We start from the raw sequence: 65258 nt of genomic DNA on the forward strand, positions 1-65258 counted from the left end.
AAAACACGCAAAACTAAAATCTATTTCCCAAGCATAAAATATCTCTCATGGAAAGGTCACAAACATAAATGAAAATGTTTTCAAGTGTTTTTATAGACTAGGTAATTACAAACTTTAGGCCCCTCCCAAGGGTCAATACCCTGTTTTGATTTTAATCGTTTAATTGTATTTGGAGTAACTGAAATGACTTTGAAATGATTTCGTGTTCCAAGCATAGGACATCCAAAAGTCAAGTAATATTACTGATAAAAAGAGAACATTGGATCATCAGGAGTGTCAAGAACAATCCGAATAAAAACATGGACATTTTAATAAAATACCTACCATCAGATTCGTAAAATAACTGGTCCAAAAATTCTGACACCCGCATTTCTTGCATCTCCAGCTGTTGGATGTGTGCTGGTTTAGCTCTTTGTAGGTGCAGGTTGTTTTATTCGCTATTTCGTGTTTGAAATATTCTGTTTCTTTTAACTGAATAATGGTTTCCGTTACTAATTCATCAAAAGAAGAATATACTTATTTCTATGTGCCATGGCAATCTCCATGGAGTTCCACTTCTACGCATATCGGCCTATCATTTTACTACGAAGTAGAGTGGGCGTTCATTGAATATCGAGAACACCAAAATAAATATTTAAACCTCAAACAAATAAATACGACAAACAAAAATATTTACATTCTTCTACTTGTTTAATTACTAAGATTATTCCTTAAACAGGTAATTGCCAGAAAAGGACAATAATCATAGCTAGCATTGAAGAAACATTTCAATGTTAATAAAACCAACAAACTTTTAAAATATTGTATTACACGAAATGAAAACCTGTTATCAAACAAGGACATTTAGATCCACTTGGAATAGATATGAGAATGAATTCTACACAGTAAGGAACCCTACACGATTGTTTAGTTTGAAGAGTACATAAAGTGTAAATGATGACATATACACAAAAATAGTTGCATGAAGTACAATAATTGGACAACAGGGACAAACCGAACAAATCAAGAAACATTTTGGGGCACCGCCCTGGAATGATTGGTTGTTTCAATACATGCCTTGATGTTCTACCTAGCTAGTACTCGTCACACAGGTTCCACCACTTCCTGTCACTGTACATGGTTTCACGACTCTAGGTGAAATATTTTCAAAGTATATAAAATATTAACCTTAAAGTACTTGTTTATTTTTTCAATGAGTCAAGGACCATAACTCTTGCCTAGCTGAGTGAAAACCCAAAGAGAACATAAGGTGCACAACTTAATATGTAATAACAATTTTCTAAATTAAATATTAATGACTCTAGGTCAAGACAATTTTGAGATCAGGGCACACACGTTTGTTCCATTAATGGACATTATCGACTAAGTCAAGAGTTATAACTCTGGTCTTGCAGAGTGAAATCGAAACAAAATTTTCACATGCTGAAAAATATTCCTACGTGGTTTCAAACAAAAACCCAGGTACAGTACTTAAAAGGTTGAATATTATTCCTATTATGTTCCATGACCCTATTTAACCTAGGTCAAATACGTTTTGAGATACAAGTGACACAAACTTTTACGACCTTTATATTCATACTTTTGACCAAGTCAAAGGCCATAACTCTGATCTGGCTGTGTGAGATCCTAATTAAAACACCAGGTGCAAAACTGCACATGCTGAATAATAATCCTGTGAGGTTTGATGGCTGGGTCAAATACTTTTTGAGAAATTGAGATAATGCACGACACAAATTCAGACGTACGGACAAAAAATAAATTGTTTGGACACAACAATTTGTTTCAAATATTGCCTATTTCGTTGATTTGTAGTGGTATTTTTCCACGAAATAACTTTTGAGTATTACAATCCATACTTGTTATAAACCTTTCTCATATTGTTCTAGAATTGTGACAATTCGCGTAATATATTCCTTCATTCATATAATGTTATATCACCTCATTGCAGACCAACAAACTTTTAAGACATTTACTAAAACTTTGTATTTCACTCTATCATTTATGTACTGTTTGATTAAACCTAGTCCTAGACATTTGTCGTACTATTTAACCAGCCCAGCGTCCTTTGCCATACCGTAGAAAGCAGATTTCTTGTTTTGAAGAAGAAGTTTTGGACTGTCAAATTCTTTCACTTCTCCGTGTTCTAATACTAGTATCCTGAAGAAAAAATAACACTCGTCAAATACATGTAAATAAATCAAAACAGAAAATATGAATTCACGATACATTGTAGATATACATATGCTTCTTTTGATTATTCTGAGTCTATACTATCTGTTTATTTCATGTCTTCTGATAACTGAGAAATTGGATGCAATGACGTGTTGTTTTTTTGCTGGATGTGGAAGGTAAACGTGGATTTTCAACAATTTTTTAGTTATGTACCGGCGAAAATTCTATTTTAATTATCAAGGAAATATCAAAACCTATCATCTAACAAATTATACTTAGATAATAAACTCTATCAAATTACTGCACACATCTAAATATTCTGAATGATAGACATTAATTTTCGCAGTTGTAGAAGTATGATTGCATCTATTGCGTTACAAATTTCTAACACTAAAAATTGTAATAGTTTTGAAGAACACGTTCACGGATCACCTGTAAGACCTACGTCTGTCTTAAGTACACGTCAATTTTTCCTTGTAGCGGGTGATTCATTTAACGGACACTTTTTAACAGACGCTCATTATCGTATTTAGACAAGAACTTTTAAAAGGCTAACACCCTATATGTATCTTAGTCTCATGTGTACATAAACCATGGATTAACTAAGGTTATATTCAATACCTGTCATAATCAATAATAGTATTCAATCTATGAGCAATGGTTAGCACAGTGCACTCCTGAAATTCCTTCCTGATAGTATTCTGTATTAATTCATCCGTCTTCATGTCTACTGCAGCTGTGGCCTCATCTAGTACTAGTACATTACTCTTTCTAAGCAAGCTTCGAGCCAAACATATAAGCTGTCGCTGTCCAACACTGCAAATCAAAAACTTCAAGGTTTAAGCAGAACCTCTTATTTCTTTGTATTACTGTGTCACATCGACACAGTTATAGGTCATATGGCAACTTCAAACGTATTGACTGTGGGGACGGACCCAAGATAACCCTACGGACACTACTGTAGTCAAAGGCGTGCATTTGGACAGAACAAACGACCTTTCGTAAGCTATCTGGACTGTTTCTTCAAAAGTAGGAATTCTACAATTCAACCATAGTGGTAGGGTGCAGACTTTTGAAGCCTGCGACCTCAACAACTTAGATCCTGAGGCCACATCCAGTGAAACCTGACCAGAAATAAAACATCATTGTACATGATACTCTACCCCGCCACATGACACTTAAAAACTGCTGTTGTGACAGCTAATAAAATCTAAGAAAGGTCCTTTGGAAGCACAGAATGAAACCAAGAAAAATAATAGCAGACTCGGTTAGATTGAGACTGTTCATGAGGGGTAATGAAATGTGCAACACCTCTAACGCCCCCTAGCACCGGCATAAGCGGAACTTTATTGCACATCTATGATCTCAAAGGACCAAAAATATAACAAATCATACAGTGGTTTACATTTGTTTCGTTTATTTAAGAATTAAAAATTACTATACACAGTTATGTTCCACATATGCATCTGAGCGTACACGTGTAGTTCAAAATAACGATTGCCATACATTTTCATATCAGCCAATCAGAATATTTGTTGTCGTCTAAACCGGAAACTTTCTTGGGACTTTGTGCAAGACAAATCCATAATACTGACGATAATTAAAAAACTCAGACTTTCTCTGCGATCAAAAACATTGAGAAAAAGTGACTGGTCCCCGACTGAAGATAAATTATCATTTCCTTCCTCAATATACACACTATTAATTTGTCGGACAGCGCGCTTTACGTGAGAATAGCGCGGCAGAAACAGGCTATTATTTTTCAAGTTCATGACCATGTCTATCATACAATACTTAGGGGTAGGGTATTATGTACAATGGCATTTTACTTCTGGTCTAGTGCCAGCGACCACACCTTCTATTAATATTGCCCTAACACGTAACGAATAAATACATGCAAGCAATAGCCTTATTATCAGTTTTAAAAGTCCCTCTTTGGAATGTATGAAACAGTCTTATAATCTAAATTAATTATAAAAGATTCTTTTGAAACATACAATGCAAGAAATAATAAAAGCATGTTCTGTGTTAGTGTTTTTATGAGACGTATTGTAATGAGCCGTGCCATGAGAAAACCAACATAGTGGCTTTGCGACCAGCATGGATCCAGACCAGTCTGCGCATTCGCGCAGTCTTGTCAGGATCCATGCTGTTCGCTTTCAAAGCCTATTGCAATTAGAGATACTGTTAGTGAACAGCATGGATCCTGACCAGACTGCGCGGATGCGCAGGCTGGTCTGGATCCATGCTGGTCACAAAGTCACTATGTTGGTTTTCTCGTGGCACGGCTCAAATTATTATAGAATATCAGATTTGAACATGCAACGCGTTTTCAGTGGAAATATTGTGCATATTTCTCGATGCAATACTCATGCGAGGTAATGAAATGTACAACACACTTTAAGACCCCTGGCACAGGTATGACACAGCAACATTGAATGGACTTCACGGCCAAAATGCCAAAAAAAAACGACAAGAAATGGTAACAGTACTAAGTCAATGTAGTGACACAATTTTACGTCCGCAACTCGGCAATTAAGGACTGTTCTTGGTAAAAAAAAGAAGACCGTTAGAAGTTTAGAATGCAGCCAAGAAAAATAGTAGCTTACAGATTGATTCTGTACATGATATTTAATTACAAAAAGCAAACCCCTCTCACGACCATTACAACCGTCTAAAAGCAATTGTCTTCCTTCGTAAATATCTTTAAAGAATACAGGTAAATATTGAAGGTTGATTCAAAGTGCATACAAATAAAGAAACATCTCAATCGCTTTCATCCCTCCATATGCAAGATGTGAATAATGACTAAATCATACAAGGAAGGACCTATCGTACTCATTTTCTTTTCATGTAAAACATTAATGAGTTAGAACTTGCCTCAAGTTTTGTCCACCTTCTCCGCAATCATAACTCAGCTTTCCTGGAAGCGTATCTATGAAAGACTTCAGATGCGCATGTTCAAGGGCTGTAAATATTGCTTCATCCGTAAATGCCTTTAAGGGATCCAGGTTGGTCCGTAACGTTCCCGAGAACAGAACTGGTTCCTTGAGAATGACATTTCAATCAATCTTTATGATATTTGAAGACAGCAAAATGTAATATACACTATTTTAAAGTATAAGGGTATAAGGACTGTTGCGTGTTGATTCAATATATGACAAAGTGTAATCGAAGAGCTCCGTTAAGCATTTAAGAACCCCATCCAAGACAAAAGTAGTAAAATTTTAATGTTCCTTGATATCAGTGAACAAATTGTTTTAATGACCAAACTTTAATATCTGTATGTTCCTCCCCCTTCAACATCAGTATTTATATGATGTATATTTCTGTATATTTTCAAATAACAACATTAATCTGCGATTTTTTTTTCATATTTTTTTTATTTTTGAACCAAGCATTTGTAGATTAATATTCTTAGAAATATCAGTACTTATTCATTATTACTCAAACTGAAGTCTATACCTGTGGTAAGATTGTAAGGTTTGATCTTAGATCAAACAGTCCAAGCCGGCTGATATCATGTTTATCTATGTTTATGCTTCCTGCAGCAGGTTCTATTAGCCGAAATAGTCCTAACGTCAATGAGCTTTTGCCCGCACCAGTGCGCCCAACTATTCCTACCTGGAAAAAAGGAAAAAAACGTAGCATATGCTAGAGAGTCAGTTTTCCCAACTATTTTCTGTCTGAAGCAAAAACAGAGGCACAGCCTACAGAGCCAGTGCACCAAGCTATTCCCCCTTGAAAAAAGACAACGCAGTTGTGCCAGTGTACCCAACCAGTCATACCTGAAGAAAAGAAAAGAGAACCATCGCGTCTCTGACTCCATATCTGAAAAAGGGACATAGCATAGGCAAGAGAGTCTGTTCTCCATACTATTCCTACTTGAAAAAAAAGACAGCATAGGCTAGATGATCAGTGCAACCAGGTAGTCATAACTGGAGAAAATACAGACTATAGGTTAGAGAAACATTGCATCCAACTATTTAAAATATCTGAAAACGAATACTACGACTTGGAAAAGTGTGTGCAAACTTCATATTGATTTCTGTTACTATTAAGAAATAATTCATTGAAAAAATAGTAAGTGTAGAAGTTATCGTTATTTAATGAAAATCACTGATTCAAAAAGCCTTAAAAACATCTTAGCACGTTTTTACTTTAAATGTGACAATAGGATACAAATTCCTACACCTCTTGATGTAAAGTCAGAAAACACGGATGTCCTATGAATAATTGCACTATGACAAAAGAGCTCCCATCGCACTGGGTTAGATGTAGAATTCTTTCATGCGGTAAAGTCATCCACCTGGCTGGTTTTACCAAAGTGCACAACTCGTGTCTCAAAGTTACGCCCTAAGAGGCACCTTGGGTCTTTCTCTACCATCCAAAGCTGGAATGTCGCCATGCAATCAAAACTGTATCAGTGTAACTTAAATCCTAGCAACTATAAACAGACAAAAAAGTGTGACAATAATAGGACATTTAGGTTCGATATATAATGTTCCTGCATGGGCCAGGTCGTCTTGTCATGGTTACAAGTTGTTCTAGGTTGTTTGTAAATTCTTCAATGAACTGCAAAGTTCTGGACCGGCCAAACTGATCGTCAAAGACAAAGCTGATCTTGTATTTCAAATTATTGACGTGGGAGGAGCAAACATACTCGCTCTTGAAAATTATATCAGATACTGCAATAGTATGCATATCTACCTTTTCACCCGGTTTCACATTGACGTTGATATTTTTCAAGACTAGATCCAGTCCTTCTCTGTATCGCACTGAGTAGTTACTGATTTCAACGTTCCCGCTTTCTGGCCACGATTTCTGTGGGACAACAGATGTATGTAGAGGTGCCTAAAACAAGGTAAAAGAAAGAGTTAAAGTTCCATAAGGCTTTTAATCTTATGTTCAGATAAATGAAGCAGTCATTCAAATAAATAATATGCATAATTACATGGTTAGAAAATCACTACTTTTGATATTACACATGCATCAACACCGTTAGACCAACGAAGGTATGTAATATTGAGAATGGATTCAATACTTTTTTCAACAACGTTAATCAATATTAAATAAAATCTGTGAAAAGATCCTTCAAAAGCATAGAACGCAACCAGGACCCAGTTGTTCGAAACTTTAGCAGGCTGGGCCCTGTTGTTCGAAACTTTAGCGGGCTGTTAAACTAACCGCAAGTTAAATTTTGATTCAAAGTACTAGTCTTCGTGGGAAATTCTAGTACGATGTTTTCATTTTACTGTAAATACGTTTGAGTGTTCATAATCTTTAACTCATACATTTGTTTTACTAATGTTTCTAAAATATTGAAGTATATCTTTGAAAGTTAATTGACCGTTTGCTTAATCACTTGTTACAGTTTCGAACAACAGTGTCCAGGCAAACATAATGAACAATTGTCATTTTCATGCGAAAACAATTACAACAATTAGGATTTAACATGAAACAGAAGTGCTTTATGCCCGCAATAGACACGTTACAAGTAAATTCATTATGTGTCTTTAATTTTATATATGTAACGGCTGCTAACAACGCCTAGCAATACATACAACATTCACAGAGGATATATTGATGACTCATCATTCAACATATCAATAACAGTAACCATGGGGTAAACACCGCCGCTGCTGCTGATGATGATGGTGATAATAATGTTGATGATGATTATGTGATATTACTGATATTACATTTCGTCATGAATATGGTGATTGTATAATTTATTGTCATAAAAAGATTTTACTATGGGTGAAGTAATAATAGTGTATAACAATTTAAACATTCAATGGGGGATTACAAATATTATCAATTATGACCGACTATGTATAAAATAGGTGTAAATATATTTTTTACCTCTTGCTTTGTTGAAGAGTATTCTCCAATGCGTTCAATACATACTACATCCCTCTCCATTTCCCCGGACATGCGCACAAACCATTCTAAATTTCCGTTCAGCTGGAAAATAGTAGGAAACAAGTCAAACAAATAGGCTTATATTCCGAGTACGCGTATATTTACACATAGATAAACATTTTCTAAGATTGTCTAATACATTTAAAGTCTCTCGAAAATCTACACTTTGAACTTATTAATAGTTAGGTAACTTTTGGTCCGCGTCCTAGGAACGTTGCTTCCAATGTTCTTTTAGACCCTTGTCCTTAATTCAGTTTAATACCTGAAGAACGAATGTGATGACCATACCAACGACAGCACCATCAAGCCTCTCCCGCTCCATGATTACAAAATACGTTGTAGCAGCAAAACATAGCACGTTCAAGACACATAGGCGTAGATCTATCCACCTTGTAAATGAATCAATCCATAACATAGATATTAAAAGTTTAAACAAGCGGGTCATTCTGACCCTATATCGCTCACCTGTTAAACTTGTCCTTGAAATCATCAAGATAAACATTCTGACCAAGTTTCATGAAGATAGGGTCATAAATGTGATATCTACAGTGTACAAGCTTTTCCTTTGATTTGAGAAGGTGACCTAGTTTTTACCCAACATGACCTAGTTTCGAACTTGGCCTAGGAATCATTAAAATAAACATTCTGACCAAGTTTTATGAAGATAAGGTCATAAATGTGGTCCAAAGAGTGTTAACAAGCTTCTCCTCTGATTTGACCATGTGACCTAGTTTTTGACCGTATATGACCGGGTTTTGGACTTGGCATAGAAATCATCAAAGATAAACATTCTGACCAAGTTTCATAAGATATGGTCCTAAATGTGGCCTCTGGGTGTGAACAAGCTTTTCCCTTTATTTGACTTGGTGACCTAGTTTTTGACCCCGCATTACCCAGTTTCAAACTTGGATAAGAAATCATCAAGATAAATATTCTGTGCAAGTTTATATTAAATCAAAGCATAAATGAAGGGGCCAAAATGGAAAATTTTGCCCCTTTTAGGGGCAGTAACTCAAGAACCAATGAAGAAATCTAGTCGGTTTTCGAAAGGAACCGAGATCTTATTGTGATTTAAGTTGTGTGAAAATGTGCTTAAAATCGTATGTAAAGTGTCACTTTTATCGTGTTCACAAGGTAAATAACTCCGGAACCTATTATTTGATCTGACGGATTCATCTATTATTGTTAAAGATATTTTTGCAAGTTTGTATCAAATCAAACCATAAATGAAGTCTCTTTATGGCTGCAAAAGCCAAAATAGCAAATTGTGGCCCTTTAAGGGGCCATAACTCTCGAATCTATGATGGGATCTGGCCAGTTTTCAAAAACAACTGAGATATTATGCCAATTCAAATTGTGTGCAAGTCGGAATAAAATCGATTGCAAAGTGTGGTCTCTTTCCTGTTCACAAGCCAAAATAGTATATTTTGGCCCTTTAAGGTGCCTTAACTCTGGAACCCTTGACGGAATCTGGCCAGTTTTGGAAAGGAACCGAGATATTACGCCAATACAAGTGGTGTGCAAGTCTAATTAAAATTATATTATTATATCATTATTATACCAGATTTATATAGCGCCCTGTTCATGACAAACACGTTCAAAGGCGCTTAACATATAGCAAACGCAGCCACACAGGGCGCGAAATTCATCCTCTACTAGCACAGACACAGAGCGATCTGACCAGAGGGAGAGAGTGAGATAAATCCCCCAGAACAGACAGAGAGAACTTTTTAGATACAGACGTGTACGGCTAACTTAGCCTGGCTCTTTAACGTGCGTGGTGTATAGCACCGATACACGCGAATCCGTCTTTCCTGGGAAGAACCAGTGCAGGCCTTTAGGTGGGAGACAATGTGCGTGAAATTAGCCAGAGCAGCCAGAGTAGCCAGAGTTCAGCCAGAGTTTAGCCAGAGTAGCCAGATTTCAGCCAGAGTTTAGCCAGAGTAGCCAGAGAAGTCAGAACTCTGGTCAGAGTAGCCAGAATTCAACCAGATTACGCAGAGTTCCTAGATTTTTATTATATTCTGGCTACTCTGGTCAACCAAAGTAGCCACAGTAGACTGAGTCACCAGGATATCATTTGCTCTGGTTACTCTGGCTGTTTCTAACAGAGAAGCCACAGTAGACCGAGTCACCAGGATATCATTTGCTCTGGTTACTCTGGCTGTTTCTAACAGAGTAGCCAGAGTTCAGCCAGAGTAGCAAGAGTTTCTAGGATTTTATCAATTTCTGGCTTCTCTGGTCAGCCAGTATTGCCAGAGTAGCTAGAGTAACCAGGTCCCGTGTTCGCAAAATATTTTCAGTCTTAGCTGAGTTTGATTATGAAACTTAATATGTCATTTCTATGTAAAAAGCATATTCTTATGATTTGTAATCCAAGTTTGAAACTGAATTTCAAGTTAATAACTATTTTCAAGTGGTTAATTAAAGTGGCCAGCCAGAGTAACCAGAGTTTTTAGGGTTTTAACATGTTCAGCCAGAGTAGCCAGAGTAACCAGGTCCCGTGTTCGCAAAACATTTTCAGTTATAGCTAAATTCGATCTTGAAACTCAATATGCTATTTCTTTATAAATAGCATGTTTAAAATTGAATTTCAAGTTAATAACTATTTTCAATTGGCTATTTATAGTAGCCATAGTAGCCAGAACTCTGTTTATTCTGGCTGGTCAGAGTAGGCAGAGTTCAGCGAGAGTAACAAGACTTTATTAGGATTTTAACATGTTCTTGCTACTCATACCAAGGCAGCGTAACATCAGTGCTTGAAACTTAAATGGCAGACACTAGAACATAGAAGAATACATGCATCCCGAATAATGTTGTACAAATAACCATTAATCAAATCATTCAGTTTTAGTTTTAATATTGCATAATATTGCCATGTTTTTGTGATTTTCCTACATATCTACGATATGTCACATGTATAATTGTTAAGCGCCCATGAACGTATATTTTATATTAAATGGGCGCCCAACAAATCTGGATTAGTAATAATTATAATAATAATAATAATGATGATGATGATAACGATAATAATATAATAATGATAATAACCTGATATACTTAGTTTTTTTTTCTGCAATGGATGCAATATGGTGTTACAGCATTCTAATTGTGGGCGAACGTATGTTTTTAGGCAGTTTCTTTAATATTATTGTTCTTACATTGTACATATTGTTTTATAAATCTGAGAGTATGCTTCAATATGTGTTTCCAAGTTAAGACATCACTAATAGTAATCCCAAGATATTTAGCATTTCCTGTAGTTTTTGTTCTTGATTAAGTAATTTATATGGAAAGATGATATTTTTTTCTCTCTGTTTGGTGGGGTTTGGTGGGGAGGGGGATTCCTATTACTTCGCATTTATCAGGATTGAATTCCATAGACCAATTATGTTCCCATTCTTCTAATTTTGTCAAATCATCTTGAAGATTGTAAGAGTCTATTAACGAATCTATGTTGAGGTATATGATAGTGTCATCAGCAAATAAGCGTATTCTACCTTTAACAGAGTCAGGAAGGTAATTGATAAAACAAAGGAAAAGACAAGGACCCAACACTGAACCTTGAGGAACCCCGTGATAGAGCTGGTAAAGAGTGTGAGCCTTCAACTACTACAAATTGAGAACGGTTACTAAGGAAAGATTGCATCCAGGATAGAGAGATTCTGTAGACACAAAGTTTCACGATTTTATAGAGAATGAGTTGATGATCGATCTTATCGAAAACTTTCGAGAAATTCATTACAATGAGACCTGTTTGTTTCCAGACTGGAGATTATCAATATAATAGTTGAGCCTCACAGTTATGTTTTGAACGGAAGCTATATTGGAAAGGTGTGAGAAGATTGTTGACGATTTTGGTTCTCTCAAGGTTGACTTTTTTTGTGTTTTATGTATCAAGTGATTCATAAAACGGACTTCTGCCAGAGTAACCAGAGTTTCTAGGGCTTTAACATGTTGTGAAATGACCCTTTTTTGTACCCTCAGGGTTTTTTAGTGTTTCATGTATCAAGTGATTCATCAAACGGACTTCAAAGAATTGTCTTACTTATCAGTTAGCAGTCCTATAACTGTTTAATCCAAACACAGTCAATATCGTTTCATACACGTACACAAGTAATACCAAGTTAATTGTCTGATGGCATAAGGTGACCAAAATCAATTCTTGAATGGCATTTTGCGTTTTGATTGGCATGTCACAAGTACCTACCTTTCCCAAGGGTTTAGATGAAATACCGTTATCAAGCCGCTTTGAGTGTATGTGTTAACATGTCAACATTTCGTCAACTTCCACAACTTTAAAATGCAAATTTCAGGAATTGGTTGCTGTTAACAAGTATGGAAAATTTATTCTCCATTTTCTTTATATTATGTCTTTAAGTTAATTTATTTTGTACAAATTCAAGGCAAACACTGAAGTTAAAAAAACACAAAACCAGAAGCCTTCAAATAAATATTCTATATTTTTACACTCAAAGTTATATGGAATTCACTGCAATTGTTTATGATATCAATATAAACAAGAGGACCCATATGGTCCTGAATAAGGTCCCGAATCGCTTACACGGACCTTGTGGGTTATGACAGTCATATTAAAAATTCACAATTTGTAATTGTTAACTCTAAATTCTGGGCATTCTGGAAATTTTAAACTTATATTGTAATTGTATAAGATTAGAAGTATATTGATAATCCACAGAGAGAGACTAATATTGCCCTGGGGGTGGTGATTCAATCAAGTTTGAAAGAACTCCATTATTTTGCTAATTTACATGCAAAATATTTCAGCTCTTGCCCTTGTGGCTCTGAAAAAGATTTTTGTTATGTAAGTATATCATATTTTTTTTTCTATATAAAACTTAAGTAGGAACCATTTTGACTCTGGGGTATTGATTTGAACATGTAAAATATCTTAACTCTTGTCATTGTAATTCTTTTGAGAAGATTTTAAAAGATCTTCCTGTAAGACTTTGCATACTCATTAGCACACGCGGGGGCAATTTTGACATAAGGAGGACATGATTTGCTCAGTATTAAGAGAGGCATTCACTAGGCCATGCTACATACAAAATATATATAGTCTGGGCCTAAAGGAAACTAAGAATATTTTTATAGGATTTAATATATTACTATATGTGAAACTAAAAGCCCCAAGGCAGATCCAATATGACCCTGGAGTCCATGATTTGAACAATTTTGAAAGAGATGTACTTGCCAATGCTTCTTGCAAAATATCTAAGCTCTGGGTCCTGTGATACTAGAGAAGATTTTTAAGTTTTTACAATATAAAATGGAATAAGTACTGAGTTCAGTCAAAGAGCCAGACTCAATCTGATAGACAAGACAAAAGTTGATCACAAAACCTCACCTTGTCACACAGTGACACGAGCTAAAAATTTCAAGTATAGTGTATGAGGGTCATTCAATATATAATGGTTACTATTAAATATCATTTAATCTGATTTAGTCTTACCTATCAATTTTGTTCAGTAATGTAAATTGACTTTTCACCATTTTCACACTGTTATGTACGGCGTTCCGTTTGGACAATCGTGACTTTTTATCTAATACTAAACCGCGATGCACGATGGTACGATGATACACTTAATACATATAAAACACTAAAAAATCAAAGCTGAGAGTACCAAAAGGTTCATTTCACAATAGGAATTATAGTATTTTCTCTGGCTATTCTGGCTAGCCAGGGTAGCTAGAACCAATTGACATCTCGGAAATTCTGGCTGTTCTGGTTAGCCAAAGTAGCCAGAGCAACTGACAGTTCAGATTTCTGGCTACTCTGGCTGAACTCTGGCTATTCTGGGCAGCAAGAGTAACCAGAATTCTGGCTACTCTGGCTGAACTCTGGTTACTCTGGCTGAACGCTGGCTACTCTGGCTACTCTGGCCAGCCAGAGTGACCAGAGTTCTGGCTACTCTGGCTACTCTAAACAGCCACTTGAAAATAGTTATTAAATTGAAATTCAGTTTCAAACATGCTATTTAGATAGAAATGACATATGAGTCGCGCCATGAGAAAACCAACATAGTGTGTTTGAGACCAGAATGGATCCAGACCAGCCTGCGCATCCACGCAGGCTGGTCAGGATCCGTGCTGTTCTCTAACAGTTTCTCCAAGTCCAATACGCTTTAAAAGCGACCAGCATGGATCCTGACCAGACTGCGCAGATGCTGGTCTGGATCAATGCTGGTCGCAAAGCCACTATGTTTGTTTTCTCATGGCAGGGCTCAATTCTTAGATTTCATAATCAAATTCAGCTAAGACTGAAAAACTTTTGTGAACATGGGACTTGGTTACTCTGGCAGACCAGAGTAGCAAAAACATGCTAAAATCCTAGGAACTCTGGCTACTCTGGCCAGCCAAAGTAACCACAGTTATGACTTCTCTGGCTGAACTCTGGCTACTCTGGCCAGCCAGAGTAAACAGAGTTATGACTTCTCTGGCTGAACTCTGGCTACTCTGGCTAGCCAGAGTAACCAGAGTTCTGACTTCTCTGGCTACTCTGGCTAACCTCTGGCTGAACACTGGCTAAACTCTGGCTGAACTTTGGCTGAACTCTGGCTACTCTGGCTACTCTGGTTGCTCTGGCTAATTTCACGCACATTGGGAGACACTCAAGAGCATTTCAGAAATCTCCAGTGCCTGGACCGGGATTCGAACCCCGGACCTCTGGATTGACAGTCAAGTGTGTTACCACTAGACCACCCGCCCACCAAAATTGATTGCAAAATGTAGTCTCTATCGTGTTCACAAGACATTGTGGACGGACGCCTACGGACGAAGTACGACGGACGAAGGGCGATCACCAAAGCTCACCTTGCCACTACGTGACAGGTGAGCTAAAAATGCGCAAATTATTGTTGAAGCAAAGCAAGAATTAGACATATCAAAAGAGCATGCAGCTATATTTCACCACAACAATAATAAAGTTCTTTTAATATCTTCAGCTATAGAATATCGTTATAATCTAAGTTTATTTCTCTTTTGTAGGATATCACATTCATAGTTTTCCTATGAGTAAAAAAAGGACTGTATTTTTTAATTTTAAACAATTTTGTTTTAAGCTAAATTCAATGCACTAATAATCCAGTGTTATTAAGCTTTGTGTGTTTTAACATGTTTAAAAGAAATATTTTTGCTTGGACAGATTTAAAGACAAGCCTGCGGTATATGCTAATAGAAGAGAACTGAAAAGATAACCAAAAGAGCATGTATTCAGTCCGTGTGTAAATATAAAGCCAACTGTATGTTTTTAACCAGACTACGTAGCATAAAACTTCTCTCCACTAAAGTCATGTAATCACTATGATAGCCGTGCCATGAGAAAACCAACATAGTGCGTTTGCGACCAGCATGGATCCAGACCAGCCTGCGCATCCGCGCAGTCTGGTCAGGATCCATGCTGTTCGCTTACAGTTTCTCTAATTCAAATAGGCTTTGAAAGCGAACATCATGGATCCTGACCAGACTGCGCGGATGCGCAGGTTGGTCTGGATCCATGCTGGTCGCAAACGCACTATGTTGGTTTTCTCATGGTGCGGCTCAAATCATGTTATTTCCATATCTGGGGCCTTCAACGTCTTATTTTGAACCCCACAGTAAACTTTTTTTCATAGGTACATTGTTTGGTAGGATCAACTCTTTCAAATTCTTATAAAAATCCATTTTTATACCGTTTCTATATTTATTATTACTATCACCAAAATTGACGGAAATATCATCTACATGGATGTCATTTCCAAACCTGAACGGTTGCCATGTAAACAGAATAATCGTATATAATTCAACAGAGTTTTTTTTAAGGGAACATGTTTTTATTTTGAAAGAGTTGGTCCTGCCAATCAATTTGGTATCTATGAAAAAAAGTCTAGGGTGTGCATAGTAGACGTTGCTACCCCCCAATATATTTATATCTATATATTGTACATAATCAAATTGTTATGCGTTTGATGCCGTTTTGTCATTAGTACATTTGTATTTCTGTTATGTAACGGTGGGTAGTTAATCTTACCAGTTATCCTGAATTCTGTACAATTAGTAACCCGTTCTCGGCAAGTAGTTGCCCACAACTCCACATAAACCAGAGTCGGAGGACAACATGACTTTACACAAATGTCTTTCATGAAATCGTCACGGAAAACATACCGAAGATCAAACTCACGATTTACGATCCGTCGATAACGAGCTTAGAGAGCGAACTTTCCGGATTACAGTGCCATATTTTTTATAGTTATGTACCTGTCAATCGTTATGTTATCTTTTTTCGCGGGCTATAATTTTTATATTTACATACCAATCCATCGTCCTGATATTTCTATTAATATCTAATGCTAGTATAGTTAAAATTAAAATTACTTTTTTATTTTTCTAGCATCCTGTAATTTCTATTAACAGGGCTATTGTTTTTGTATTTACATACCTATCAACCACCCTGTTATTTCTATACACATGCCGGTTATATTTACATTTACATACCTACCTGTCGACAGTTTTGAAATTTTTGTTTACACATACATACCTATCTACAGTCCTGTTTTGCCAAAAGACCTCACACATCACGTTTACTTTACTTGCCGACTCAGCAGCAAACTTCTCCTGCATATTGAATGCCCGGATGACGTGTACACCATTCAAACTCTCTGTGAAATGACTGTACACTGGGGAGCGCTTCTTCGACTCCATCCTGCTTAGCTGACGACGCACAGGTACAAAACGTTTCTGAAGAATAAACAGAAAAGTTATTAAGTCACCGGATTTTGAAATTTCACTGTATGACAGCCTGAAGAAGTCAAATATCAGGAAACGTTAGGCATTCAATTTTTGCTTTTACAACTTCCAACTGTCTTCAGTTTGCATACATTTTCATGCCTGTAACATTCAAACAACATCGTTTCTTTTATTTTAAACAAAACACGTTCATTTTACAACATCTTATTATTAATATTTTGTAAATTAATTGTTTCACATTATAACTAATTTATTTTTTATGGCAAGTAGAAATGTTTTCTCTTTAGATTTTAACGAAATGAATAAACAACATATTTTTATATTAATTTTGTAAAGGCATTACAAACCTGAATCTCATTATAAGCTAAGAAGATAGGTACTGCCATTATGGCGAAGTTTGGTAGTGACGTCATAATTACAAGAAATATACTGATCAGACCAAATATACAATGTAATATTCTTTCTGTATGGTCGGATATAGCTCCATCCAACGGTTCAATATCCCCTGAAAATCTGAAATGTAAAAGAAGATTTATGTTTGCCTGATTAGAAAAAAATCCTATCAAATATATCAGTACAAAGTTTTAAGGGTGCATTAAAGTTATAGAGCACATTTTTTCAATGTAAGATCGAAATATATCTTTCATCGTTTAAAATTTGAAAGTCATATGATATATGTTAATGAGTAGCATAGCCATGTAAAATCTAATATTCTGTGTCTATAATTGAAATATTAATCTTGCACTGCAACATTACATTTTCGTTTCTGCCATTTCATGCCTTTTCAAAGGCTTTGACCAAAATTTTCTAACTGCACCTGTTCAACATCACTAGCAACATCATAATGTTTACTGTTACACTTCTGACTTTAACGGGGACGTCATTTACACATTCGCAAAATAATTTGATTCATAGCAATTTTCAAATGTACATATCCAGTAAAATTATATAAAGTTTAAATAAATGAGACGACCTTTAGCCTTGTCATTTTGCCTTTGCAACCAGGGCAGATCAAGATCAGCCTGCACGGTCATGGTCTGCGCTGTTCGCTATTCAGTCAGTAAATTTTCAGTGAACACTCCTTCGAATAATAAATGGTACTGCCCAAAGTGAATGATAGACCATTCCATTTTAGAAATTTAGTCAGCGTATTGGATGTTCAGTCTTTAAGCAACTGAACACTCTGCTCTCCCCTTAGAATGTGTTTGACGAAATTTTCATTAAACTGTGATAGGCACATTTTTCCAAGCCCACTGTGACTAGACTACATTGATATTTGTGCTGGCCTCCTAATTATGTTGCTCTTCTTTCTACACATTCATCAAGGACACAACTTTAATGCATACTCATGATACTGTCATATACATGTAATTTCAAAAAAAGGTGCGGATAAAGAGTATGAGATTTTTCATTTCGCTTGTTTCATTTTCACAATGATGTTTTTGGCCGTACAAACGCGCTGCCTCACCCTGTTCTTTTGTATTTTATTGCCTTTGCTGTCCCTTTGTTTTTATTCTGTCTCCGTATTTTCTTATACATGTCTCCGTTAGGTATATAAAATGAAATATTTCTTTAGAGCTGTGCTTTAAGGGTGATGCGTTCATTGAACTTAACGTATCTTTTGAATTTTGTCCTTGTTTACATGAATAAAACGCATCAAGACTTTTGCTTCACGTTGTATACATGCACTATTTAAATACAACTGAACTTACTATAGGAGGTTGTAAAAGTGTAGTAGTATTTGTACAATGACTATATATAACAAAAAAACCCTACCTGTTAGTTATACGACCCACTGGTGTGGTATCGAAGAAAGACATTGGTCCTCTGAGAATATTTTTCAACATTTTCTCGTGCAGTACAGTGGACGCTCGTAAAACTCCATACGCAAGGATAGTTGTTGTAGACAGATCGGTAATGCCTAAATTGAGAGATTAACATGAAATAATTTACTTGTTTGTAGTAAAGATACAAATGTATTTTTGTTGAACCATTTATACATTCAATCAAAGCTCAAAATCAATGAATTTTCGTAATGCAATTATTGCCATTGTTCACAGAATACCATAAAAATGTATGAACAAGTGCAACCATTGGACCCGTAATGACTCGGCAAATTCCGTGAGATGACGTATTCACGTTAGACAATTCGGCATTCTTCGGACATAACTGTATTCCAACACGTACAAGGCTTTCCGTAACTGAATCAAGTGAATGGCGAAATCGCATACAGGGAATAAGGACTTTGCCGAATGTCAATTAGGGTCCACTACCTTAATGGCTAAAAATCAGTCAGAAAGGATTAGGATATAAAAATCGCTTATAGTGACTAAAATATTAAAGGCGGGAATGAGAAAAAAACCATGAACTGTATTAAATTCCCGTTTTGTAATAAAATTTGAATTTCTGATAGTGGTTAAGACTGAGAGTTACTAATTTCTTCATACAGACTTTTAGAATATACCATCTTTCTGCAAACCTTTTCTTTTAATTTTTAAACTAAAAGTGCACTTTTAAATAAAGGATCCGAGATACTTCAGTATTACTTACAATACATGATTCCAATGAATAAATAAATTTGTATATAGTACATATTGGCGTAGTATCTCTCCTCACTGTCGCTCGACATCAGTGTCAGATTGTTGAGTTGGCCATCACTTGTCCAGTCTTTAAGTGAAACACTCTGTCCTATCTCACATAATTTAAATCCGAGGAAAAATAGCAGTATCAATATGCAGGGTACAGTTCCAATCGCTTTGAAATAGGGAAGAATGTATTTGAACTTAACCTAAAACAAAGTGGAAAACATATATATACGTACACACACATAATGTCTTCATAACAAAAATTCAAGATTCTAGTTCATTGTCATATACTGAAAAAGAGACATAGATCTATAACTAAAGAATGAACCCCCCCCCACCCTTTTTATGTTAAAAAGAATTAAATTTAATGGCGTAGACGGTGTTCTGATTTTGTAATTCGCTTTACAGTGTTTCGTTTGATAAATAAGGTAAAGTTTCGGACAGACTTAAATCATGATTATGTTTTTCAATTAATTTTATAGTAACATTTACTTTTAACAACTTACTGTTAAAGTTCTGATTTACTTATTTAAATACCATTTTCAAAATACTATTTTGAATTTTATATGCAAATTTCACTTGTACGCTATAAACAAATAATGCAAAACAGTAACGATTTGGCACTATAATTCAACGTCAATTAGTGAGGCGTGACTTATCCGCTATCCTCGGCGTTTACCGCAGTATTGTTATGAGCTAAAAGTACAGACACGCCTCGATGCATAAAGTTGATCTATAATTAATATTAGAATCATGTGACAAACCACGTGACATTGTATTGTAACAATACCTTTCCAGTTTCAATTTCCTCATCATCAATTAATTTGCCAGTATCCATCTTTTCTGATTCCCTCTTTATTCTTTCCTCATTCATTTTATTAGAGTCATCAAAAGTTGCCATTCTAATCAGTTTCTTAGGGCGTTCTTTGTGATCTTGTTTGTCTTCTATAGAAATCGCACGTGATATAGATCTTTTGAATTTCATTTCTTTCTTAGTTGCTTTACTTTTGCTTCTGCAGAAAGAAAAAAAAATGTACCATAAGATTAAAAAAAATTCTGGTGTAACAGTTCATGCATGTGTACACTGTGGCAACGTTAAATGTCGCAACGCCGCTAAATGTCGCAACCACCGTTATATGTCGCAAGGTTGACGTTAAATGTCGCAACCACCGCTAAATGTCGCAAAATCGTCTGCCGCTAAATGTTGCACCTTCAACGTTAAATGTCGCAAAAATTTGCCCCCCCCCCCCACCGTTATATATCGCAACTCCAACGCTAAATGTCGCACAGCAAAATAAGAGTTAAACAGTCTTTACAACTTAGAGATAAGATAAGATGCTTGCATGCATCAGTATGCAATGTGTTGATTTGGAAGGGCTGAAATGACCTTTTACTCTAATCTGCACGTTTGCTTTTCAGTGGTCCCGCACCATACATACGTTATATATTCTATATCTAAAGGTTTGAACACTAACGTAGTACTCGCCACAGTACCAAATTTATTTCAGGTCTGAACTATGTAATTCTATGGAGTCCTGTTTAGCCAGGGTGGTTTAGCTCATGAGACATTAAGCTCGCGCTCCGTATTGTCGCGCGTTGTATCGCATGTCTTTAGTCGACCTGAATTTCGTTACACAACAGCCCGGGAGCTAGAAATTGTTGATGGAGGAGGGGGTGGGGGTGGAGGGGGGTGGGGGACCAGTTTAAAACAAAAGCGTCATCGGCGACGTGCGGTAGGTACGGGGTTCCTCTATCCGTATTTGTGGGAAAGTCTTTTTATGTACAGGTATGAAATGCTGGCCTGTGGTGCATTTTTGTCTATTTTTTGAGGTACGTACTAGAGGGGCACTCCCCTTATTTTAGGTGGTTAGGGTCTTTTCCCATTCGCAATTTTGAAATACAGGTATGGAATGCTGGACTTTTACTTTTTTTATTCAAAATTTCGGTGTATGGGAGGGGTTATCCCTGCCATTTTCGAGGGCTCAGTGGCTCTCCCCGGGAACGTTTGAAAAACAGGTATAAAATGGTTGCCTCTGGTGCATTTTTTGTCTTAATTTTAAGGTACTGGAGGGGTACTCCCCTCATTTTAAGGGGTCAAGGGTTCTTCCCCCTGGGGAATTTTGAAATATAAGTACAAAATGTTCGCCTCTGGGGTGGTTTGGGTCTACATTTTGAGAAAATATTATTTCCAAAGTAGTCGGGTGCAACTTAGATGAGTATAAGTCACTACTAAGCCAACAAGGATGGGGTTGGGGGTGGGGGATCGGCTCGGGCCGCGATCCGGGCCTGTTACACAACAGGATGTTTAACTACGCGACACGAAGACTGTAACTGTGTTTTGTACCACCTGTAGAAAACGAATATTTTCTATTAATCAGCCATGGATTCTATTTCTTTGTTTGGAGGTTTACATTTCAAATCATAAGGTAACTATATATCAAGCTTCAATGGCGGAGAAGGATCCTATGTGGCCCTTTGTACATTTTTTAGGTAAAGCGGGAATTTTGATATTAGTTTACTTTTAGTCTCTTAAAATTGTTTGGTTTAGTCTCATTCCCCTAATTATCCTACTTTTCCGCCTACCCACACATAACCCTCCACCCCCTCTCTCCCCACCCCCTTCAGAAATGTAAATATTTATATTTTCTATTATATGTCTTGGTGCTGTGTGTTTGTGTCTTAGATTTCTGTGTCGTTATTCACCCCGTTCCCCACCCATACCCAACCCCCACAAACATACAACATCATTTCCAAATCGTATTTAGTTAGAAGAAACCTCAGAATATTTCTGTCCTAAAACACTGGTCCTATTACAAAATAATAAATATTTTTCTTGCGTGACTGTTCAAACAAGGTGTGGAACTCAGGTGAGCGATCTAGGGCCAACAAGGCCCGCTTGTTGCTATACGTAACAACACTTATCATTAAGATAATTATTTGTATTACATAACCCTGTTATTTTTTCTTCCCTCAAAAAAAGTAAATATACACAAGGAATTGATAGTCATAGTGTCATAGTGCGACATTTAGCGTTGGTGTTGCGACATATAACGGTGGGCAAATTTTTGCGACATTTAACGTTAAATGTGCGACATTTAGCGGCAGACGATTTTGCGACATTTAGCGGTGGTTGCGACATTTAACGTCAACCTTGCGACATATAACGGTGGTTGTGACATTTAGCGGCGTTGCGACATTTAACGTTGCCACATACACTTTGAAGAATACTGTACACATTTAACATAAAGACCCTAAAACTCGCCGAATAAGTAAATGTGTTATCTGGCAGGGTTTACACATGCATGAACACAAAAAAACTTTTTTTATTTTTTATTTTTGTAATGATTTTGCTCTTGACAAAAAAGAAAATCGAAAACATTTTTTGTTAAATTTTGAATAGAAACAATTATAATCGGATAGGAAATGATCTAACCAAAAAAATAAGTGCTCATGCTTAGTTTAAGACATGTTTCGCACAATGAAAAGAAAGTTTTTCGATTTTTATTATGTTTGCTCTGTCATTATGCAACTCTAAAATAAGCCTTTATATATATGAAATGTGTGGCAGTGAACCCGTGTTTTCATTCAGTGACATATTTTACGTATTCTCCATAATTTATTTATTACGTGTTCGGCATTCTCCGCTTGTTATTCTCTTATAGCCGAAACAGCATACCAGAATATGTTATCGCACTGAAATTGTCGAATATCATTACGGTACAATACCTTAAGGCGACTCATTCGCGCCATTTTTGAGTGAAATAAATGAGCTCAAAACTTACCTTGTGAATTTAAAATCAGTCCTTGATAAACCTTACTGACATAAAGTTTGAACATTATCCCTATGAGTTGCAGTAACACTGTTTCAAATTCAGCAACGTGTCCGAAACCCTTTTGAAATTGTCGACAAAATGTACATCGTATGATAAAAGGGAAGAACTGTGAAATTACGATAAACATTTCACTTAAATATTTCAGTAATTCACCGAGAAACATGTTATAAACAGTGTTGATAAGGTTATCCAATATTTTATATGAATAACGTGTACGAGCATTTAAATTAGATTTTCTTTTTTCTCTTTCTTTTTATTTATCCGTGCATAAGACAGTCTGAAAAAAGAACCAAAACTAAATAAAAAGTAATTTGAATTAAAGAATGAAAATAATGCAGAAATATAGAAAACAAGAGCTGTCTCCATAGGATGACACATGCCCCCGATGGCACTTTGAATGAATAGTTATGGCCGATGTTAGAGTTTAGGACCTTTAACCTACGGACCTGGGTCTTGCGCGCGACACGTCGTCTTACTGTGGTACACATTCATGCCCAGTAATTTTAAAATCCATGCATGAATGACAAAGATATGGACCGGACACGCCCATCAATGCACTATCATGAAATATGACCATTAACGTCTAAGTGTGACATTGACCTTTGAGCTACGGACCTGGGTCTTGCGCGCGACACGTCTTCTTAATGTGGAACACATTCATGCCAAGTTATTTGAAAATCCATCCATGGATGACAAAGATATGGACCGGACACGAATGCAGTATCATGAAAAATGACCTTTAACGTCTAAGTGTGACCTTGACCTTTGAGCTACGGATCTGGGTCTTGCGCGCGACACGTCGTCTTACTGTGGTACACATTCATGCCAAGTTATTTGAAAATCCATCCATCGATGACAAAGATATGGACCGGACAAGAAAATTGCGGACAGACTGACAGACTGACAGACGGTTCAAAAACTATATGCCTCCCTTCGGGGGCATAAAAACATTTCTTACTTAGTATTCATATCTGACATTTCGGTAGTTTCCGAAGTGTACCCGCTGTCTGACATCAGCCTTTCCAAGACAACTGAAGAGCATGCTGCAAATAAAAACGCAGCATTACATTATTTCTTGAGGGAAAAGTGGAATTATTCGATATTCGAAAAGAAGATTTCAAATTTATACAACCAGATTCATGACGTTGTGCACTTTTCATTTTACTGTTCTCTCAGATACAATAACATTTTAACATTCGTCAGAAAACGCTGATAGTTAAACGTATACTTCTTAAAAACGACATTTTATATGGAATGATTTTCTTTATAAGATCAACGACGATACGAAAAGCAAATCTCTATTTATATCAATCTGCATTCCTAGATGTACTCTCATGTAATGTTGTTGACAGTGAATTTTCAAACTTTTGATAGCACGGGTATTTCTTAATAACATGAATTCGTAGACTTTTCAATTCAAAGCGTATAAAAGAATTTTATTTGTTCGTTGATTCAACAGTAAATACATGAAAATAAGTCCCACACAAATACTGACACCACGGTATTGTATAAGGTCCGTCTCTAACTTACAGATGGGTGTGCCTTTGTCCGCCGCCTCCAGCAAATCGTTGATGAGTTCTGCGTCAGTTCCTTCGTTTACACTAACTTCAGAACTACGAACAACTGAAAAAATTACAGACATATTATAACTTAAACACACCGTGCAGATTCAAGTTAACCTCCTTGATAACGTAATGCTCTAGTAACAATGCATTTTTGGCATCAATTGCAGCATTACAATTATACTCTTAAACACTGGTATGATTATCAAAGGTGGAGTGAGGGTTCGAACACGCACCTAATGTGACCGATCAACATAGATTGTGTTAAAGCCACAACCCCAGTAAGGTTTGCAAAAATAACGCTGATAAGGATTGTTTCATAATATGTAATGACGAGTTTATATTGATAAAAACTGGTGTATACTGACACAAAACCTGATATATACACTGACTGTAAGACGGGTGTACATCGATACAAACACTGACACTGAGAGGTGATACAAGTCGGGTGAATATTGATATATACACTGACAGTAAAGTACGGCGGGTGTATATGGAAAAATGACAGTATGAGAGGGATGCCTACTGGTACAAACACTGACTGTAAGTTTGGTGTATATTGATATATACACTGACTGTAAGAAGGGTGTGTATTGACAGAAACACTGACAGTAAAGTAAGACAGGTGTATATTGATACCAACAATGACAGTTTGAGAGGCATGCAGTACTGACTGTAAGACGGGTGTCTATTGATACAAACAGTGGCAGTAGTAGCATGGTTGACTTTTACGGCCACCACACTGAGTTGTTAAAAGATGAGGTAAATATACGGGCTGAATAATATTAGTACATGCAGTTTTATATTGACCCGAGGGTGCCATTATTGCCAAAATACAAATCAAATCCAATATTTTATTGACCTTTCATGGGCACATTGTGTAACTGAGCAAATCAAGTGTTACTTGTGTAAGGCTAACGTAATCTTGTTACTTTTTATAAAAAGATATATAGCAATACAAATCATTTTTGCAAAGCCCGGATTCGAAACCATCAAGTGTTAATAATCCTTACTAATAAAACAGAAAACTGTCCTTTTCTTTTTCATCGATGTACTCAGTTATTACTTTACCTTACTTTCGTAAAATTAACACAAACAAGTCGCGTTGAGTCTCGAGTTTGATAATGAAACTTTATTTGTCATTTATATCTAAATAGCATGTTTAAAACTAAATATTAACACACCCGTTAACCGGTTCCGAGCAAAACAGTTTGTGGCGGACTAAACAGTTCACCTATATTTTTGCCCGTATCTGAAAGCGAAAGTTTATCGCGGTATATTTAATTCACTTTTCAACTTGGGTCTATTGTATTTACGTCAACCTTTATAATAATGTTTGGCCTGAATATTGTCCAATTTTTAAGCGACAAAACGCGATATTCAGCGAGTTATAGACACTCAAACATGACACGGTCGAAAAAAAGTGTGGCGGCATTGCACAGCTTAAGGTTATATGTGTGGCGAGCAAGAGCAGTCCTGTGTCTTTTTTATTTTACTTTAATAAATGGTCTAATTAGTGATATCCAGCTCGTAAGTCTTGAAAAACAACGTTTGTAATAAGACAACAGCAATTCACACTAATTTTTATTAACAAACAGATGTAAATCAAAGCATACTAGTATATTAGCCATACAACCGTCTAACAACGTAATATATCATCACCACTTCTTCATACATTTTAAAATTATGTTTACAGTGGTACGTAGTTTGATGTGATGCCTTCCCATTTAGGAATGTTCCACTTACTTTATTATATCATTTGTGATATTTCTTTCAGGATCACAATGCATATAACTGCAATATAACAGCTGACGTTTATAGGCACTTAATTCAGCACCTCTGTAATAGCCATAGGTTTGCCACGTTCAAGTACAAACAACTTGAGCTTGACTGTCGTACAGGAAAAACTAGATATCGAACAAAAATATTTGAATGTATTAAACCTGTGTCACATATAATTATTATCCGTTGATGAAAACAATCAGTTACACATATCTCTTCTTGAAGAAAACAACACTCAAAATTCTTTTTTTATCTGAAGTAGCAGAAGACAATCTTTCACTAAACGTTAACGAAAACAAGGAATTAGGAAACACTTCAATATTCAAATTAGAATTTTTCAGAAGAAACAGACCCACCTGAAGTAAATTTAACTGATATTTATGACAATATACCTGATGTAATAGAAACATTACATGAGCATGGTCAGTTAGAATTATATAAAATAAATGGTAATCACTAGTCGATAGTAAACAGTTCCCAATGGAAAACATATGTTATTTGTTGTTTCATGGCTGGTCCCCGAAATATAGGTCAAGTTGTAAGTTGACAGCAAGTTCTTGGTGATTGTTCTACACAAAACTCAAGTATAAACTTTGCAATGCCTAATAAACCAATCATAGCCCAGGACGCATTGGAACCAATACTACTAGGTATTTTTGTAGACACTATGAAGATGTTTGCAAACTATGTAGGGGAAAACCCTATCAAAACTGGCACAGACGGAAAGAAAATTGCAAGGGGTAAAGGCAAAACAATGGGAAATATAGATTGCTGGTGGTTCGAGCCTGATCCAACACTGACTGACAGAAAAACCCGATTAAAATCCAAAAATATGTTCTTTTTACAAAATACATGTGCTGGTTTAATAGTGCCAACTATGGACTGGTGATGTGTATAATCATTATACGCGTATTTTACATGACCATATGCATACGAATTGCATCATGTCATCCCCGCTGTATTTTCTGAACATTGCTGTGCTAGTACCATTTGTTTTTGTCAGATTTCAACGAGTAACGGGCTTGATATCACTATTTAGACCATTTATTAAAGTAAAATAAAAAAAGACACAGGACTGCTCTTGCTCGCCACACAAATAATTTTGAGCTGTGCACTGCCGCCACACATTTTTTCGGCCATGTCATGTTTGAATGTCTATAACTCGCTGAATATCGCGTTTTGTCGCTTAAAAATTGGACAATATTCAGGCCAAACATTATTATAAAGGTTGACGTAAATACAATAGACCCAAGTTGAAAAGTGAATTAAATATACCGCGATAAACTTTCGTTTTCACATTTTTTCAACAAAATCACACTTTTAACTCGTCATAACTTACTAAATATAGGTTAGTTTTAAACGGGAAGCACATGGCATGTTCTTCGTTCATGCTACTTTTTACAGAAATAAAAATCTTTAACATATTTTGCACCAGCCGATTCTTGGATGGAGAATACTAACCCCAATGCAGATACGGGCAAAAATATAGGTGAACTGTTTTGTCCGCCATGAACTGTTTTACTCGGAACCGGTTAACGGGTGTGATTAAGTTAATAACTATTTTCAAGAGGCTATTGGGTTTTGATGGTCAGTCTGATTTGGAATTTTACCTTGACGTTTTAATAAAATTGATACCAAAATTTCAAACTCAAACTCAGCTGAGACCGAAATATGTTTTGTGAACACGGGGCCAGTTGTTATATCAATAATTTTCGGTTATGACCGAAGGTTGCCGAAAAAAGCATATGCGAAAACGTAATACGTAATACCACGGAAATTGCCGAATGTAATTACGAGTTAAATGCCTTAACTTGACTAAATGTCAGCAAAACAAACATACCATCAACAGTATCCTCTTCGTCGTCTGAGTTATTTTCTTCTTGTTTGTATTTCTGTATAAACTCCGCAAACGCTCCTTTGTTCTCCATCAGTTGCTCGTAAGTACCAGTCTCTGAGATTTCACCGTGTTCAATCACAAAAATCTTATCAACACGAGGCAGCCATGTTATTCCATGGGTAACCAACACACGTGTCTAACCGTTCAGTATAACAAAATATATTGAAATGAAAACTTTCTTTACTATATTGGTACATTCAAACATAGAAAATCACCTCAAAAATAACCGCTAAACAAACTAACTTTTATTAAAATAATTCTAAATAACAATAAAAAAACTGCAACAAAATTGAATACTTCAGTTCGCTTAATATATCTTTAATACTGTTAGCATGCACGTGTCTCCCTACCTTATTTCTAAGCAACCCGTTCTCACTTAATACGTTTTCAAATATATCTTTGCCAACATGAGCGTCGACAGCTGACAATGGATCATCTAGAAGGTAGATGTCAGAGTTGAAGTAGACAGCCCTTGCCATGCTAACTCTCTGCTTCTGTCCACCACTAAGGTTTATACCCTGCGAGAAAATAAGAGCTGTCAGAGGAAACAGGAACTTTAACTATTTTGGTGCTAGATAGTGCAATAGGGCATATCGGAGGAAACTAGAGCTATCGGTGGAGTAATTAATACCCCTGCATTACTGTTTTATCAAAGGAAACATATATTTCATGCCTGAATTTTCTAAAATGACAAGGTAAATTCAACAAGTGAGGAAAATTAGGGGTTAATTGAGTGATCGTTCATCCCAGATAAAAAAAAATGTCGCGCATGTACCTTATCGCATTATGGTGTAGGTGAAAATGTGGAACAGTCACTTCAAGTTTAATACAATCCCTTCGGTATTAACAGAGACAGAGTGCATCAAAACATAAACCAGAAATTCTAAGTACAAATCGGGCATAATGCTTGGACAACTTATGCCAGCGTAATGGACCTTGTTTCATTTAATGTGGGTGACGATGTGGAACAACTATTTTAAGTGTAAACCAAGTCATGGTACGATGGTGAAAACGCGGTGGTACGACGGGGAAAACGCGATGGCAAGATGGTACGATGATGAAAACGCGATGTCACGATGGTACGATGGTGAAAACGCGATGGTACGATGATGAAAACGCGATATTACATCGACATTTCACCATCGTACCATCGCATCATCACGATTTCATCATCGTGCCATCGTTGTTTCATCATCGTGCCATCGCGCCATCGCGTTTTCGTCATCGTACCTTCGTGCATCGCGGTTTAGTATTAAATAAAAAGTCACGATTGTCCAAACGGAACACCGTAGTTTTATTATATTCATTATATATAGGAAGTATGCAAACATATATATGCTCAGTACATCTAGAAACTACGAAAGACCCGTGGTGACATTTCAACTTCATTATTTCACGATTTCTGCTTCCTGATTTCACGATTTCCACTTCATGAATTCACGATTTCACGATTTCCACTTCATGAATTCACGATTTCACGAATTCACGATTTCACGAAAAAACTTCACGATTTCATGATTTCACGATTTCATGATTTCACGATTTCTTGACTTCACAATTTCCACTTCATGAATTCACGATTTCACGATTTCTGCTTCCTGAATTCACGATTTCAACTTCACGAATTCACGATTTCCACTTCACGAATTCACGATTTCACGATTTTAACTTCACGAATTCACGATTTCCACTTCACGAATTCACGATTTCATGATTTCTGCTTCCTGAATTCACGATTTCCACTTCATGATTTCACGAATTCACGATTTCACGATTTCCACGTCACGAATTCACGATTTCACGATTTCCACTTCATGAATTCACGAATTCCACTTCACGAAATTCACGATTTCCACTTCATGAATTCACGATTTCACGATTTCCACTTCACGATTTCACGATTTTAACTTCACAAATTCACGAGTTCCACTTCACGATTTCACGATTTCCACTTCTCGATTTCACGATTTCCACTTCACGATTTCACGATTTCAACGTCACGAATTCACGATTTCACGATTTCCACTTTATGAATTCACGATTTCACCGTCACGAATTCACGATTTCCACTTCACGAATTAACGATTTCCACTTCATGAATTCACGATTTCACGATTTCCACTTCACGAATTCACAATGGTGAAGTTTTTCGTGAAATCGTGAATTCATGAAGTGGAAATCGTGAATTCAGGAAGCAGAAATCGTGAAATCGTGAATTCATGAAGTGGAAATCGTGAAATCAAGAAATCGTGAAATCATGAAATCGTGAAATCAAGAAATCGTGAAGATTTTTCGTGAAATCGTGAATTCGTGAAATCATGAATTCATGAAGTGGAAATCGTGAAATCAGGAAGCAGAAATCGTGAATTCGTGAATTCGTGAAGTGGAAATCGTGAAATCATGAAGCAGAAATCGTGAAATGATGAAGTTGAAATGTCACCACGGGTCTTTCGTAAGAAACGCAACGTTTTTATCCTCGATTTTTTCATAGGCCTACTTTCCTTGTACATGTGTATTTGAATTTTGTGTAGTAGTATTGTAAAATCGTGTAGAAACCTGACCATCATCCAAAACCAAAACCAAAAAAAAAAAATCAAGTAAGTGCACTTTTCTTGTCAATTATCAGGTTAAAAAATATTGACTGTAGACCAAGTGTTGCGTTTCTAGATGTACTCAGTATATCTTAGAAAGGTCTTTTTGTCTAAAAAGATCAAACAAAACTGATCTAAGAACTTATGACTACAATTAGATATAGCTCTTTAAAAAAAATTCTTACCCATCATCAATTTTTGAACAAGGCTTACATCTCGGTGTAATTCCCTGTATCCAAACGTATTTCTACATTTTATTTACTTTTCAGTACTGACCTTTTTAAAAATGAGTAGGTTTTCATTACTTCACATGTACAGACTCTGTCAAACCGATTCTTGTATTATGTTGCTTGGTTGCATTCTTTGCTTCCAGAGGATCTTTTCATAGGTTTTATTACATGCTTTCTAAATACAGTAAAATGCTGTAAACCTTAGAAGATTTTAGAGAATAAAATCTCAAGATTTTAAGTGTTACATATATTACGTACTTTTTCGCCGATTTCTGTCATATCTCTCCCTGGAAGTATTTCCAAGTCTCTTTTCAAACTACAAGCTTCTATAACGTCGTTGTAAGTCTGTTGTCTGTATTTATGACCAAACAATACGTTATCTTTTAATGTATTATTCTGTATCCAAGCTTGCTGAGGAACGTACGCAATGGTGCCCTAAAAACAGCAAGTGCTACACAGATATTACACAGACACTATGCAATATTATAATATGTAAAACAAAGTTATATTGCAAATCATTTCATTTAGTTAAAACAATGATACCGACATTAGTATGACAAAAGATCTAACTGTGTGCTATTCAGTAAAGTCTTTGCTTTTTAATGAGATATCTGTGGATAGATGTGTTGTCACACATTCATCGGTGAGCCACTGGACCAGTTTGTTTCAACCTACCCGAGATATACCGATCACGTGAGTAGCGAGAAAAATCTTCTTCGTTTTTAAATAAACGAACAATCCGTTGTAAGCCGGCCACGTGAAATGCATGTTAAACTGATAATTTGTCAGGATTATCTATTTTCACCTGTTCCAAATAAGTAGGCGAAACATTTCTTTTGATATGGTTCTACCTTAACTGGTATCAACCACTTATTTCTAAATATTTGTCCGCATGTCGGCATTTATAATTCGGAAATATATGATTTGCCGCTCAGCCTTGCACATCGGCGCACCCTGGACTGACTCGAGCAGTGCCGGGTAGCCAAACGAATGCCTAGCTGATTGATAACGACGAAACGGCGAACAGCGCAAACGTGAAACGAATTGCCCCATTGTCACAATCACGAATCATTGTGCAAACGCCTTTTCTTGATGCTAGTGATTTTTTGTATAGAAACACACGTAAGATCAATGTTATAAGATCGTAAACAGCAGATCAAACTTTTATTTCAGTTTCATTTCTCAAAATGGCAAAAATAAGGCCACAGATTGAAAATACGACCTTAAATCAATTATTAAATGTAGACAAAAACGCAGTCATATATGCCCTATTTTGTAAAGTTTATATGAAACACAGATATAAAATGTAAATTTATTCGCACATACATGAACGTTCACGTCGCCTGCATCTTTTTCTATCTCACCAAGTATCGCTGACAAAAGCGAAGATTTTCCTGAACCAACTGTTCCAACTACTGCTACAAGACTGCCTTTCGGAACTGTCATATTTATACTGAAATGCATCGAAATGGCTTTATCAAAGTTTTAAAGAGACATCACAAAATATCGCGTGTGCCATATGTGATTACGCTTAATGTGCTGGATATTTGTCTTTAACTATGCACAGGAGGAAATTTAATACTTTTTAACTAGGGACCTTCGTGGTAGAATTGTGGCCGCTGATTTCGAACAACTTGCCCATCACTGCTGTCTGTTTGAAACCTTTTTATATTATATTTAATATATAAATATTCATGTATGGAAGACATCTAGCTGGCTTATGGAAGGTAGGTGGTTCTTCTGTTGATGCCGGACACAATGCCTGGAGGAGCACCAAGGACCTTCCTCCACTATAAAAAGCTGTGAAAGTTGGCATATGACCTGTATGTGCCGTAGAGACTCCAAACCCAACAAGAAACGAAAACGAAAATCAAACATTTTTCATATATCAAATCTAACTTGTTTTCAAATTCATTTTACTTTTGAAGACATGGTCCAAGCTTTTTGTCCCAAGTAAAAGTGCCTTTATTTATTGTGATGGCGTCATCTGAAACAAAGCGATGAGTTTTAGTGCGAATTAAAAATATAAATCAAGGAATAATTGATGTTTAACATCTAAGCCACCTTTTTCAACTTTTGCCTTTACATGTACCAGTTAGAAAGAAATGCACAATATACGATTACTTAAACGAGTGCGAGAGGTCGTGGGTTCGCTCCCTGGCCGCGTCATACTAACAAGAGCTGTCAGTGGACAGCGCGTTCGACTATTCTCAGTGCTTGATAGTATAATATAAGCAATGAGTAAAACTTTAACATTACAATAAGCATATTCTAAGTCGAAAAGGGACCATAACTAAGTCAAAATGCTTGATAGAGTTGCCTCCTCCTTTTTACAGACTGGGGTCATGATGGTAAACAAGTATGCAAAATATGAAAGCAATATCTCAATGGACTTTAAAAATATATGGGGTGATACACAAACTTTAACATTTATTCTAAGTCGAAAAGGGGCCATAATTCAGTCAAAATGCTTGATAGAGTTGCCTCCTCCTTTTTACAGACTGGGGTCATGATGGTAAACAAGTATGCAAAATATGAAAGCAATATCTCAATGGACTTTGAAAATATTTGGGGTGGTACGCAAATTTTAACATTTGTGTGACGCTCACGCTCAGGCCGACGCCGGGGCGAGTAGGATAGCTCCCCTATTCTTCGAATAGTCGAGCTGAAAACGTGAAAAATGGTAGCAGTACTTCCTTGCTTGGCGCTCGGCATAACGAGGGTAGTTCTAGGACGGTCTATAGTCGGTACTACTGACTGGTCAATAATTTAACACAGGTGTGTTGGACTAACGTCAAAAATTGTGTCAATAGTCTCTTAAAGTCCTGCTCCGCGACTATTCAAATGATTACAATAGGTAACAGTTAACGGCCACGCGCCACACTTTAGCACGCAAAACCACAGGTTTTCTATATAGAATTTTATATAAAATAGGGCGTCACTGTTCATAGTCAGGATTTTCATGCTTTTTCAGTGACAATTTAAGGTTAAAAGGTAAGACTGGAGCAGGTCTTTAAAATTATTTCTGATCTCATGTAATGAAACACTTACAGAATGGCTTGCTGGTCAATAGAGAATACTATTTTTCCGAAGTCGTTTCAGTAATATAATTGAGCTATTTGACTCAACGGGGTACTCGTAAGGTTTCAAAATAAGAAAAAAACCTTCAAAATATTCAAAGACAGTCTCTTTGCGGTAAAAATCATCAGATGTTTCTTTTGTATTAAAACAGAAAACTATTCCTTAGATATTCTAGATGAAATTCCATCAGACAAGTTTCTATTTGAAACCTTCAAATAATGCATACACAACAATATTACTATTTAGAAAGCGAAAAAAACACCTTTTCTCGATTTCAGGCTTAGATTGTTACTGAATACGGGACCCCAGAAACACCATGATGGCAACTGACAATGGTAAAACTATAATTACCTGAGGGGCTGTTTGAAACGATATCTTCTGGTATTTCTATGTTATTTAGAAATTTCTCCACTCTTCTTATAGAAGCAAATGACCTCATAAAATGTTGCCCAATATGTGGTAGGGCATTAAATGTGTGTGTAAGCATCCCAAACGTTGCCATGGCATGAAAGGCCGTTTTTGCCGTTAACATATGATCAGCACTGATATGTACATACACTGCAAATGTTACCAAACTCATCTGTAAAAAGTACATATATTATACTACTCACAGCTTGATTTCTTTGTGATATAATATCTTTAAAACAAACACATATATAAGAAAAAGGTCATTAAACGACACTTGGTATTAAATTTAACATTTTATCTGAAGTTTATTTTATGTAAATATTCTGTAAAGTGAAAGTCTCCTTTTTAACCTGTTCTAAAATAAAAGGGTTGTGAAATATTAAACGGATTTAATAGTGTAATACAATGGTGTATATATTTTTGTTCTGATTTGGCTTTAATCCACAATGGCAAATGGGGGAAAATGCACCCTTAAAGGTATCCGATCCACAAATAAGCAAGTTCTATATTACAGTACTATTAAAATATATCAAATATTAATGCATGGTAAGCTCATATAATTTTGGTATCATTTGAAATTGTATTGTCTACTGAAAAAGAAAATATAAATTACATGACAAAAATATGTAATAGAATTTTTTTTCACTTTATAGTTTTCAATGGTACTTCAACAGAAATCCAGTTATTACAGAGTAAGATTTATCATTTCGCAGTCAAAAAACATGACTGTAGTGATTCTTGCATATTATTTATGATCATCTTATTTTCTAATTCTTGTTCAGCAGATACAACTCTTTCAAAAGATACAAAAAAAAAAGACATGAGGTCACCAGGCATCGAAATTTTATTTATTTGTGGATCGGATGCCTTAAATCAAACTCATCGGTCATTATTGCAGGCTCTGCATTCTGCCATCTGGATTGCTTCCTTATATTGAAGTATTCAAATGTGAGGCCCGAACCAGTAGTGGCGGGGAAGAATGAGCGGCCTTAACCATTGGTATAGACTAATAATATAAACGAGGAAATACAGAAAAAAAAAAGAACTGGTAGAAACTAATACCACCAGAGCTCTCTAAAGGGTCAATCATAAAAATAATTAAGGTTATTAGATACGTATCGAGAAATTTGAAAAATATAATAAACTAAATGCAATAATATTTTTGTTACACAGGCATTTACGCTTATGGTTATTATATATATGATATAAATTTGTTCTTTAGCCCGAGTAAAAATTGAAGACATCATCGTAAAATAACTTTTCCCGCGACGACACAAAAAAAAAATGATGTCACAAATGACGTCAAGCCCCTGATACATATTTGCATCTTTTTCTGGTTGTATTGTACCTCAAAGGAGTTTAAAAATAATAAAATGGAAGCTTATTCTGTTACTTATGTATACGATATATGACTGTCGCAATAATAGGGCTTATCAGCATACCATAAACGGTGCAAGAGTCCAACAGATTGATGCTATAATACGGAAAGTCCGCTGCTTCCGAAGTATGTTTATCTCTTCGTTTCGTAGTTCCAAGATCTTGTCACCGAACACCATTTCCCAGGCGTATAATTTCAAAATCTGAAATATGAAGATTCGTGAAAGATGAAAATTTTGATCTTACAATGAAACAACACATATCTTGTATGAAGAATCTTTTACTTCAAAAGGTGTTATTGTGAAAGTGAGGCGAAAATTTTATGCAGTTTTTTTATTCTCAAATTCTTTAAAATCAAACCCTTAAATATGTGGGTGTCGGAATTATACATGTATGATGAAATCTGTCAAATTCAATTTCGTTGAACAATATATTACCTTTATACCGTTCAAAACCTCCGTCATCAGTTTTATGCGGGAGTCTTTCTTGTCCATCCGCGCAAGATGAGTGCTGTGTCCTTGACGCGCAAAATACATGTTAAGCGGCATTACGACCGCTAGAACGCTGACTCCGGCAAGTCCGGCATAATCTACAGTGCTGCACAGTATAGCTAGGTTCGCAAGCAGCTCAAATGGAACACACCATAGCCAGAACAGAAACGCCACAAAATGTTGCACTTGCCCCACGTCCTGTCCGAAAACGTTGACGATTTCACCAACAGTTGACTCGTTACGGGCCTTATTTGTCATCCTCATTGCCTGGAAAGGGAACATTTTAAGATCTCTACAAAGGATGAGTTATTTGTCAAAATTATGCTCTTCGGCGTTTCTTTGACATGTGCATGCATTTGGTACTTGGTAAGCATATAAATAACGTATAATCACTTGTGATAAGTACACTGTCTGCTATTCATAATTGAATCATTGTTAAAATTATATTACCATATCAATTAAAACCATACATCCGGCAAAAAATAAAACAAATGAGCCGTGCCATGGGAAAACCAACATAGTGGGTTTGCGACCAGCATGGATCCAGACCAGCCTGCGCATCCGCGCAGTCTGGTCAGGCTCCATGCTGTTCGCTTTTAAAGCCTATTGGAATTGGAGAAACTGTTAGCGAACAGCATGGATCCTGACCAGACTGCGCGGATGCGCAGGCTGGTCTGGATCCTTGCTGGTCGCATACCCACTATGTTGGTTTTCCCATGGCACGGCTCAAATAATCTTATTAATAAATTTCTTTTATAGTCATTCCCATTAACTACATGTACACGGTGAGTGGTCAAAATTAACACTGAACAAAGCATAAAAACAACAATTTTAGGTCCCCGGTCGATAGGCTTTTCCAAGGTAGAAATTTGTTTTTATTATTAAATTCATTTTTGTAGTCCTTTCCATTGGTCTAAATTCAGTAACTGGTATAATTGTAAAAAGTCGTACTAAATCTTGTGCGGAGCTAAACACGTATCTTGATATGTTTGTTTCTACTAGAACAAGCTTATGCTAAAATGACGTCACGTTAACGTGCAATGACTTCTATCTTTTGTTGCGCTTTATATTCTATCCACTGTTTAAGATTAAGGGCATATTTGAATCGGAATAATGTATAGGAGAATCGTGTTAAGCCTCTATTAATACACTCAAAATAGGTTATACGCTGCAAGAATAATTCAATAATTTTTCCGCGGATGTGTAACCTCTTTCCGTGCATTAATAATGTCAAAACACGGGTTTTCTAATATAATACATCTTTTCTTAATTGACCGCCGAATGTTACGTTATGATATTTTAATGTCATCATAATCCAGTGTCGTACACTATTTACTGAAAGTAATAAAAAATTATAATCTTTGTATCTAGGAGTATGCACTCGTTCTTTCGCGGAATAATAGTGTGCTCCTAAAGTCGGGCAATATATTCGCTGCAGAACAAGTACACGTAAATATTTAAAGAATCTATAAATAGTAATGGAAAGAAGTTATTTGTGACGTCAACACGTCATTTTTCACTTGTGTCGTCGAGTTAAGAGTCTGTTAATTAATAGCCTGTAAATATCAACCTCACAAAAAGAAAATACATGTACTTTCCCACCTTTTTAAAGATAGCACTCTTCAGGCAATGATTCAACCTTAGAGCTGTTGACTGGCACAGATGCCGCATATACCCGCACGTGACATCATCTCCCATAAGGCATATGACCCCCACGAACAAGTAAATAAATCCCTTCCATGCCGGCTGGTTCAGATCTTCTGCAAATCCAACTAACAATCTATATAGAAAAGATATTTATTAACTGATATGTATTTACCTTAAACGGCATGCCGTAAGACAGAAAAGCTCTTCGCATTATTATCAAAGTCGAATTGTACTTTAATAACTTTATCAGCAAAATCCATTGTGGAATATTGTAATAAAGGTCCTGTGTCACAAATAGTCCGCTGGCATTTATATTGGGAAAGACATACCAATATAAAGCCTGAATAAAATATAATATACCTATCTTATATACCATTACCGTTCGGTAAAATACGTTTTGACAGAACAAACACTTTTCTAAAACGTTTGAGTAGCTTGGCTGCAAGCAAGATTGGCGACGGTAGACTAAAATACTTACCCGGTAACGAACGGCTTTGACAGAATAAATACTTCAGCAAAAAGCTTAAGTAAATTGGCTGCAAGCAGGACAGGCCAGTTTGCCATGATCATAACTTTGAATAGCCCAACTCTTTCTTCAATACCAGATATTCTGAAAATGAAAATTCTCGAAATTAAATTACTACAACTTTTTATTTTTACCACAGTTTTACTCATATTGTAGTAAACGAGCGTGCACTGTGTATAATCAGTGGTTCTTCCTAGATACCCGCCTGTGTCTGAAATAATACCCAGACTGGCACCCGCAGTCTTCTGATATCAATTGAAATAATGTCCAGACTGGCACCCGCGATCTTTTGGTATCAATTGAAATAATGTCCAGACTGACACCCGTGATATTCTGATATCAGTACAAACTAGAAAGTTGCCAAATAACGTGAACTGAGCCACTGAGATTTTTACAAATCCTACATATAAAGGCTGTACGGAAAGTTCGTTCCAATTAACGCGTAAAAAGTGGTCCAGCGTTAGCAATGTCTGACTATGAAACCAGGCCTTGTGAGCTCCTCTAAGTAAAATTACTGACATCGGGATCCAGGGAAAGTTTTGGAATTGGGGCGTCTCCTGTACCCTGCACTCTCCACTAACTGAAATATACTAGCAGACCTCTGGAGGAGTCGCCCATATTGGCTTCCGGTAGAAATTAATTACCTAAATACACAATTAGTTCTCATTGGAAAACGTATGCATGTACCTGTAAAGTAAAGCATGTTTTTTTTTTCAGTCATACAAAAATCTGATATTTTGACATATTGCTACTAGAGAAATTTTGTATTTCAGATTTTCGTACTACGGGATATACAATATATTTTCCTCACTTAATTCACAAAAAATATTTCTGAAGGAAAACAAGCATTACTTTTTAAACTGATTATAGCATGTCAGATTTTTATTGTCTGTACAATGCAAACTTAGCCACTTTAAAACGAAACAAATGACCAGATATTGTAGCATCATTTTTTTCTAAGTCTAAAAAGTGGCCTAACAACATAAAATTTAGTGAAAATGTCTTTTTACAATGTTTCATGAAAAAGGCAAACGTTCACAGCATGTTATATATTCAGTGTGGCAACGTTAAATGTCGCAACCACCGTTAACTGTCGCAAGGTTGACGTTAAATGTCGCAACCACCGCTAAATGTCGCAAAATCGTCTGCCGCTAAATGTCGCATCTTTAACGTTAAATGTCGCAAAAATTTGTCCACCGTTATATGTCGCAACACCAACGCTAAATGTCGCACAGCAAAATAAGGTAAGTTAAACATTCTTTACAGCTTTGAGATAAGATTGGGTAATGCATGCTTGCATGCATGAGTATGCAATGTGTTGATTTGGGAAGGGCTGAAATGACCTTCCACTCTAATCTGCACGTTTGCTTTTCAGTGGTCCCGCAACTTACATACAGTTTGAGCACTAATGTGGTACTCGCCACAGTACTAAATTTATTTTAGTTCTGAAGTATGTAATTCTATGGAGTCCTGTTTAGCTCATGAGACATTAAGCTCGCGCTTCGTATTGTCGCGCGTTGTATCGCATGTCTTGAGTCTACTTTAATTTCGTTACACGAGCCAGAAATTGTTAATGGAGGAGAAATGGGGGGGGGGGGGGGGGAGTTTTTTTATGTTCAGGTATGAAATGTTGGCCTGTGATGCATATTTTGTCTAATTTTAAGGTACGTACTAGAGGGACACTCTCCTTAATTTAGGTGGTTTGGTGGCTTTTCCCTTTGACAATTTTGAAATACAGGTATGGGATGCTGGACTTTTATTGCATTTTTGGTTCTAAATTTAGGTGTATGGGAGGGGTTACCCCTGTCATTTTCGAGGGCTCAGGGGCTCTTCCCGGGAAAGTTTGAAAAACATGTATAAAATGGTTGCCTCTGATGCATTTTTTGTCTTAATCTCAAGGTACTGGAGATGTACTCCCCTTATTTTAAGGGGTCATGGGTTCTTCCCCTGGAGAATATTGAAATATAGGTATAAAATGGTCGCCTCTGGGGCGTTTTGGGTGTAAATTTTGAGAAAATATTATTTAAAAAATAATTAGGTGCAACTTTGATGAGTATAAGTCACTACTAAGACAACACGGGTGGGGTTGGGGTGGAGGGATCGACTCGAGCCACGATCCTGGCCTGTTACACGACAGGATGTTCAACTACGCGACACGAAAATACTGTGACTAAAACAGATCTGCTGCGCTTGTCATGGGATGCTTTGTTTCTTATTGTCGTGCGTCATAGCGCATTTCGTGCGTCGACCTAGGAGAGTAGACGGTCGACACACAACACGACGCTAAACTATGCAACACGACTCTCAAGTTACATTACGACACGCTAGTTATGTCGCGTGTCGTGTGGAAATACCGTGTATGGCCATGTCGCGTGTCGTGCGTTTTGATCAAAGCGTATTGTATGTACTGTTCCTATAGATTTACCTGCCAACCTGCCCATATAAAGATTAATATAACGGCCCAAAATTATGACGTAATTTAATCATCAAGAAACTTATATTTGTCGCCCTTCTAGTCCTTGGAATCAACAACCTTAACCATTTATGTTAGGAAAGCCATTTCTTCGAACAATTGTCTGTAGTCATTAATGTAAAACGCAAGAATAATGAAAAAAATTGTCACGGTTGCTTGGCGTAGCGAATCATGTGTTCAATAAAATTTCATTAAAATCTGAACTTTTGCTAAAATCAACAAAGACGACTTTTAACAATATTTAGTTTAATTCTTAAGTTTTGAATTTCACATGTAGATAAACTTTTGTCCTGAACAATTCTACAAGACAAAAATCAGTTACATGTCCTCCTATATGGCGGTATGTGTAGGACACACACTTTTTTTGGTTTTAGATTGAATTATCTCGAGTGCTCGACATAAATGTCATGCGCTCGAGATAAGATATTGAGTACACGGGATACATTGACGTGCCATCATAACTCGCGTGTTCAAAATAAAACTATCATGAGCGCTTGACATATTTCCTAGAGCGCACGGCATCTTACCTCCATAGTATTACATATTATCTCTGGCGCTCTGTATCTTATCTCGAGCACACGATGTCTTATTTCGAACACGCGATATTTGTTTTGAGAGCATAATATCACGAGTTCACGACATCAAATCTTGCTTGCATGCGACTATTTTCGATAGCACGACATCTTATCTTGAGTTCACGACTTCTTATATCGATCTTATTTCGACTGCTCGTCATAAGTGAATAAACAGCATGAGTGTGCGTCCTATACATACCACCATAATTTACTACTTTATCAAAATATAACTTTTGTTTTAGATAGTTGCCAACAACTTACCTTCACGATACCAAATATAACAAGCGCACCGCAATGCGGAACGATATACGTACGAAGGCATGACCTTTGACTCCTAGGTGAGACATTAACCTTGAAGCGAGCCATCCTAAACAGGCGCTCTACACGCATTCTTGATATATTGAACATCTGTACCAAGTTTCTAAAAACATTTCGAGCAGTTCAGAGTTACAGAGCGGATACAAGACAAACGGCCTTAAACCCCTAACTGTGAACTTGGCCTTTAAGCAATTCGTCCAAACACATGCGTTCTGCGCGTCGTCTCGGTGCGGTGAACATTTATGTCAAGTTTCATTGAAATCCTTTAAGGGGTTCAAGATTAAAGAGCGGACACGAAATTGCTTGCGGACGGACGGAAAGACAGACGTACATCGGGGTCATAACAACATAAGTCCCTTCGGGCGGATATAAAGTATCTAAAGCGAATAGCTTCTATCAAATATATAGGCTAAACCAGCCCAGCCCAGCCCAGCCCAGGCCAGCTCAATCTGTTTCATTTCAGTAAAAGCTGCTACAAAATATAGTTTTGTAATGGAAAAATTTAAGATATATGCGACATTAAAATGTCTTGCCCCCAAAGGATCGAACCCCGATATGTTAAAACACATTCAATCGCAATTTGATACACATGCAAACCGCATCGATCTTAATAAACCAGTTGATACTAAGGGTGAACACGAGAGACTTGAACCTGCCCGTGTCACTTATTATATACCCGTACCCAGTTAACCTAAACAGTGTAACTGTGTTTTGTACCAGCTGTAGAAAACGAAGATTTTCTATTAATCAGCCATGGGTTCATTTCTTTGTTGGGAGGTTAACGTTTAAAGTCATAAGGCGACTATCCGGCTTCAATGGCGGAGAAAGATCCTATGTGGCCCTCTGTACATTCTTTCAGTTAAAGCGGGATTTTGATATTATTTTACTTATAGTCTCATAACTTGTTTGGTTTAGTCTCATTCCCCCTGTCCTCATTATCCCCTTTTCCTCCTACCCACACATAACCCACCTCTCTCCCCCTTCAAAAGTGTAAATAGTTATATTTTCTATTAATTGTCTTGGTGGCTTTGTGCCGTTATTCACCCCGTTCTCCACCCATACCCCACCCCCCCCCCCCCCACACACACACACACAAATATACAACACCATTACCAAATCGTATTTAGTTAGAAGAAACCTCAGAATATTTTTGTCCTAAAACACTGGCCCTATTACAAAATAATTTCATAAATATTTTTCTTGCGTGACTCTTCAAGCAAGGTATGGAACTCAGATGAGCGATCTAGGGCCAACAATGCCCTCTTGTTGCTATACGTAACAGCACTTATCATTAATATAATTATTTGTATTACATAAACCTGTCAATTTTTTCCCCTCAAAAAAGTAAATATACACATGGAATTGATAGTCACAGGGTCAAATAGGAAGTGCGACATTTAGCGTTGGTGTTGCGACATATAACGGTGGGCAAAATTTTGCGACATTTAACGTTAAAGGTGTGACATTTAGCGGCAGACGATTTGCGACATTTAGCGGTGGTTACGACATTTAACGTCAACCTTGTGACATTTAACGGTGGTTGCGACATTTAGCGGCGTTGCGACATTTAACGTTGCCACATTAAGTAATAAAACCCAAATCACAAGACATAGCTGGTGTTTTAATAAATAGTAAAGCCCCTTCTCATTGTACGTTACATCTCAATAAAATTATACAAATGTATGCTTAACTGGGACGAACTTTCTTTACACCCTGTATAATTAAGGACACATAATGTTTTAGCTAATTTGAGCCGCGCCATGAGAAAATCAACATAGTGGCTTTGCAACCAGCATGGATCGCTAAAAGTTTCTCTAATTGCAATAGGCTTTGAAAGCGAACAGCATGGATCCTGACCAGACTGCGCGGCAGTCTGGTCCGGCTTCATTCTGGCCGCAAAGCCACTATGTTGGTTTTCCCATGGCACGGCTCATTTGATTTTAATACGTTCACTTCTTCCATGACGCTTGCACGTTTATAACATTAAGGCGTCTCTGTATACTATTGCCTTTGTGTCCATTTGGTATTGTTTAACTAAACAATCTTACTTGTATTTCTCTTCTAATCTAGCTTGCTCAAGTTTCCATGTGCGCTCAAATTTCGGTATAGCAATCTCTGGCTGGTCATTAGGCATCATAGCTGATATGTCCTTGTCTTCAAGCGGCCGTTTGTACCCCAGGCTCATGAAACTAGTGCAGAAGATTTTAACTGATATTTTCTAGTTATTTCAAGAAATTCAGTAAACAAAACTGTGAAAATAGATTTCAGTGTATTCTTGTAAAGAATAAAAACGCCTGATTTAATCATCAATTTATTACACTAAGCTAGTTTGTATTGAAGCAAACAGTTTGTAGCGAATCTTTAAAACCTTATACAGTAAAACCTGTATCAAGCAGCCAGTCAAACGATCGACACAATCTGCATGCTTAAAGTAGGCGACAGCAGAAGGTGAAATTAGAACAAAAAAATTAATTTTGGAAGGTAGCTGATTTGCTAAAGGCAAGTAGCTGCTTAAATACGAGTTGCATCTTTAGTAGGATGAACTGTGTAGTCATCTCATTACAAAACCCTAAAAAAACCAGGCATTATAGTTCTAAGGGCATCTGATATAATATTTTGCTTTTAACGATTGATAGTAAAGTTTCAATTATTATAAATGAGAAACAATGAATTGTCGTATTAAAGTGAATAGATTTACGTAATTTGCAAATACGTTTACTTTTAAATTACTACGAGAGTTGATCAAGAAGTTATGTCACTACATCGATAGTGCATTTATTCATCGTTGTTTTATTATAAAATGATATCAGGTTGTACCCTAATTCAGGGAAATATTGTTTTCTAGTTGTTTCGTTTTAAGTATGTAGCAATTAAAAGAATACCACCGATGAAGTTTTGCCGTTTGCTAAGTACAGATTTTTCATAAATGGAAACAAAAAAACAATCAAACAAAGACAATCACAAATTAACATCAAAATAACGTAACAGCTTATAATGACGTAAAGTGTCTTCTTTCTGGACTAGTCCAAATAATTAGACGTGAAAAAGTTGTCATTTGACGTTCAACATTCAATATTCAAAATTCATGTTTACATCTGGAATACCCTCGGTTATTACCGTGTCACTATTCAAAATTTTCAACGGACTGGATATTGGATTAATTAATCGGATAATTAATAACAAATAAGGTAAAATATAACTTTTAATTGCTGCCATAAGGCACATTTATGATTATTCTTCACACTCAATGTGAAAGTTTCGGTCATTTTTGCCAGAAAGTCGTTATAAAACCTTCAGATCAAAATTCAGATCTGAAGCGATTTTTGTGCTATACGTTATTTCAGTTCAACGTTAAGACCTGACATAACATGGACAATAAAAAATGTAAAATATCAATTGAAATGAACTTATAAAGTGATATGAGTTATGTCAGGTCTTATATTTAGGACTACTATCTGCTGTAAAAACTTTAGTGATGTCATCGCAGTTTCAACTACCGTATGTAGTTGTAAAGTATGTTAGCGACATTTTTTTTATTTCACCATAATTTCCATGTACACGTATGTTAATATCTCGATAAGCATGCAATTAATTGTGATAATATTTGATGGAAATAGCGTACAGTTGCACTTTGACATACCTGTCAAACCATAGGAAAAAGCACCTTGATACAAAGGAGTACTGTAAAAGTTTGCATTCTCTCTGAAATGTCACAATAAGAGTCATTATATAAAAAAGATAAAATACTACAAAAAAAAAAAAAAAAAAAAAAATAAATAAATATACATCAAAAGAAAATACACATCCTCATTTTTAATGTAGTCGTTAAATAAAATATTTGCTGTATGATAATATTGACCTCGGTAAATATTACCTAGGTCTGTTCCATTAACTTTGATATTCACCACATCATCACACGGTAACTGTATAGTAGATATACTATTAATCAAGCCGTCGGAGAGGCTGTTGCTATACACCCCGACCGAGGCTGCAATGTACATTAATGGAGGTCTGTCAGATGAATACTTAAATGGCACTACATTATAATATTTACCTCAGACTTGGTTTCGTTAGGGTTGTCAGCGAACCACGTGAGTATAAACTGCACTAGACATAACGCCAAGTACGTTTTCATAGTAATGCTCTCGTCCGAGTTGCTATCATAGCCCTACAACAACAACAGCAACACATAATGGTTATAAGCTAACTGGTGAAATATGACTAAGCTGACCGAACGTTTTTGACATGACTTTGTGGTAAATTAAGAAACTAAAAGATGCGACGTCATTTAAGGATCATTTTCCCTGACTACACTCCAGCGTCTTCCAAACAGCGTTACGTCATCACTAAGCGGTGTTGCCCTAACTTTTGCCTCCTTTACTTTTGCGATTCATGCAAAATGAACGTCACAATTTTAAATGGAATGAATAGGGAGATTGTTAATGTTATAAATAAAGAGTGTTGTACGATTGCTGAAAATAGTTTATTCTAGACTGTAAATAAATATTGTGAAAACAGTATAAATAGGAAATTAAATCATTCATATGGTTATAAAACAAATTGGAAGTACATAGTGCCTCCGGTTCCCGCATACTTTAAACACACAGTGCATGCCCTAATGAAAACTATACAAACGGATGTTCTGAATAAGATTAATACCTGTTTCACCATCTTGGAGTACCAGAGCAATGTCCAACACAGGGAGGCAAGGAACCAATAGATTGTCTGGATACCGGAAGTGACGAAACCCTTCTTTCTTTCTATGTGTGTGTAGAGAATCAGCAAAAACTAAAAAAGGCAATTACACATCGAATTTAGAAGTATTATAATCACAGGCTTTAAATTGTTGAGATGAATACCATTCAGGAGTCACATATATATCGTCTGAGTAATGACATTTCGGAAAGGGATTTAGGAGTGTGTTATGTATGTAAAACAAAGTGATAATAACTAGTAGGATCAGAAGGATAGTAAGCTGTTTGCACGTTACTAAGACAACATGTTTCTTTTCAATAAAATCAGTGATAGAGACAAGTTATGTACCTGAAAAATGAGCATCATCAAATCATCAACATATGCAAAACAGGAGGAAGGGGAGTAACTATGGGAAGACAGTGCGCATGCATGTATCATTACATTTGATATTTTGTTAATATCTTGAAAATTACTGAAGGTGCATTACAAAAAGTTTGTCACACATAAAACAATATGAGCCACACCATGGGAAAACCAATATAGTGCAATTGCGACCAGCATGGATCCAGACCAGCCTGCGCACCCGCGCAGTCTGGTCAGAATCCATGCTGTTCGCTTTCAAAGCCTATTGCAATTAGAGAAACCGTTAGCGAACAGCATGGATCCTGACCAGACTGCGTGGATGCGCAGGCTGGTCTGGATCCATGCTGGTCGCAAATGCACTATGTTGGTTTTCTCATGGTGGGGCTCAAATCTTGTTGAAATCTTGTTAATATCTTGTTACAAAAAGTACAAAAAATTAAATTAAACCAAAACTTGGAATGATATAACTTAATTCACTCGCCCAGACTTTTGACTTCATTGTAATATATTTTTGTGGTTATCACATTCCTCATTCGTGACCGTATTTGTAAGCGTATTCTTCACATTTATGTATTCTTGTGGCCGGGTTGGGTGGGGGCGAGGATAAGGATATACTAAATGCATCTTTGACTAAATTATTTCATCAGTATTTTAATTTTGAATGTATAAAATCCTCACCACAGGTATTTAATTCGATAAATATAAAAACTAACTGTGTACGAAGAGCTGTTTTCAGTGTTAAATGTCATGGAACAACAGTTAAGCTCGTCGTCTTTATAGTAATTCATACACATTCATTCTATGACTAGTTATATATCTATTAAGTGTGTACATTTTTATCCTATTACACACACACATAGTCCCATTTATTTTATGTTTTCATACATGAGCCGCGCCATGAGAAAACCAACATAGTGGGTTTGCGACCAGGATGGATCCAGACCAGCCTGCGCATCCGCGCAGTCTGGTCAGGATCCATGCTGTTCGCTTTTAAAGTCTATTGCAATTAGAGAAACTGTTAGCGAACAGCATGGATCCTGACCAGACTGCGCGGATGCGCAGGCTGGTCTGGATCCATCCTGGTCGCAAACCCACTATGTTGGTTTTCTCATGGCGCGGCTCAAATTAGCTAAAACATTATGTGTCCTTAATTATACAGGGTGTAAAGAAAGTTCGTCCCAGTTACATGTGTATTATTTTATTGAGATGTAACGTACAATAAGAAGGGGCTTTACTATTATTGCAATTAGAGAAACTGCTAGCGAACAGCATGGATCCTGACCAGACTGCGCGGATGCGCAGGCTGGTCTGGATCCATGCTGGTCGCAAAGCCACTATGTTGGTTTTCTCGTGGCGCGGCTCACATGATGTGTAGTGATATTGTTCATCTTTGTTTAAAAATATGTAAGATCCTTTCAACAATGAGACGATGTTGTAAAAGAGCAAAATTGTATAATGACTTTGTTTAATTTTTTGATTTTATTATATCTCAAAGTGGAAATATGCGCAATTTTTAACTAAAAAAACAGCTGAAATAGATGTGTGTAAAAAGGGTAGAGAAAATTATAGCTTTTGACCCAATATACCAAACAACTTTCCAAATATGACTTTTTTATTTTGACTTGGTCATTCTTTTTAAGAATAGTCAAACTGCACGCAGGAGTTGCTTCCCTTCAACTTCAGAAATCTCTGCCTATAGGTAAGGGAGATCACTGCGTAGAATAAACTATGTGCAGTAAGACTTTAATAATTCCTTCTAGTTAAAACATAGTCTCACAAAGTCAAGCGTAAAGCTTGCCGTATAATCGACAAATTGAATGTTAATTTAAAAGATAAAAAGCTTTTTAAAAATGTAAACCCTATTATCGCGGTTAATGCTAATGAACAGTAGCATGCGGTTTTATTTCAGTTTACATCATGTTCAGTATAACTTGTTGTTGCGAAAATTGTCCATTCAAGAAAAATAAAAAACATTTATCATTAATGTTTGTTGGAATAATACTTCTCAACCAGAGTTGTTAATTAGGTTTCCTTAATTCTTACCAAAAAGCATCCCTCTGTTAGTAATCCGAAACGCCGGATTCCCCAGGATCCACCGTCCGTCCGTCCTAGCTGAAGGTAGCGAACCGATAACTGGAGCACGACCAAGCTCTTCAAAATAAATATATCTTTATGATATTTCATGATATGCCAGCAATAGCGGATTAAAATGTTAAAGCTATCAGGTCAAAGTTCGATCAGCTAGAGGACAGTCACTTCAAATTACACCACGTGTGAACAGGGATCACATTATTTTAAACCTAAATAACAATATTTCCAAATTTGACATTTTCAGTTTATCTTAATTTTGACTAATAGAGACCACCTGCACATAAAGGCCACTGTTCGGCTTTCCCAAACATGGTGTCTATATGTACAGGTTTGACAGTACTATGATTCAACAATGGTTTCGCGTTCAGGATCACTTATTTTGTCCCCTTAAACAGTCGATTGGACGAATATTCAGTGTTCATAAAATAAAAAAATAAAAAAACAACTTTTTTTTGTGAAATGATACTATAACTACCTTTAATTTAAAAAAAAAATAACTGTGAAATATATTTGTCTATTTTCTCTGGTAAAGAAATAGAAAATGGTTTTTTTTTTGTTTTAAACTATAAGAAAAAGTCATGAAATTAAATGAAAAACAATTGTTTCTTTAACATTTAAGAACAAATAATCTTTCGATCTTACTCTACAACAAAACAGTCCGAGAGAAAATAAAAGTTCTCCTGCTTACTATTTTGCCCAAACTTTTCCAGCTCCATGGCGCATATGCGTCCTCATACTTCAGAAGGATGTATAGATACAGGGGCGCGGTCACTACCAACAAGATGCTCGGTAACCATAGAATAACGGTATTCTGGAAACATTCGGTAAACTCCGGGTAACTCCTCTCATTACCCCACGTCAAGTTTGCATCCTGAAAAATGTGTTTAACTTTCAAGTTACCTATACAGTCGAAAATCACAGAAATTAGACCAATCAGCAATTTTACACAGGGAGTCTGTAATATATTTACGCACGAGAAAATGGTACATGGACATGATAAAACTTAGTTCGGCAACATTAAACTTGCACAGGGCGCCTTTTGATAATTGGACGTTTAATATTGTCCCTGTGTCAAAGACGTCGGACTATATGACATGTTAAAATCGTAAAATATTGAAGTCCAACGTTTATTTATAGAACTAGATAATAGTTGGACCCAGTACAAAGGTTTTATAAACAAATCCCTAACGTTATATTTACATAATACATACACGTTTATTGTAGCATGAAAGTACAGTCCATAAAATAAACAAACGTGTTTGTAAACATGGACGGATCCAAACGGACGGGGAAGAAGCATTTTATAGAAATATTTCGACGGAAATATACAATACATATCCGTAGCCCTGACCAACCTATAAACCAGGCTAGTCTATTTTATAAGTACAAGAACACGGTTGACCCATTTAAACGAGTTGTAGTACTACATGTAAATCCCGCACGATAACGCAAACGATAACATGTTTGATAATTATGATTTTTCTTCATTAAAACGTTTCAATACAGAAAATATTTTTGTATAACAAAACATTATGCACTTAACTTTTATCATTGACAACCTATTACAATCAAACATGCTGTCGTTTAAAGCAGCATGCCTCCAGATTTGGCTAAAAAATAATCTTTCTTTCAAATTGAAGTTTTGGTCATATTATGAACATTAGAATATGAATTTTTGTTTCTAAAATATCTTAAAAATTCCAAATCAAGAAAAAAGATGACCGCGTCGGGAATCGAACCCCGGACCGCCGCGGCAATAAAGACATTTTTCCGTCGTCGTAACCAGTAGCGCTACAGCTGAAGTAATGAATAATGACATCAAAATATAGATATTTATAATCGAGACAGTTTACCTGGAGTGAAAGCGTGACAAACGCTTTTCGATTTTCATCGTAAAAAGTAGTAAAAACAGCAAATTCTCATGTGTTTCCTTAACATAAAGTTTGTCAGTAAATAAGTTTTAAAGCCTTCTTAAGAAATATAGCATTTATTTCAAGATATTTGAAAAAAATTTGTTGTTGTCGAACGATCTGGAGGCATGCCGCTTTAAATTATCGTGCGGGAGTAGTATAAATAAAGGCTCGTTAATATAGTTTAAAAGCCAAAAACAAGAACAACTCTAAAAAGTATATAAATACACTTACCCAAAATGCATCTGTGCATATACTATTCATTTCGTTTCCGTGTCTGAAACATAAGCTTCTTTTTGTCTCAAACTTTTATCATAAACACACCTCTTAAAATTTTATCATAACCACACTGGCACATTAATGTACATCGTATCGACGAGTCAGTAACTATATTTTACAGTGGAAAAAAGGATTAACTATTATAAGTCTTTACATTACTTTTGTTGATAAAAGCGATATTTGAACTTTGAGTTAAAGGTCAGTCCGGTCTCGGCAAAAGTACAATAAAAACACGTTAGCTAGCTCTAATCATATTGCAACAAAAACATAAATCTAAATATTAAATAATATCAATAATTAAATCTGGACGACATAAACAAACTTTAAAGAAATACTTACTAAAACTTAAATATAAAAGAAAAAGAGCTCGTTATATATTGAATCATAACTATATAGAAAAGGTAACTTAAAAAAATACAGATAAACGGATCAGTAATAGTTCGATTTTTAGGTCGGCAGTGTTGATGGATGTCCGCTATCTAGGTATTGTTCAACTTAATAGCCGCGATAGCACGGATAAGTATAAGAATTACAATAGTTTGTGGGTTTGGTTTCAGTATCTGAGGCGCTAAATTTTTTTAGTATTTTATTCTTTAGATTTTCGTCTTCAACAAAACGTTTTGTGAATCCCTATTTTTTCAGGAGAGGTTTAGATAAAATGAAATAATAGGGAAGTCTGTTGCGTATTGTAATCTTTTTAAATATATAATATCATTATGTTATAGAATATACACTCAATGTGTAGTATATTATGTTAAATGAAATGTTTTAATTTTATCTAATGCTTGGCTAGAAAAAATATGCTGTGGCCCATGACCTTAAATATAAGTAATATTAATAAAAAAAAAACAAAAAAAAAAAAAAAAAACATTAATATCGTGGAATGGAACTGCAATTCAAAATTTTTCACTGAAAAAAAAATCTCCGGAATATTAAACCCCAGCCGCTTATGTGACAGGCCGCCGGGCAACCATTCTAAGTAGTTATAAGAGGCAGTGATGACAAAGCATATTATGCTGATTTTCCCTAATCGGCAAACAAGTCTGTGCGTGTGTGCGTTTTGTGAGGGGAGGGAGTAGCTCTGTTTTCAACAGTATTTCATCTATGTAACGGCGGGCAGTTAATTTAGCCAGTGTTCCTGGATACTGTCCCAGTAAAAACCTGTTCTCCGCAAGTAACTGCCACTTTCTACTCAAGAATCTTCGGAAGAGCAGTAGTGCCAGTTGTATGCCATTTATTATTTCGAAATTTGAAGTCACTGAGTCAAAATTTCGGGATATTAGGTAGGTAAATTGAATTTTTGAACTTGAAATTTAGGCTCTGTATCTTTTTTTTATCCGTTAATTTTAAACGTCTATCCATCTGTCAAAAGCAAAACGTTATTGGGCTATTTTTATTGACTTTAAGATAGTAAAAATATAAACTGTGAATACATCTGCCAACATATCTATATATTATACCCATATGTAGGAACTTGAATTATACTACCATTCATCAATCCATAACCTATCCTAACCTCCAGAGCTACATTTCATACCAACATTTACGAGTATAGTATGTGCCGGTGGTAGGTGAAAACCTTCCAGATACGGCCAAAACAGTGAAATTTTCTCGACACACTACCCGTTCACCTTCTATGATATATCCCTAAAATCTAGAGCTACACAGTTACCCGATCTGGGTCGGACACATAACGACAAGTTGACGTAGGGTATGTCTATATTTCCTTACCATGTTGGCTCAAACTAGGTCGAAAACCTTGTAGACCTACACACGGTTAAAATAGTGATATTTTAAGAGCGAACTTATTTAACCCTCTAGGGCTACTCAAAGGTTACACAAGATACCTAATATTTGCCATGACCTATACATCTGTGTAAACTCGCATAATATGGTAGTTCGTATATGTAAGACGAAATTTCGATTTAGTAAATCGAAATTTCGGGACAAGTAAATTGAAATTTAGAATTCGAAACTCGAAAGTAGAGGTAGTAACGCGTTACTCGAAATTCGATCAACATATTTCGAAATTTCTAGTTATTAACTCAAATTAAGTTTATATTAATTTATTTTAGTTCGACTGAAAGTTTAAAGCTTATTTGAATAACTTTCGAGTCTGCTTCCTGGAAAAAACAGTACTAGTGAAATATGAGTAGGCATGAACCTGACCCTAGTGGGGCTCGAACCCATGACCTTCGGCTTGAGTGGCAAACACCTTAACCGCATTAACAACCGAAATTTCGACCAAGTAACTAGCTTCTCGAAATTTCGACTTCATAAGTAGAAATTTCGTCTGTCGAAATTTAAAAATATGTTACTCGAGCTAAATAACTTATGTATCTCGAAAGTTCGAATTAATATATAACATACACCTGGCTCTTATGCTCCGTCGTATGTTACCTAAGCTTGTGAATAATGTACTTTAACATTCGCATTTCACTTTTTTCACTTTCACGTATACATGTGCAGTACAAATGTACTGTAAAATATAGCATTATGCAGCAAAGAAATAGTTAAGCTGTAAACCAAGTTACTGAGGAAAAAAAACTGACCTTGTATTTGTTGAAAACGATATAACAATAACTTTTGTTTTTTGGTCGGGTCTTTGCTCCGACTCAATGGAATGATAGACGGTAAATGAAAACCACTACACTTTTTAGTGCAAAACGGCAAATAACAAAAATTAGTGCAGCTATAACAAAGCGCATGAATATCATCAGGACTATTTACGGCTATTTTTATATTAAGGCCTAACTAAACTAAATGGCTGCCAGGTATTTGAACACTAAATTTTCACTTGGCTTGGCAAGGTCTAAATTGAAGCTAGTTTCTGTTTAAATTTCATTGTGGATGTATTTTTGACATTTTGGTAGGAAAAATGGGAGAGCAGGTTGTATTTGGTGAAGTGAAGCTCAATTTTAGTATGAGTAGTACTTCCAGGTCACAGCAGTGTGATTTTGATGTCAGTTTACAGTAAGCAAATGTGACCAGAGAAATCTCTCTTAGAAGATACATGACCCCTACTTATCTCTTCATTTTATATCAGTTTTATAATAACTCTTTAAAATGAGGTAAGGATTTGTTCTCTGAAATGGGTCTAGCTATGTTTGGTAGCTCTTTATAAAAGGCCAGTTTTATATAGAATATATAGGGAAAACTATTTAGCTTAAATTGTGACCTGAACGGCTATTTTTAGAATGCAGTCGCCAGTGACTTCATCGATATATGTCGTGTATACCGCTTGATACACACAACAAACACGATTGCTTCTGAGAAACTATTCCAAATAAAAACTTGACGGAAACCGTATTCCAAGGGCGAAGTTTCGCTCAAATGATATAAATGAGTATTCGGTATTTGAGCTGAAACTCTGGCTTGAATGTGGATTACCTAACCGTGGAGATAAGCCGAAAGTTATAGTAGAAAAGGTTCGTAAAGTATAACGTTCGTGTTTTTATAGTGAAAGAAAGTACGTTTTTTGTTGTTTCAATAGGAAACGCTAACATGTACCGTAATTAATGCTTGGCAGAGCCTCGCATTTCTTTATATTATTCAACTTGTTTAAAAATTCAATATGAAAAGAGACTTTTGTAATATCCTTTATAATATCCTTTATCAAAGTGTTGTTATGGATCTCTCGTGCAATCATATGAAAATAGAAAGTGCTAGACCAACTTGGCTAAATAAATAAGCACTTCTGTGAAGAAAACAAAGAACCTGCTTGTAAATTAAATTCATCTTTTAAAAGATTTTTGCCAAACATGCAAATTATGTCCGGTAGTATGACAATACAACACTTTGATAAAGCTTCATTCCAATATGGCGGCTTCCAGCAAATTATTTACATCTTTTTTTTCTAAGTCTTAGCATCTGTATTAGTACTTGTTTTATATTTCTAAAATAAAATTAACATTTTATCTTGGCCAATAAAAACAAACAAAATGCTGTTAAATGCAGTTATTTTACATTGTACATTAAATGCATACATGTAGTATATTTTTTCGTATTTAAAAAATATTTATGGAAATCCTTGTTTAGGTTCACTACTGGATGCACATGCCATTAAAAGGGTCATGAAATTGGCCTTAATTTTTTCAAACGTTTTTAACAGAGTTTTTACAGGTCACCATTAAAATTCACCCATTACTTCTTACTATTTAATGGGATTTTCATGACCATAGTTTTAATGCCATACATTAAAAATGACTTTGATGGCCATGAAAAGCTGCTTAAAATAAACCATTAAAGTAAGTTAACAGGCTCCTTAAAACTCCATGAAAATTTTTAACTGGCATGAAATTAATGTGCCATTAAAAAAGTACCCCTTAATTCCACATTAATTAGTAAGAACTAATGGGGCCATTATTTTTTTAATACTCTGTTAATGGCCGTTAGTTATTAAAAAATTGATAAATGGTCTCATTAAATATGTCAGATTCAATTTTAATGGGTTCATAATATCTTAATTGTATATCAAATTAAGGGCCATGAAAATTTGCCATCAGAATTAGACATCTTAAGATAATCAACTTCATATTAATATTTGCAATTTTGATTTAAACTACGTATTACTACACATGTAATAGTATCTAAACATATGTACTGTTTTGTAAAATGCTAGAAGAATATTTGTTTCTTCTTTTTTCTCTTATTATTTTGTAATGTAAACACATGTAACAGCCTCGTACAAACATTTGTTATATTGTATCCTTATTCTGTCATATGTTCATATGAAATGAGAAAATGAATGGATATTGTATTGTATTTAGTTGTAACGGAAAAACAAAATTTCCGCCGATACATAACTAAAAAATTGTTGAAAATCCACGTTTACCTTCCACATCCCGAAAAAAACCCAGCAGGTCATTGCATCCAATTTCTCAGTTATCAGAAGACTTGAAATAGACAGATAGTATAGACTCAGAATAATCAAAAGAAGCATAATATTATGTATATCTACAATGTATGTGAATTCATATTTTCTGTTTTGATTTATGTACATGTATTTGACGAGTGTTATTTTTTCTTCAGGATACTAGTATTAGAACACGGAGAAGTGAAAGAATTTGACAGTCCAAAATTTCTTCTTCAAAACAAGAAATCTGCTTTCTACGGTATGGCAAAGGACGCTGGGCTGGTTAAATAATACGACAAAAGTCTAGGACTAGATTTAAACAAACAATACATAAATGATAGAGTGAAACACAAAGTTTTAGTAAATGTCTTAAAAGTTTGTTGGTCTGAAATGAGGTGATATAACTTATATGAATGAAGGAATATATTACGCGAATTGTCACAATTCTATAACAATATGAGAAAGGTTTTATAACAAGTATGGATTGTAATACTCAAAAGTTATTTCGTGGAAAAATATCACTACAAATCAACGAAAAAAGCATATATTTGAAACAAATGGTTGTGTCCCAACAATTTATTTTTTGTCCGTCCGTCTGAATTTGTGTCGTGCATTATCTCAATTTCTCAAAAAGTATTTGACCCAGCCATCAAACCTCACAGGATTATTATTCAGCATGTGCAGTTTTGCACCTGGTGTTTTAATTGGGATCTCACACAGCTAGATCAGAGTTATGGCCCTTGACTTAGTCAAAAATATGAATATGAAGGTCGTAAAAGTTTGTGTCGCTTGTATCTCAAAATGTATTTGACCTAGGTCAAATAGGGTCATGGAACATAATAGGAATAGTATTCTACAATGTGAAGTAATGTACCTGGGTTTTTGTTTGAAACCACGTAGGAATATTATTCAGCATGTGAAGATTTTGTTTCGATTTCACTCTGCAAGACCAGAGTTATGGCATTAATGGAACAAAAGTGTGTGTCCCATGTATCTCAAAATTTTCTTGACCTAGAGTCATTAAATATTTAATTTTGAGAATTGTTATTACATGTGAAGTTGTGCACCTTATGTTCTCTTTGGGTTTTCACTCAGCTAGGCCAGAGTTATTGTCCTTGACTCAGTGAAAAATATACAAGTACTTAAAAGTTAATATTTCATATACCTTGAAAATATTTCACCTAGAGTCATGAAACCATGTACAGTGACAAGAAGTGGGAGCACCTGTGTCACGACTACTAGCTAGTTGGAACATCAAGGCACGTATTGAAACAACCATGCTAACATAAAATAGCTGTTCTTGTCACTTTTCGGGGTGTTTTAACTGGAGAGAAAACGTGTGTTAACAGTGAGATTCACGCGCGTACGTGCTGTTACAACACCTTTTTATATATGAGCGTTCCGTGGCAAAGCGTAAACGCATTACGGCCCCAAAACGGATTATTCAAAAAGAAATGACGTCAACGTGAAAAAACAACGCAGACGTTACCGCGCGTTTCATGGAAATTTAATGACGTTGATGGATAATTCGTTTATTAGTTTTAACGCATTTTATGTTAGAATAGCGTTTACGCATGTTCATTTCGTGTTATAACATCTTCGGAATCCCTCGGGAAACGTTGGTAACCTCGCCCTACCGGGCTCGGGCATCAACAAATTCCTCGGGATTCTGCATATGTTATAACAGGAAAAACAAGCGTTATCCCTACAATCATTCCAGGGTGGAGCTCCACAGTGTTTCTTGATTTGTTCGTTTTGTCCCTGTTGTCCTATAATTTTACTGTTTATACCTATTTTTGTGTGTATGTCAATTATTTACACTTTATGTACTCTTCAAAATAAACAATCGTGTAGGGTTCCGTTCTGTGTAGACTTCGTTCATTCTCATATCTATTCCAAGTGGATCTAAATGTCCTTGTTTGATAACAGGTTTTCATTTCGTTTAATACAATATGTTAAAAGTTTGTTAGTTATATAAACATTGAAATGTTTCTTTAATGCTGGCTATGATTATTGTCCATTTTTGGCAATTACCTATTTAAGAAATAATCTTAGTAAATAAAAAAGTAGAAGAATGACATTTTTATTTGTTTGAGGTTTAAATATTTGTTTTGGTGTTCTCGATATTCAATGAACGCCCACTCTACTTCGTAGTAAAATGATAGGCCGATATACGTAGAAGTAGAACTCCGTGGAGATTGCCATGGCACATGGAAATAAGTATATTCTTCTTTTGATGAATTAGTAACGAAAATCACTATTCAGTTAAAGAAACAGAATATTTCAAACACGAAATAGCGAATAAAACAACAAGCACCTACAAAGAGCTAAACCAGCACACATCCAACAGCTGGAGATGCAAGAAATGCGGGTGTCAGAATTTTTGGATCAGTTGTTTTGCGAATCTGATGGTAGTGTGTGTGTATGTATGTGTGTGTGTGTGTGTGTGTGTGTGTGTGTGTGTGTTCGGGTTTAACGTCTTTTCAACAATTTTTCGGTAGGTATTTTATTAAATTGTCCATATTTTTATTCGGCTTGTTCTTGACACTTCTGATGATCCAGTATTCTCTTTTAATCAGTAATATTACTTGACTTTTGGATGTCCTATGCTTGGAACTTCAGATGATACCAGATATTTTGTACAATCTCCTAATGCTGCCCTGGGTAATACTGAACACAAAACAGCATAGCAAGATCAGTAAACAGAAGACCCTTATACTGCTTCAGTCTCGATGAATATTTCTGTAGCATCTCATCCTACCAACACTTCAGTACTCCTTCTTCTTCCAACGATAAGGTGGAACTGCCGGAATGTCTGAAACCCTGAGATATGTACTGGCATGATAACAGTGACAACGCTCTGCATCCTCCTTTTTTCAGCCAATTAAGTCTGAATGCATATACTGCATTGTCTTCGTAAAACTAGTTTTAGCACGACCGAGTGTAGTTTGCCTCTCGCAATATTCATGTACCCGTTCACAGTCTTAATGTAATGATTCGCAATAAATATATATCGTTCAGATGAGTTATGTACGCGTTTTTATTCTCGTAAATAATTAAATACCCGTTTCCAATAATTTTGCATTCGTTCAAGATCAATTAAGCATCCGTTCATAATTATTTTATATCCGCTTATAATGACAAAGAATGGCCTTATGCTGTCCGTCTTAAACTCGTATCTGCCTACCCTATACACCAGTTAGTACGCCCGACATATAGCTTCTCAATTCAGGTAGAGGATAATATTTGAAAAGAATCCTTAACATTATGTCTCATATTTGATTGCCGTATATAATTCACACAAACATATTATTTCTAATAAAGACGGTGCGAGTGTATAAATATCGGGGCTGTGCTATATTGCCTACGTATCCTTGGAGGATGATACCTCGAAATTACTAAAGAATGTGAAATACAATACATACATTTATAACTTATTATAACATTCATTTACAAATAAACAAAAGCTCTTGTAGCGTAAGTATATGTTCAAATCTGACATGGTTTCTGTTGTGTTTGCATTACATACACGGGACTATAATCCGAATGTAAGTCGTTTAAGTTGAAGGAATCCAACTCACAATACATCCCTGGTTTCGTAGACAATGATAACACCAGACCGCTACGTGATAAACATGAATTAAATGCTAGTATTTTCAAATCTATATCTAAAGTCATTGAAGTTGCTCCAAATACAATCACACGATTAAAAACAAAACATAGTATTGACCCTTGGGAGGGGCCTAAAGTGTGTAATTACCTAGTCTATGAAAACACTTGAAAACATTTTCATTGATGTTTGTGACCTTTCCATGAGAGATATTTTATGCTTGGGAAATAGATTTTAGTTTTGCGTGTTTTGTTGGCAAATAAAACACGGTCTTGAGTTCAGATGCATAGACCTTCGTGATTAGATTACTACGTATCTGAGCTCAAAACCGTGTTGTATTTGCCAGCAAAGCACACACAACTAAAATCTATTTCCATTCTAACACGTTCGAATTAACCAGGAAGGGATACTAATCTGGAATTCTTTTTTTAGGCGGAATAGCCAAAAGTAGGTCTTTTTGCGAAACGTGTTTTAATCGACGACAATACACGGTAAATATTTCTTTGTTCATATAAAAGGAAATCTTAAAAGTGTTAGAATGATCATTGATGTTCAGTGTATATATCATTGTCGAAAAAGTTTAAGAATTTTGCTAATCTGTTGCCGAAGCAATCCTGTTCAGTCATAAAATTGAACATTAAATAATAACACAGCTGTTGCCTTTTAGGTTCGGTCGGTATGAGGATTTGTCGACTTGGAGAAAAGTGTTATCGACATTGTACTACACCCGTGGTTTGTCCTCATACCGACCTTTCATAAAGTCAATGGTTGTATAGTAATTCACGTCGGATTTTATTAATCTCTCAGCCCTAACCGTTTGCAACAAAATAGTTAAATCTACACAATAAATAAAATGAGTAAGTAAATTTTGACTATTCATTAAAACTTTCGAAGAAACATTATTGATAACAAATATTTATAACAAACAGAAGCCGTTTCTGATAGTGAAATAAAACATATAGATAAATAATTATCGAAACAGGTGAAGCCATAGAATAACTGAAACGCAATTTAATTTCTCAAAATTAGAGATTCAGGAGTGAATGACTGATCCTATCAAAATGCGACTAAATGCCGAACTGATTTTCGAAATAGACCAGACAATATTAAACCTATGAATATTTCAATATTGTACAAAATGGCAGTCGTGTTGCACCAAACAAAATAGTGGTTAATTTTACATTCAAATATAAAGGTATAGTAAAATTACATTTACTTCTCTCACCAATGTTAAGGAAACATTGTTATGTATAAAATGAAAATACAAACATGTATACAATGCATACAGATATATAGACCTGTTTAGCACTAATAGAAGGAGTACATGGCCCAGTTACCGAAGTTTGGCGATATTGTAACCTCCTGAAGACACGTAAAATCATACATATATCTAAAATTGGTGAGGCTATAACACTCTTAAAGGGACTTACCTACACATTTTAGGCGACAAATAATTTCTTTAAAAAATCCATAGAAAGTGATTACTCTGAAAATGATTAGTGGTACAAACTTATTGGCTTAAGATGCAAAATATGTTCATAAATAACCAACATTATTGTGCAGAAGATAGTAAACTGTTATAACGTTTCTGAAATAAATGCAGAAAATTTACAGTCTTCATGTTTGCATTTTAACCAATATCTAACTTTTATTTACACCCATTTTGTCATTTTTCAGTGCTATATGTACATTCTATGCTAAACTTTGTGGAAATGAACATGTTAAAAAATTTCACCCAAACTGGTGGGGGGGGGGGGGGGGGGGGGGGCGAGTAGCTTTAAAGAATGAGTGAACTAAAATGAGGGAACTCCTGAAACACGCACTGTCGTACATATACAAACATAACCAGTTACCGAAATCTAGCGATGTATTAGAACTCTTGAAGAAATTGTAAATGGAAACACAAACAAATACAAACATAACCCAGTTTCCGAAATTTTGTGATAAAAAAACTTTCGAAGAAATAGTAAAACAAAACATAAGTTTGTTACCCAAGTTTTGCAATACCATAGCTAAACTCTTAAGTTTTTACTTTTTACATACAACTGTCATTTGTGCTCACCAAAAACAGAGCAATATGTAACAATTGTTCATGAAATTGTAGGAAAAAAATAACTAAACATTAATTTGTTGAAAAAACGATACTCTAACAAATTTGTTTTGTACTATGGTCATATTGGATTGTGTTGAATTGATTATGTATGATTGCAACATATGTTGCAAATATATAATGAACATTAAACTTTAGAATGATAAGAATATAAGAATTCATAAATTTATATTTAAACAAAATCATATCTTCTCGCGGTAAGCTTTACGTTTTACAATCGTTAAAAGCATATTTACGTAGCTTTCATTCGATACTGTTCCATACATATTTCTAAAACCCGTTAAGTCACAATGGAATCTTCTATAGACACGCTTAACGGGATTTTAAAAGGCAATGTAGATCCCTAAGTATACTTAACATCTGTTAACTCCAGAATTTGTTTGCGTTTGCGTTTGATTGTATTTTTTGCTCTAAAAATAAGAATTATGTTTCGTGTTAAAAATATTTTATTACAAACGCTGTTTTAATACAAATGTATATGTATACTTCGAGACGTTAAAATATAGTATCGATAGGACCTCACGATCTGAAACGTTTCCAGTTTGGCATTTGTGCTGTCTGTTAGAAACAAAATTTCTGGAAAATGTGATTGTGGGGGTGGGGGGGGGGGGGGGGGATCAAAACGAACGATGATATGTCTGGTAAGCGCTATCCATCCGTCATAGGACAAAGCGTTAAATCAGCAGAAATTTGATCCGCTGTTTTCGTAAAAAAAGTGTGAATATAATAGTAGCTTTATCTGGGATATTGAATTTGACTCTTTGTGGATCATCCTTTATATACTCCACTTTTATGCCCCCATCGGAAGAAGAGCGGGTATACTGTTTTGCCCCTTGTCTGTCGGTCAGTCTGCTTATTCGTCGGTCGGTGTGCTATTTGGTTTTCAGTCAATAACTTAGTATGCTAAATATCGCAATGGTCACACTTCATAGGATGGTTGCCTGTGGTCGTCAGAAGATGACCCCCTACGGTTTTAGTGATCAAATGTACAGGACATCATGACATTGAGACTGAAAATCAGACAAGAATCTAAATAATGCTGTGAAAAACAATTGTCAAAATTCATCAAACTATTTCTTGCAGTCAATAGATGACCGCTTTTGTTTTAGGGGTCAGTACGTCAAAGGTCACGGTCATAATGACCGCGAAACTGTGACTGGTTCCCACTGAATAAATAAGTCATTCTTTGGCTAACAACTGTTCAACTTCATAGAATGTTTGCCTGCGGTCAGTAGATGTCCCCTATAATTTTAGGGTCAACAGGTCAAAGGTCATCGTCACAGTTTTGGGTGCAATAAGATAAAGAATAAGGTAACAATGACATTGAGACTGTAAACAGGTACCGGAACTCTTTTGACTTCAGTCCTAAAACTTCATAGGATGATTGATAGTGCTCAGTAGATTGGGTCGTATTTAGTGTCAGTAGGTCAAAGCCTAAGGTCATAGTGATTTTGATACTAAAATTGGACAGGCATACATATTTTTTCACACAACACTTTTATTTTAGCCAAACATGTTATACAGGTTATACAAAGGCCTATTTATTTACCGGGTCATCTGTACAGAAAATATATATACTTTTCACATTCTAGCAAAGAAACTTTGGTACTTGATGTTCCTGTTTTACTGTCGCCTTTGCTCTGGAATAGTCAGGAGAAGGGAGAGAATAGCTTTTCAATGTGGGTCTTTCTCTAGCAAGAAATAAAGATCTTTTTAGGCATAATGCATGTGGTTTTCATATCATTTTAATAGTTTGTATCAATTCCAGATGTTTCACAGGAGCTCGGAATTTGAAATATAGATTTTCCCGGAAAAGAATATGACAAACCTGTCCATGGTCTGATCGTATTAAAACTATTCACAAACTAGGGTTATACCAGATAAATGATATCAAGAACTAAGAAGAACCAGCGATGACATAAAAGTATATCAGTCTGACGTAATATTTTTTCATTTGGTGACTGGTCTGTTGAAATCAAACTATGAAAAATACAAAAAAAAAAAAACTGTTAGAAAAAGAATATAGCTGTATCGTGTTTATTCATATATAAATAAATTTTCTTCCATTTTATTAGATTTGGAATATTATATTTAAGCGTTTAATATGTCGTTTCGTCCGATCCCTATATATTTGACTCCTGAAAACCGGATACCCCTTAATTCCGGATACCGGACGACTTTAGCAATCATTATGTTATAAAGCTATATAATATTTAATATCCGCTGCAAATCGGTTTTTATATTTTTGATGGTTAGACTGCATTTTGTTCACTTAATACAACCAAGAGCGGGCAAGCAAACCGCTTGAGGTCATTAAAGTTGACCACAAAGGTACTGGTATATCAATAGATATGTCCATAAGCAGAACTTTTGTTAATTTTACTTTTACCTTAGTGATCATCGATTATAAGAGTTCACAAATAACAACTAACAGTAAAATCCTAAGAAGCATTGAATATGTCCGTTGGAGACATGTTTACGAAAACCTGAATATGTAATGAATGTTGGATGAACCAAAACATATTTTTTTACATAATTACATCTCTTGGTTTCTTGAAAATACGAAAAAAAGTTGAAGACGTACACTAGCGTCCCTTTGAAAATGTCAAAAACGATTTCGTCGTCTTTTTTCTCACTTGTGCACTATCTATATCAAAGATATTTTGCAGAAGTCGATTGTCAATGAAAAACTAGTTTGGCAACCTGTGGTTTTCTCACTTTTCTATTTTAAAAAATTCAGTCGAGCATTTTAAGAGTAGCTAAACTTTTCGATATATTTGAAATTGCAAAACTATATTTCTAAGTTTAGAAGTTTAGAAATTTTGCGTTTAAAGCCGTTTTCTTTCGTTGTCTGATCGACCAGATTTGTATTTTAAGATAATAAAGACTGAATAAGGTCCTGTTTACTAGATGACGGTACTTTTTCCTACCGTTTTACAGTAACTATTGCATAGAACTCATGAAATCTCCTTGTTTTGTTTGACCTTTTATAAATTTTTGTTCACTCAAAAATAAAATTACTTCCAATATTTAGACAACGTTTACACGATTTGGAGGACTGATTATTAAAAAAAAAAAAAAAAACGCTTAAAAAGTGTACTGTAAATATGGGTAATGCCATGACTAT

The 65258-nt window shown here is 35.7% G+C and overlaps 1 protein-coding gene across 1 annotated transcript; it reads right to left on the minus strand.

Annotated features, from left to right (window-relative positions):
- Positions 1 to 711: 711 nt before the first annotated feature.
- On the minus strand, positions 712 to 59277 carry LOC123530315 (multidrug resistance-associated protein 1-like). The gene is made up of 31 exons (XM_053520906.1): positions 59173 to 59277; positions 50056 to 50238; positions 49320 to 49427; positions 46878 to 47006; positions 46273 to 46386; positions 45859 to 45920; positions 44267 to 44407; positions 38805 to 38936; positions 38282 to 38459; positions 36626 to 36946; positions 36254 to 36391; positions 34755 to 34983; positions 33243 to 33309; positions 32649 to 32775; positions 31581 to 31757; positions 28852 to 29019; positions 28445 to 28637; positions 24791 to 24883; positions 24219 to 24303; positions 20218 to 20440; positions 19393 to 19630; positions 18619 to 18763; positions 17190 to 17355; positions 16634 to 16833; positions 8360 to 8486; positions 8038 to 8139; positions 6883 to 7026; positions 5638 to 5796; positions 5053 to 5219; positions 2794 to 2988; positions 712 to 2157 (listed from the first exon to the last, which is right to left on the minus strand). The coding sequence occupies exons 1-31, from the start codon at positions 59275 to 59277 to the stop codon at positions 2043 to 2045; spliced, it is 4731 nt and encodes a 1576-aa protein (XP_053376881.1). The 3' UTR covers positions 712 to 2042.
- Positions 59278 to 65258: the final 5981 nt, after the last annotated feature.

Source organism: Mercenaria mercenaria, chromosome 13 (genome assembly GCF_021730395.1).
Source record: "Mercenaria mercenaria strain notata chromosome 13, MADL_Memer_1, whole genome shotgun sequence".
NCBI lineage: Eukaryota > Metazoa > Mollusca > Bivalvia > Venerida > Veneridae > Mercenaria > Mercenaria mercenaria.

What these genes read in the sequence shown, in the direction of transcription:
- LOC123530315 (XM_053520906.1), bottom strand. Translation starts at nt 59,277, where the DNA reads ATGCAGAGCGTTGTCACTGTTATCATGCCAGTACATATCTCAGGGTTT. An exon ending in AGGTTTTGAACGGTATAAAG is followed by an intron (nt 36,392 to 36,625) that starts GTAATATATTGT and finishes TTCATATTTCAG; the next exon opens with ATTTTGAAATTATACGCCTG. An exon ending in GGACTCTTGCACCGTTTATG is followed by an intron (nt 34,984 to 36,253) that starts GTATGCTGATAA and finishes TACTTTTTACAG; the next exon opens with ATGAGTTTGGTAACATTTGC.